The sequence below is a fragment of the Dryas octopetala genome, chromosome 2 (assembly GCF_963921425.1).
Source record: "Dryas octopetala chromosome 2, drDryOcto1.1, whole genome shotgun sequence".
Taxonomy (NCBI): domain Eukaryota; kingdom Viridiplantae; phylum Streptophyta; class Magnoliopsida; order Rosales; family Rosaceae; genus Dryas; species Dryas octopetala.
Genome location: NC_141367.1, coordinates 30,205,240 through 30,272,840, shown reverse-complemented (window position 1 = coordinate 30,272,840; position 67,601 = coordinate 30,205,240). Strand labels below are relative to the sequence as shown.

The following is a 67,601-nucleotide window of genomic DNA, read 5'->3' as shown; positions in this document are numbered from 1 at the left end:
TCCCCCCCCACATATTTAGATGCCAACTGCACTGTCTCAGCGTTAAAAACCATCTCTGGAGCATGGAATGTTGATCTAATCCAAAAGTCGTTCTCCCCCCTGGAAGCGCAAGCCATACTCGGCCTCCCATTTGGACAACTCAATGCCCCTGATAGACAAGCTTGGTTTCACACAAAAAATGGTATCTACTCTGTCCGCTCCGGCTATTGGGTGGCTAGGAATATTCGACAATCTAACCTGCAAACTGACACTTCTTCTAGCTCCCCCTCTGTGTTATCCTCCATCTGGAAGAAATTATGGAAGATCCGCATACCCCAAAAGATCAAAATCTTCACCTGGAAAGCTCTACATGACATTCTCCCTTGCCGAGTCGCTTTGTGCAAACGAAACATTGGACATGACCCCTACTGCACTAGGTGTGGAAAGAACTATGAAACTGTGATCCATTCCTTGTGGGACTGTCGCAAAGCCAAAGATTTGTGGGCTGGTTCCTTTCTGGAGGCAGTTGCTCATGTTTGGAAGCCTAGGGATTTTACTGATCTATTTATTGCAATATGCAACACGGCTGTTGACTTTGAGATTGAATGGTTCTGTGTGGGTGCCTGGTTGCTATGGCATGACAAAAATTGCATCCTGCATAACTCCCTCTCCCTATCTGCTGCACAAATACTGACCAAAACTGAGGAGTACATCAATGAGTTTAGAACTGCAAATCTGAAGGCGCCTCCTGGACCCGGAAACCTGCATGCCTGTTGGGAGGCCCATCCCCCTAACACTGTGAAGATCAATGTTGACGCCGCAGTGCCTACCTCTCGTGACTCCCGGGGAGTGGGGGCTGTGGCACGCAATGACAAGGGTGAGCTACTTGCTGCCATTGCAATGCCTTTCCAATGTGCCTGGACCGTGCAAGCTACTGAGGTGCGAGCTATCCTCGAAGGAATCAAGCTGGCCAAGACCCTCGACGTCCAGCAGTGCATCATTGAATCCGATGCCCAGGATGCAGTCAGTAGCTTCACACAGATGGAGGGCATCCCTGCGGCTTGGCTTTTCCTCGATGAAGCACGTCCTCTGCTGCGGACCTTCTCTGCTATCTCCATCCAGTTTCGTAAAAGATCATGTAATAGGCTAGCGCACTTGGTTGCTCAACACTCTATTAATCTAGATACCTCTGTACTGTGGAAGGATTCCTTTCCTTCTTGGTTACTCTCTGCTCTCACTGTTGAGAGAGATTTTTCTGGCCATGAGCCTTAATGCAAGCAGCAAGCTTTCCATCAAAAAAAAAAAAAAAAAAAAAACCCACACTTCCCACTACCCACCCTGATCTCATTCTCTCTTCTCTCTCCTCCGTTTCTCTTTCTTCTTCTTTTTTCCTTCTCCTTTCTCTTTTTTTTTTTTTCTTCTTCCTTTCTCTCATTTCCTCCATTAGTAACTCCATCCCCCACCTGCGTTGACCACCATCTCACCCTCTCTCTCTCTTTCTCCCTGCTTTCGCCCCCTACCGTCGCCCCCTGCCGCCGAAACCCACCAAAACCCAGCCCTTCCTCTCTTCCTCCACATCTTCAGCTGCTCCCAAATCCCAACTTCCACATCTTCAACTCCTCCCAAATCCCAACCTCTACATCAGTAGTAGATTCTTGATTTTTTTTGTTTAGTTCAGTTTCTGAAACTGCAATTTTCTGAAACTGCAGTTTCTGTCACTTGCAGTTTCTAAAACTGCAGTTATAGAGCTGTAAGTGAACTGGAACTGCAGTTTTTGGAACTATAAGTGAATTAAAACTGCAATTTCTGTAGTTTACTGGAATTAAAACTGCAGTTTATTGGAATTGCAGACTTACAGTTTCAGTTTCAGTTTTTTGGTGATGCGTTGATGCTGGTATTTTTGGAAGATGACTGCATGTTATATTTTTGGTGTCTGCAAATGAAGAATGAGTTTGTGGTAGTTGGTGCGCAAAGGAAGAATGAGGCTTTAGGTAGTTTTGGTTAATAAAATTAGATGCCAGTACCTATATATTAATGGACTCTAATTTAATTCACTATTTTTATTTGTTTATTTACTATTGATTGAGAATAATAAAGAACACCTTTAATTCCTTTACTTATAAAGTTCTTTCATAACCGTGATTCGATTCCACAATTTAGGGCCGTACGCTTCAAGAAATAGGATTTGGAGAGAGAAAATTACATAGAATTAACCCTCTACAGTTGATTGCTTGCTGATTATAGTTTGCAGTTCAACTTGTTGCCAGTGTTCAGTAAATTTAGAGCTTGAATACCATGACAAATTAAAGAATATATCAGAAAACCCCAACGAAAGTGCACCAAAAGTATAGAAGTCAGAGAAACAGACAGATTTCTCATTGATTTTCGTTAAAAAAATATCCGATTGATACAAATACTTCCCAAATACACTTGAAGCTATACTATACATTGCAGGCTAAAAAACTTGAGCCATAATAATTTGCATTTGATTGACAGAGATAAACAAACAAATGGTTTGCTAAGAATGACATGGACACCGTCCAGCTTGACAATAATCAATCAGTTTGTCTTGGACTGGTTGTCACGTCAAGAACAATATATAATATATTTGTTCGATCTGATTTTTTGTTGTGGTGATCGATCAGCAGACCTCACTTCATTTGACTCATGAATGATGGATCTGTAATTGTAAGCTTCTGGTTCTTGGATCTGCAAAGAACATATATACATATAATTTATGAACCACAAAGAAAACACAAAAGAATAAACATAGCCACAAAAGTAAGAGATATTTAAGTAGAAAAATTGATTATGTCCCAAGAGCAAGAAGCTGAAGAAAAGAAAATGGTTTGTAATTTGTATGAGATTCATTGATATTTAAATCTGTTCAGTGGTTGGTGGTAAGAAAATGAAGTTATTAAAGAAGAAACGGGAAAGGGAGAAACCTGAGGAAATTGGTGGAATGGGAGGCGTAGGAAAGAAGAAAAAAAGAAACAGAGGCCCGAATCTGTTCACTGTTTCATTTCATTCTTTTCTTTTCCAGCCACCCATTCAAACAACTTCCAGAGGCCTGCCTTTCCCACCCCTCCTCCTCTGTCATAAATGGCTTAGGGTTTGTTCACCATCCGTGACCATTTATTTATGGTACATGGCCGATGGGTCGGATGGGGCATTTTCAAACCCGGCATTCACTGCAACCCACGTGATCCGCTTTATCAAGATTGGGGTTAAAGTCTAAATTAATTACACTTATACCCTCTAAAATTTATCGACTTTTTGCATATACTCCTTGAGATTTCAATAATTATACATACACCCTATGAGATTTTAAAATTGTTACATATAATCCCCTATAGTGAGACAAAAATGATGATAAATTATGCAAAAAAGCATGCTAAGGGATTAAATAGCCTAATAAGATTATTTAAGGTGTAAGATCCAACCTGAATACAAATATTTTCTTTTTTATTTATTTATTTATTTTTATAAGGGTTATATGTAACAGTTTTAAAACTTCAAGGGGTATATGTATAATTATTGAAACTCTAAAAAGTGTATGTGAAAAGACGATAAACCTCAAGGGGTGTAAGTATAATTAACTCGTTAAAGTCTTTCTCATGCATCCTCTTTCACATTACTATATTAGTATATAGTCTCTATCTTATATTATTGTATTAATCTTAGCCTACGCAGCAAGCAAATTAGTATCTTTCGGGTTCCCCACGCCTTTATTTTCTTTTTCTGTGTCGTCTTTGATAAAGGCATATATCATGGTGGGGCAGGACTGGGGATATGCTTTTCCCTGATACAACGACTACAAGACACAGCTTTATGTTTGGGGATTCCTGGGCTAAAATGAAAAGAGTAACAACAATAACTGGGCTTCTCTGGACCTTCAATTTAAACCATAACAGGCCCACTTTTGATATGCCAATTATGTCCAATAAAAAAGTTAGGGAAAGAGATGAACAATAGGAATTCATTGGTATGGGAGGAATCGGCAAGAAGTCTTTTTATGGTATCTTGTCCGATCACCACACGCCAATAACTTCCTACAAGGCTACAGCTCCTCTCCTTCCCCTTTACTCCATTTTCTCTATCAAGCCACACCTTCACAATCATTACTCATCTCTCAAATTAACAAAAAGAAAATGGTTTTGTATGGAATTCATAATCATCCGTCTAGTTCTAACTAGAAAGAAGCAAGGAAAACGGAGAAACCATAGGAAATTGCTGCAATGGGTGGAATTGGAAAGAAATTTTCTTGTTTAAGAAAAACAAGAACAACTTCATTAATTTTTTTTCCAAGCCCCCATTCCAAGAACTTCCTCAGGCCTGCCTTTCCCTCTCCTCTTTCCAAGTCAATAATTGCTTTGGGTCTGAGACTCTTGTGCTGCTCATTTTATTGTACATGGGAGCTAGGACTGTCAACCCAATTTCAGTCTTCTCATGTCAGGTAGGTCACGCAAATTGTATCCCCAATTTTTCTTTTTTGGTAATTAAATTAACCAAAAAGAGGGCATAGCCCTTAGAACAAAACACCAAGGCCGGAACAGCCTGAGCATACCAGCAGAAAAAAAAAAACACAAAGCTATACATGTTTTATCTTTATTTGCTTTTCTACCGGTATTAATTTTTTATTATGTACATTTTCACATTCAATGTAGTGAATGAAGTGATACATCCGAACTAGAAAACACACATTACAACTGCTTAACCATCTCCCACACTACAAGACAAATAAAACTACACCACCTAAAGGCTTGGCTAAAGCTACTTAACAATCTCCTACTTCACAAAGAAAAATTTGCGCTTTATGTACTTATTTATAAGGGTCAAAGACAGGAGGTTTTGAGTACAGTCCGAGTAGCTTGTGAATTGTTTGACGTTTATAGTTGAAGTTTATTTGTTTGCTAATTCAGTTTGCGAATTGTTTGCTAATTGAACGCATAAATTTCTCGTAGTCAGTTTTCAATACTTAAAAATAAATTGGTTCTTACATAGTTACATCCAAGTAAATCTTTAATTCAGATCATCAGAATGCTTTAAAGTTCTTTTATCAACATTCGATTAATACAATTTAGCTTAGACTGCCTAGGCAAACGGAGTCGTTTGTAAATTACTTGCTAATGTCTAGCTAAGAACTAGGTCACAAACAAAAATTAATCGAAATTGAACGGTAAAGCAAGCAAAGTGAAAGATTAAGCGAGCAAGAGCAAGGAGAAGATTCAGGGCTGCAAGGAGACTTTAATTGATTTTCGTTAAATAATCTGATACAAAAAATTTCGAATATACAGTTAAATTAAACATTGCGGGCACAAGACTGAAAACTATAAGTAGTAATATTCTTTATACAAAGATGACAAGATTTCCTCAGCTTTGAAGCGTGCTTGGCAGACCGAACACAGAACCAGTCCAATCATGCATATATTCTGGATTAATTTCACTTGCAAATCAAAATTAATTACCATTTATAATTTAAAAAATACTACACACCAAATAAGATGATCACCTATACAGGGCAAATAAAAGGAAAATAAATTAGGAACAATAAAAAACACTCCACATAAAAGCAAGATAAATAGTAAAGCAGAAATATAGCTCACAATAACAAGTTTAGAGTAGGAAAAGTTAGAGAAGGAGATGAGTAGTAAAGAGAAAAACAGTAGTACGGAAAGAAGCTGGGTTGGTATGGAATATATTACTCTATTTGGTAATAAAATCAAAGAAGAAAGGGAAAGGGAGAAACCTAAGGAAATTTGTGAGATGGGTGGAATAGGAAAGAAATTATTGGTGTTTAAGAAAAACAGTGAGTTTTCTTTCATTAATTCTTTTCCCAATCTCCCATTTCAAAAACTTCCTGAGGCCAGCCTTTCCCACTCCTTTATGCAAGTTTCCGTCATCAATGGCCTGGAGACTCTTCTACTTGCAAGTTGTGACTCAGTATTTATGGTTAGAGCAATCCCGCAGGAACAGTCAAAACTCTGCGGTTACTCTCGGATTTCAAAAGTTTCAAATCCGCATTGATTACCGGCAGCGTGTCTCGGACTGTAAGAAATTTGAGATAGCGTTCTGACTCTGGGACCATGCTTAGCAGATTCTCTCTTTGCTTCATTAAAAAAATAATTAATTCATTTTTACCGATAAGAAAAAGAAAGAAAATCGAAGACATTTCAGTATTTTCCAGTCATGTCAGGCACGCGAATCGTAAAGCTACTTTTATTCGGAAATGACTATTCTGTCCCCTACGTTTGGTCTTAGTTTCTTCTTGTTTTAATTTTTTGATCGATTCTTATTAATTTATATATTGACAATATTGTTAACAATTAAATTTAAAAATAGTAATTTCATTAAATTTAGATGAACGATTCTTACTTTTGTGAAAGTGCAATTATATTTACATAATTAAATAAGAACAAGGGCTAAATATCCGGCAGGAATGGTCGATGATTTGGGCTTTTTAGAAACTTCGATATTACCGGGATGACATGTCAAATTCTTAACCTGGAGTCACTGAGCGCTTAGTATGATCGCCGAATGCGTGATAGCAAGTCACCGATTGCACAGTCTTATTGCTGAACGCTCGGTACTGATTTATCAGGCTCAAAGTCTCAAAATAAAAGTAAGCTCGGCACCGAAGGAAGAAAACTACAGCTCTTTTTATGTTAAATTTTAACTCTAAAATTATGTTCAAAATCTCAAAATAAAAATTTAACATACATTTTTCATAAACCTTATTCTACATACTTAGATGGTAGAGAAAATGGTGCTAAACACTTGTTGCAACGCTCACTAATTATAATAAAAACACTACCTTAGTAAATTCACTAAACTTTCAGCACTGTCAAATAAAAAAAAAAAATGTATCTCATTTATTTTGACTCGAGATGAGCAATATGACCTGGCATCTCCTTGTTGAGGTAAGTTATTTTCTTTTTTATCCTTATCTATACTTCTAGAGTTGAGACCTACACTATTTATTTATGACATGTTTACAAATTATGAAGAATTAAATTAAGGAAAAATTAGATTAAAAATGAATTAAATTCTCATTAAAGTTGTTTATTAAATTATCTAAAATAAGAATAATAATGATATCTTGAATATTTGATTACTAAATTACATTTGTTCTAAATAAATTATTTTATATACTAATTAATTATATTAAAATATAATTAAAAAAAAAAAGAAATTGAATTCCTCCCAAATAAGAAATTGAATTATCCCCTCCCACAAGAATCTAATTTGTCTAAGATAAGGAGTTCAATTTCTAATTTTATGTGAGACTATGAAATCGGGAAATCAATTTTTTATTTTAATTTCAATTTCGGATTCGTATGTATGTCATTAATGTAAGAAATGCACTGATAAAATAGAACTGGAAAACACACAATATAGGCATACAGCTGCTTAAGAAAAAACAAAAACTAGACGACTTTAATTGGACTTAACAATCTCCGACACTCACAAAGAAAATATCTTACAAAGGCCTAAGCATGGCTTGGGATGAGGGTTGCAGGCAGGTGGAGATTGAGTATGACTACTCATTTGGTTCAGAATGCTGGAGGAAGTTGATTTACAGAGATTGAACTTGATCTTTAAGCCATATTTACAGGGAGGCCAATTGTGCTGCTGACCAATTGGCAGAGATTAGTCATGGTCTTGATTAGGGTCTGCATATGTTCTCCTCTCCCCTCTCTTCTATTCTTTCTATCTTAGATGGTGATCGTATAGGTCTTGGTAGGATCAGAAATCTGATGAGTCTAAACAGTTGGACAAATATTGATTAGATTAAAATCTGTTAATCCAAACAAACTTAAACCACTATTTTGGATTACAGTTTGACAAACAATTGGATGTCCTGCTGAGAATCACTTCGTTTGTTTTGACAAATACTTGGTCTCCCTTGTTGTGACCTCCAAGTTCAATATATTTTCTCTGGTTTCTGTCGTGCTCAGCACACCTCAGTTCATTTGCATCATGAATCTGACACTGCAAGCTTCTAGCTTTTGGATCTGCCAAAAAACAGTTACAAAAATACCAAAACCATAAAGAGGAAGCCTAATCTTCAAACGACGATATATGCTTACACAGATCCAGTCCAAAATAGTGTGTACATTGGGGATAAACTACACAAGTAATTCAAAATGAATCACCTTTCGTAACCCTTGCAAATAAGTTATTCAAAACCGTTCATTTAACAGCAGATAAATGACCGGCTAAAAGGGCAAAAATCAATTGAAAATGTGTTATGAACCAAAGAACAAATAAAAGACGAAACATACATATTCACAAAAAATAAGACAAGTATCCAAGTAGAAATTTATTTCATAAGAAAAGTTTGAGCAGGAAGAAAGGAAAATGGTATTGTAGCATGAGAAAATCTAGATGTGTTTGGTATTTGGTAACAAAATGAAAGAAGAAAGGAAAAGGGAGAAACCTTAGGAAATCAGTGGAATGGGTGGGGTAGGAAAGAAGTAATCTTGTTTATAAAAGAGATAAACAGGAGTTCTACTTCTTTTCCGACCTTCCCATTTCAACAACTTCATAAGGCCTGCCTTTTCCCCACCTCTCTCCCAAGTCTGCTTCCTCCATCAACTGTTTTGGTTTTGGTGCCTGGCCCTCACTTCACCCTTCCCCATTTATGGACTCTGGAATTCAAAAGTTTTCAAATCCGCATTCATTGCATGAGTCACTTTTTTTGTCTTTGAATTCAAATCCAATGCGCCCACAGAATTATATCCCTTTCTTTACTTTACTAATTTACTTGATAGAAAAGAAAAGAAATGATAAAAGTAAAAGAGCGAAAGTTAAAAGCAGTGTCGTCAGGTATTCAATTATCGCCTGACTTTTTCTTGGCCAAAAAAAAAAAAATTATCGCCTGACTTTTTCTTGGCCAAAAAGAAAAAAATTATCGCCTGACTTTGTTTTAACTTATACAGAAAGATATGCAGGTCACCTTCGTGTTCACACAGAGGTGTAACAGTTGGCATCCTACTAATTTAGAGTTTTAATTCAATAATTAATCATATGATTCATTTGTTTTTACTCAAATAATGCGCACAAGATATGGTTATTATATATTGTCAATTACTGTCACTTCATCTAAATTCGAGTTTAACATATAGTCAATTGTCATTATAATACTCTAACACATTGGTACTTTTTTAATAATATTATTGATATGTTGGAAATCTAAATTTTATAGGACCTTAATTTCTGATTTGGGGGTTGTTTTATTGGATCACATTACTCTTTTTTCCATCAATGTGTTGCTGCCTTGCTAGTTAAATCAGTTGAAACGAGGTTAATTAATAGTCGATGGTGTCATTCTTAATGAAATTTGGCGCATCACAGATTACAATTCACAAGTTCATTTTCCTTTACTTTTGGCCAAGGAGTTCATTTTCCCTTAAATTAAAGATTACAATTCAAAAACCACAAAAAAAAAAAAAAAATTACAATTCACAAGGGCAATAGGCTCAAGGCATTAAAGATGAACCAACTTTATGAGTGTAGTCCAGTACAGATGAGCAAAGAGAGAACATCAATTGATTCTTGTGGGGATAGGATATGGCACTATGGCAGTACTCATTATCCCTTCCTTCATTAGCCATTCCTGACGGACTGAATTGGAGCCAAATATTGAGAATAGCATATATGGATAATCAATCTTGTTGGAGATCAGTAACAATAATATAATTGCTTACACTTGAAGACGAATATTGCATAAAAAAACAGAAAGAATAATGAATAAATAAACATATAGATAAAAGATAGAGAAATTCTACCCAAGTGCAGAGCTTACAAGATTGAAGCAAGTGATAGATAGATAGGGAAAGGGAGAAACAGCTGGAAATCAGAGGAATGGGTGGTCTGGGAAAAGACAAGTAGTACAAGACACTAGTTACTACCCACTGGATGGTCTTTTCCTGCGACCACACAACCCACAACTTCCAGCTGCACTCTCCCATTCCCTTTTCATCTTGTTAATTTCGTACTAGTATTTTCATTCTTCTTCTCAATCGTAAGAAAATGAAGGGAAAGAGAGGAGCATGAGGAAATCATTGGCATGGGAGGAATCGGTAGGATAATAATTATAACAAAGTAAGGAGGTGCCAACTCATTACTACTTTCTTGCCGAACTTCCCATGCCCAAAATTTTCCTCAAGCTTTATCTCTTTCCCTTTTCTCTACAGCCTACAGGAACAGGAAAGAAGACACAGACCCAGTGAACATGTAATTCAAGGAACTTTGCCTTTTAACTACGTTTTGTGTTGGAATTCCAGATTCCAAAACGCGTTTTTCTTGTTTATTTAACATGTTCCAAGGAATCTTGGCCAAAAAAAAAAAAAAAAACATGTTCCAAGGAATAAATTAAAGGGGAAGAAGATAAGAACAAGAAAGCTAGCGGAGGTAGGAGTGTTGCGTGATTCACTACCATGTGATAAGAGGACAGTCACGTGTATATGCAATGCGTTGTTAGAAAAACAGATTATTTATTTAGGACATGACATGATGATCCATCCATATTAACGATTATTAATTTAGGACTAGTGGCTGGAAATTCGAATCGATGGATGCTTTATATTCGTTTATTTATTTGCCCCTTTTTTCTTTGGTAATAGTTGGGTAATAGTCTGTAGATTGGGTGGGCTGAGCCCAGCAACTAGCTACAGAAATCAGGCCTATCATTCTATCAATACCCAAAACATCAATCATCAATGGGTTCCAGAGTTTTGTCGTGACATGTGACAACTAAAGCAACCAAAAATAAAATAAGCAAGAGAACTAGCTTTGATTCATTCATTCATTCCAATTAGAATCAAATAACATCATTGGAAACAATTTCTTTTGGGCGGTTTGATTGAAATGGTGTTCAATTTTTAAGAAACAATTCGGATGGACATAATTCAAGATTTTAGTCGCCTATAATGGTGATATATCATATATGCATTGGATTTTTTTTTTTTCTATAGTAAAAAAGCATGAAATTCATTCGTTTGGCCATGAGATGACCATACCTACATTGAAATGATACTCAGTAACCCAGCTGGTGTTTCCAGAATCCAAAGTTAAAGGCAACTAGCTAAAGAACATAATATAAAATTAGCATAGGATGGGATACAATATTAATGTTACAAGGGCTGTAACGACCAACAAATAAGATAAATGGACCTCAACTTATCTACAGACCAAACCAAATCAAACAGAATGTATTGATATTTGATACATTAAGTAAAAAAAAAAAAAAAAATATATATATATATATAATACAGATTGCTGAAGGTTGAGGAGGAAAATTGCAATGGGTTTATGGGAATAAATGGGACCCCAACCAGGATGGGCTTTGCTTTCGATCTCCATATTTATCATAATTCTCATAAGAAGGCACCAAAAGCGAAAGCACCCCTCTGAAGACTGTAGACTCTGTGGTCCTGTACATACATATATCTATCTTCCTTCATTTGCTAGATTGGCATCACCTGCATGCAGCAAGCAAAGCCTTCCCACGCCCAAGTCATATATAATCTTAACAAATTAAGAAAAGTAGAGAAACAAAACCTGTGATAAATTAAATGATACATAGACAGCCTGTTAATGATCTACCTGCTCGATCTGGTTATTAAATAGCAAGCATTCGATCTACAAGAATACTAGTAATTAAAACAGAATTATAATCTTACCGAAATGCATGGTACTGGGTTTCTACAGACACTCTGAAATGGGTTAATTTGTATGAAACTAATTAATTCATGTGTTTAGTTCTGAGTAACAAAAAGAAGAAAGGGAAAGGTAGAAAGCTTAGGGAATTGGTGGAATCGGAGGCGTAGGAAAGAAATTAAGGAATGATGGAGTTCCCATTCATTCCTTGATTATTTCTTTTCCAGCCCCCGATTCCAAGAAGTTCCTAAGGGCTGCCTTTCCCACGACTCTTTCCAAGCAACCAAACAAGATTATTGATTCACTCGCAGGAAATGAAGGGAGGAATAAAATAGCTGGAAATCATTGGGTTAGGAGGTCTCGGAAAGGAAACAATGAATGTATGAATCCTTTCCGATGACCTCTTACCCAAAAATTTGCAGCAACTTTTTCTCAACTCCTATCTCGCTCACTCTCACTCACTCATTCATGAGTCATGACTCATGACTCATGACTCACTCACCATCTTAATTTGTATAAAAAAACAAATGTTTTTGTATAGTAAAAGATTCGGTGGTGAATGGTGATAACATTTAAGGGTTGAAAATAAATGCATTGATGGATCGAGACTCAAGACATGAGCTGTCCCTTGCCCTTCCCTCCAACGAAAAGCCAAAACGATGGTGGGGTAACTAGTTAATGGAGAATCTTGACTCAGAAACAACTAAACAAGTCAGAATTAAAATTACAAAAATGTACATTTTGCCTCGGATTCTAAAATGCGACTAATTTCCTTCACACTTCAAAGTCCTATAATAATTAATTAATAAATATCTACAACATTATGTTTCAGACTGCCGAAAGCCATAACTCACGCATCAAGTGGTGGCAGTAGTGCTACGAACATTAAAAGTCCCGCTCATTTTTTAATTGAGTTTATTATACTTACATTTCATGAGATTTATTATCTTTTCACGTACACTCTATGAAATTTTAATACTTACACATATACTTTCTGAAGTTTTAAAATTGTAAAATATAATTTCTTATAATAAGACAAAAATAATAAAAAATTATACAAAAAAAATACTAAGAAATTAAATAATCTAATAAGATTATTCAAGGTGTAAGATCCAACCTGTATACAACTATTTTTTATTTATTTATTTATTTTCTTATAGGGATTATATATAACAGTTTTAAAACTTTAAAGAGTGTATGTGTAATTATTAAAACCTCAAAAAGTGTGTGAAAAGGCGATAAACCTCAAGAAGTATAAGTGTAATTAACTCTTTTTTTATTATAATAAATAACAAAAGAAAATATATAAATACCCTTATTAGTAAAAAACTTTAAATTTTCAGATTCGTACAAGTCAGTGAACAGTGCACACAGTGCGATAACACAAAATGTATATGCCACATGGCGAGGGCTTAGAGTAAAATGAGACCAAAATTAAAAGCTTGGTAAAGTTAGTTACCAAAAAGTCTGGTAGGGAATTCAAATTTATGGAGGAAAATCAGAGACCATCGATTATTTAAAAAATAGTAGGAAGGTTAGCTAAAGAGAGAAGATAATATGAATAGACTGATTAGAAGTTGAACTAGACATTGATAGTATATAAAATAGTAGACTGATTAAAAGACTGATCCTATTTTTTTCATTCATAAGTTCATTATCAAAATTATTTGAAAATCATTTCCGATATATTAGATATTTTACATATATGTGGTCCGACAAACTGATGTTTAAACAAAATTCACATAGCCTAATTTTTTATAGAAAGTCTTCAAAAGGAGGTCCCATTGAAGAATTAATGAAATTTTATGTTCATTTGTACTTTTTCTTCGGGAGTAATCGGTACATTTTCATTCTTTTTGTCAATGGGAGTAGTTGGAACATTTGGCGGGCTAAGCCCAACAACTTGCTACCGAAATCAGGCCGATCAATACCCAAAATATTGGACCCAAAACAAAAAACCCAAAATATTGGACCCAAAACAAAAAACCCAAAAGATCAATTCTCAGCCCCTCACATTACAAGGAGTTGAGTCTACCCAAGAATTGTTGAACTCCCAAAAGAAAAGATAAAACAAAACTCTTGCACTCAACTAGTTTCTAAATTTTGTAATACTTGAATAGGCAATCTTTTGGATTATTGGGATACGAATTAGAGTACCAGGGCAAAGCAAGCAGGAAATAGAATGGTGAAAGCAAGAGGCAGTAATTTTGCTAGTCCCTCTTGTTAAACTTGTTGTATTCTTTGAAAATTGGATGGACATAAGATATAGCACAGCTCGATTAAGATTTTAAGTCTTAATCTAAGAATAGAGATAATAAGCCATTTCCGTTGTTAAGCATTCGTAGTTTTACATGGCTTAGCATTAAAGACCTTTGTAGTGCTTGTACACATCCATTTTATTTTCCTCTTAAATGATATTTATTTATACATCTGGAGAATTAAGAAGTTGAGAACCTAGTTCCAACTCCTTTACTTAATACATCAACAAAGAGATTAGAGAAGCAGAGGGTAATTGAAATCAATAAGCTTTAATAGACGGCTAACCAATCTGTTTGATAAATGAATGACACAGAGATTTAAAAAAAAAAAAAAAGAGCAGGCGAGCGTACCAGTTAGCAGCAATGAGCAACAGAAAATGGGGGAAAAGGAGGAACCAAAGGAAATGATCGGAATGGGTGGGATCGGAAAGAGAGATGGAAGATGATGAACATGTTTTCCTTCCGACTCACCCATATCCAATAACTTCCTCAAGTCCTTTCTCCCTTTCCCCTTTCTCCCATTTCTTTAATTCAATCCTTCAGAATTGGAGATAAGTTTGCGGCATGCGTTTCTCTTCTCTCCTTAATCTGCCTTCTACCCTAATGGGCCGCCCGATTCCCTCCTTGGCTACTGGGTTAGACCCGATTTTCTCCATTTATTGGCCCGATCTTATTTTTTCAAGCCTTTACATGGTTTGGAGTTGGTGTCAAATGAGTCAGCCGGCCCGAGCATGGCAATGCCATGACACAATTAAAATAAGCACGACACAAGTAAATGAGGGTTTAGGTAAGCACGGCACGAGTACAGACACGAAATGGATCATATACCCTAAAACCAAGTACGACACAAGTACGGGCACAAAATAGGCACAACTCTTTTAACATTGTTTTTTCATTTTAAGAGAACTTTTTAACAAGAATATTTAATTTTTATGCAAAAAAATGTTAATATTTCATTATAAATAAAAGAAAATATCATAAAATTAGTTTTCTCACTAAAAAAAAAAAGCCCATAGACTGAATCGAATACGACACGAAAACACAATGGACTCAACTTAAACCGTCGGGCCGGTCCGTTTGACACCTCTAGTTTGGACTGATTCATTTATAAGAGGAACCAAACTTGGACTCATGCGTTTCCAACCCCAGTCCTCTAATTTTTTTTTGTCCTTGACATTATATTTTTTCAATTAAGTTTAATTTATACGATCTCCGATTCTTTTCTTTAAAAAAGCTTAAAGTTGGTTCAGTCAATAAATTTATAGTTTGTTATATAAAAAAAAAAATAATGCTATATTTACCATATTCGTATACCACATTTTTATACCATCTCACGTATCGTTACTTTATTGGACAGAGTTTTTCTTTTTCTTTTTGGGTTTTTATTTTTATTTTTTAGTATCCAATGTATGAATACCATGTAAATTGCCATATAAGGTGGTATGAAATTGTGGTTAAAAAAAAGAATAATATTATACTTACCACATTCTTATACCATTTCACGTGTTATTACTTTATTGGACAAAGTTTTTCTTTTCCTTTTTGGGTTTTTATTTTTATTTTTAGTGTTCAATGTATGAATGTCATATAAGTTGTCATATAAGATGGTATAAAATTGTGATATAAAAATATGGAATATCTAGCACTACTGAAAAAAAAAAATTATAATTTAGTTTAACATCTGACCGAAAAAAAAAAAAAAAAAAACCTTTAGTTTAATAAATAATATTCTCTTTAGTTTAAACCCAATAGGGTGTGAGCCGTGTGGCCCAGTAGGCTGCACTAAAGCATATAAGCGGTAAACACATAAGGTCCAAGAGGCCTAAGACCCAATCTATTTTGCAATCTACACCACTTGAAACAAGATGGGCTCTTTCAGTTTGCTATTTTTCCCAACCTAAAGTCAGTCGCCTGCTAATCTGCTAAACCCTAAAGTCAGTCGCCTGCTAATCTGCTATCACTGTTTAAAGTTGATACATGGTGATGACCAAAAAAAAAGTTGATACATGGTGGTGCGAAGGAACCTATAAATGGCAAGATATATAAAAGGATGCATAAATCACAGTTGGGATAATATGGATGGGATGGGGTACATGGGCTAGTGCCTGTCCCCAGCAAAACTCAATTTCACTGTAAATAAGTGGGTTTTCAGACAAAATTAAAAGTAATAATTTGTTGATGAAAAAGTTAAAATAATTGTATGATCAAGAGCAATTAAAAGAAGACCACTACTTTAGCACCAAAAACATAAAAGAGCATTACTTGAAGCACAACACAGAGGAACATTACAGAAAGAAACTAAGTGAAGTGAGAGGAATAGTTTTGATTCATTGATTCCAATTAGAATCAAATAACATCACTAAAAAAAGTTTCTTTTGGGTTGCTTAATTTGGGATGCTTCAAAGTTCAAATGTCATATTTAAAGGAACCCAAATGAACAGATACAAAAAGTAAAGAGTGCATATCTCTCTAGAGTGTCTAGAAACATTAACTATTATCCACCTTCTTCTTCTGGGACCGAAGCTTTATACATTTTCCTCACTTTTACTGCAGCAGCATGTACATATATGACACTAATTATTATTGTTACGTTATGCATGTCCGCCATACTGCGTATACTTACCACATGATAATGAGTACTATATCCGATATTCTCATTTGAGGCATATGTAATATAAACATGTCTACTTTACTCAACCTCATCAATTTCTCTTATCACTGTCGTCATCATCATATACGAAACATGATATTTTACCTGTCCAGCTTGAGTGGCCTGGGCTTATTGTGACCCATGAACTTCTCCTCGTCAGTGAGGGCGTGACGGAAATGGCATCGATGACCATATGGACAGACAACACCGGAAAGCACCATCCTGCAGACTTCAGTCTTGTAGCGTGGGTGGCGAATCACAGGGCGCAGCTCCTCGATCCCATGCGCGAATTGGCAGTGGTCTTCGTATGGACATGCACCGCACTCCTGCCATTTGTTGCACAGCTCTGTCTTGAACATGCCTTGGTTGTACACCTCAAGTTCAAGTGGCTCCTCCTGCTTCACCCCTCCACGAACGTACACCTTTTGCTGCACCATCATACACAATCACTTAAACATGGAAATATACAATCATCTCATCTCTTATCTTGCTCATTTTTACAAACAGGACATGCGCATTGCCATATATAATTATTGAATTCAGTACCAGAAATTAGTTTTACTCAATTATGAATTGATACTTAAACCAAAAAAGAAAAATCATTATGAATTCATACTATACATATTTTATTAGCGTAAATATGAAAATTCATTAGTTTGTTCACATTTATGAACACTAAACAGGTCAAGAAAGTACTCTCTGCTCGATCGATGGAGCTCATCCTCCATTGGAATTCTACCAATTTTTTTTTCTCAAGCTAACACTAAACAGTAACAATCAAACACACCAAGCAAAATCAAAATTAACCCCCGCGGTAATTAGATTAAAGATCAAGCATGGCATGAATAAAAGCAAACATAGTAAAGTAAAGGCTTACTGAAGAAGCATTGAATGTAGTGGCGGTTCGAGGCCGAGTCACGGTCCGAGTCCGAGCGGCGGCATTGCTAGCACCGGCCTGAGCACCCTTCACGTACCCGTTGGATCTCACAGAGATACTCTTCGGCAGCGAAAACCTCTCCACGTCAGCATTTTCGGTGTCCTCGCTCTCGATCACGCTCGTAGGGCTCTCGTCGGAAACTTCCTCGTCCCCCTTTTCATCGATTCTCAGGCCGCGAAGCGCGTTGACGATCCCAAACGGCGTCCTCTGCACGGAAGCAGAAGCACTGGAGGAGCCGAACTGTTTCTGGAGGGATGCGTGGATGAGGAGACTGAGGTTCTTGTTGAGCTCGAGGTTGACGGTGCGGAGGTGGTTGTTTTCGCGGCGGAGAGCGTCGGCTTCCTCGGCGGCCTCGTGAAGGCGCTTGAGGCAGAGGCTGTGGCGATTGACCATCTCCTGGTGGTCTTGGACGAGAACCGAGTGGTAGAGTTTGTGGTGGCGGCGAGTTAAGGTCGCGTCGGAGTCTGATTCGGTGTCGTACGGGGTGAGGGAGGGTTTGGGATCGAAGATAGCAGAGTAGAGAGAAGCGTATCCAACGTCATTTGATTGAGGCTGTGATTTGAGCGGCGATGAGGATATTGTGGAGGTGGCGCCATTGGCGGTCGAGGAGGTGGTGTCGTTCTGCATTTGCGATTGGAGTTTTGCTGTGTATGAATTACAGAACCAACACAAACAATGATTATATAATTTTAACATTATCAATAAAAGCAATATCCAAACAAACACGAATCATAATCTTCTTGCAGTTTTCGTTTGATTTTTCTTTTAATTATATTCCGGAATTTAACAGAGCACTGTTCTGAATCTCTGAATTCGCGTTCGAGAAAATTGATCGAAAAAGATTGAGAAACAATTTCGCTTAAGTTTATACTTCAAGAAATGGATCAAAGTCATAAAAAACAGGCTAATTGAGCGAAGCAAACAGAGATTTCACATATCGAGAAGCAAAATAGAGACGAACAAATTGATGAGAAATCGAACTAAGATTAAAGCAGATTACGAAAGCTGTTTGGATCTTTAATCAGAAAGCAGTACCGAAATAACTAATCGGAGAGAAATTCAGGAATAGTAATGGTTTACCTTCAGAAGCTGCAGAGAAAGCAGAACAGAGAAGCTTCGCCTTCTCCGATCTGAGAGAGAAGAGTTGAGGAATGGAGGTGCATTGCTGGTTTATAAGGGGCGGGAGATTTGGAGGGAAACGAAAGTAGCGAAACGTAGCCGAAACCGTTTTTGAGACAGTGCTCAACTGAATGCCATCTCAGCTTTACGATCGAAGCAGCTGCTACGGTTTTTTACTTGATCTGCCCTTCTTGTTAGACCAGCTGCTTCGAACTAGCAAGGGTGGTTTAGTCATTTAAAATCATCGATTCAGTTAAGACTGAGGAGCGAGTTGTTGTTTATTTCGCTGATTTGAGCCTTTGGATTATGATGCATTGATGATGATCCAACGGTGTTCAAATTGTTCAAGAAACACACCGGCAGTACATAATTTACTCTCTCTCTCTCTCTCTCTCTCTCTCCCTCTCCGTCTCTCTGTGTCTTCGCCTTCAAGTTCCCTCAGTCACGTGCGTGCATCAGTAACAACCCCAAAACATCTACTTTAAATGACTTTATTACCCTCACATTTAGATTTTATCTATGGGGTACAGACTCACAGTCTCACTGTGATATAATGTCGCCGTGTCTAGTCTAACTAAATTAATAGATTGGTGTTAATCTCCTCCATGCAAGATGATTAAATCAAGTCTCCACTCGGACCAAGACATAACTTTTACTTGTTCAAATAACAATTAAGGTGAAGCAGGGTTAAGAACAACGAATCTCATTATGATAAAGAGATTCATTTTGCAAGTTCGTTATTACGGGTAGTTCCTACAAAGAATCGGACTAATGACGTATATAATACTTGAATTCTCAATATAGATGCTACATAGTTGGTACTCATCCTTTAGAGACTATGAGGCCTTGTTTGTTTCATCTTCTTAACAGGGACTGGCTTAGTTAAGACTTTAAGCCCATGTTTGGTGAGCTTAGGATTAAAAAACACGGGGCTTAGTGAATCCTCTCCAACTTAAATGAGCTTCTTAGTTGGGCTTAGTGAAACCCGTGAAAATGTGGAGGTTTAGCTAAGAACCTCCTTAGCTGGGTCTACCTAAGACAAAACTTTCATCTTCTACAGCAATCCAACCCATTTCTTCTACCTGCAGCAACAACGCCAGTCAACGCAGTGCAGCAACAACGCCAGTCACACACACACTCTTTCTCTCTGCTCAATGCCATGGCGCTTGCCACCGTCGTCGACCACCAAAACAACCACCACCTCCACCTTGAGTCCCTCCCTCTCATCGACCTCCGCCTCCTCTGGTGCAGCGACTTTTTGCAACTTCTGGGGTGCTTTCCTTCACTCGTTTCCATTTGTTTTTTTCACCATCATATAATCACCAGCCCCTATAAAACGGCATCTTCACTAACTTTCCCTTCAACCCACTCTCACAGACTCACACTCTCACAAAATCTGCAGCAATCAAACCACCTCTTCATCATTTCCTTTTCTTTGAAGCATAAAATACAAACTCAGCCCCCCATGGCGGAGGTGGAGGAGGTGGAGGAGGCGGAGCTCTCTTTTTTTTTTGTGTTTAATTTCTCTGTGTTTTTTCCTTGATGGCTTGATGGCTTTTCTGTGTTTTTTCCTTTTTTTTTTCTTTAATTTCTCTCTCACTAGATTGCCTTGATCTATTGGGTTCTTTGGGGATTGATATATAGAATGGATGACTTGAGATTTTTCTGGGTTCGTTTCCTTTCTTTTTCTTTTTTTTTCATGTTTTTATTTTCTTTAATTTCTTGATTTTTATTTCCAATTTTTTTTGGTGGGTTTTGTTCTTCTCTCTTTTTTATTTTTCCCTTTTTATCATTATTAAATTGTTAAAACAAAAATCAGACTTGCACCCGAGGAGTTGGGCTTCTTTGGGAATCACTAAATCAGTGTAGAGAGAATTGGTTGGATCCCAAATTTGTTTAATTTCATGCATTTTTTACAATGTCATAAAAACAATATTGGAATTGTTCAAAAAATTCAACAGTAAATAAGAAAGTTATAGCATTTTAAAAGTGGTCACCCCAATTTATTGCATTGAAACTATTTTAAGAGATTTTATAATTTAATTATTTAGGTCTTCAAACTAAATTGAAATTTTTTTATAATTAATATGTTTAATTATTTTAAAAATTAAATATGGGGATTTATGATTTTGTTTCAAAAATTAATTTTTCAACTTGTTAGTCCTGCACTGCACCAAACATAGGACATGACTATTTTCATTATCCAGGTTGTTAGTCCTGCACTACACCAAACATAAAGGCAGTTCTTAGCTAGCTTAGTCCATGCCAAGCTAGTCCATGCCAGTCCCGATAGCTAGTCCATGCCAAGACAGTCCTGTGAAACAAACGAGGCCTGAGTGTAATAGGAGCATCCGTCGACAAAAGGATCACCCTAAGATGATATGAAAAATGTATATTTTTCTTTTCGTAAAAGTTCTCAATTTATTTGAATGTGTTAATTACAATTTACTATTAGATTCGACATATTTTGCTAGATGTATCTAAAAATTATTCGATTCTTAATTAAAATTTTACTCATTTTAAGATCATCGCGTATAAATATACTAAATTATTTAATTTTAATGGCTCCACATTTTTATTCTTTCATTATAAAAAAGGGAAAAAAAATTATAAGAAGGTGAGGTGAGACGCAGCATATGCTGTGAAAGGTGGTTAGAGAATTAGGATTAATATGATTGCTTGGTTTGGAAGCTTATTGAGTAGCGGGTGATGGTGATTGTCTTGGCCTTCTTTCCCTTGGGGGTCTTCAATTTCTGGTTGTACTTTGAAAATTGGTTTGGGAGGAGTTTGCTTCTTTATCACAACTATAACTACCTGTAAGTCAGTCCAATAGCTAGCTCTCCCATCAAAATCTTATATCAAATGTTTGGTGAATCATAATTAATATATAAGATCCCCACATTCCCTCCCAATAGCAGTCTTGTCACTCTTGCACACACGTATTTTTTTTATTTATTATTGCAATATTGTCAACTTGTCAAGTTACTTACGTACACACAGTTGTGGGTGCATTTTATAATTAAGCCTAATCATTAATCTTTAGCCAAACTGCTTTCTATATAGTTTCTCTTTCATTTTCATTACAGTTTGGCCAAGTTTTATTTGTTCCACGTAGCTCTCTTAATTGCTAGCTGGATTTCATTTGGGATTGGGAAAAAGACCAGTGGTTTTCATGCACATTTCGCCACCTAATAAAATCTTTAATCCCAAAAAGACCCGTGAATATTCTTAGGTATATATGGACTACTTGACAATGGGATGACAATAAAGAGCAATTATAACTTTTCTTGAAAACAAAAATAAAGATACATTATAATTTTGAGAACCCTTTTCTATAATTTGTTTAGAAAGCTTACAGGGCTTCGTAATTTTCATTTTGTCGAATATTCTGCCTTGGCTCTCTACACTAGTGTATATGATAGCACCATGGTACTGATTCATTTTGGAGATGGTATATGTACAAAACCACAAGGTGCATGCAAAGGTTCAATAACTACTTGTCACATAATTGGAATCGGAATTGGAATCGTAGTCTTCTGTCTTTACAAATCGGCCTTTTACCTGCTTATGCACATCAATTGTAGCTTTCCCAGGTAGATATGGAATTTGTTTCTCAAGCCTGAAAATAACAATGCATGTGCTGTAAGAGAGCAACACTTAAAAACGACACATTTCTATCTGAAATATTTTATTTGAGAGGTTTAGAAGACATGGCGGAATAGAGAATTCTTATGCTTACAATCGGGAATGCTTCTTCTCTTTGTACTTCAACATGGCATTTGCTCTTACTTCCAAATGTCCACCCTCCAGGTCACGTGAAAGACGGTTACCATGACAATCAGCACCACTGCCATCGGCAGAGAACCTTGAGATACAGAATGACATCATGGTTGAAGAAGATGGTCGAATAGGACATGGAGAATCCATGCTTCCAGGAATGTTTTGAGCTTTGTAATTAGAGTGACCCGTATCTTTGTCCATGCCAGCAGACTGATTGATGTAAATAGATGAAGCCTCTGATGCATCCTGCCAAATGATTATATAGGAACAGAAATAAGAAAAAGTATAAATCAGAAACGAGATGCATAATTAGTACCTGTTGTTTAAACATTATACACTGCAAGAATATCAAAATCTCACATCTACTGTCTCAAAAGGTTCATTAGTGATTACAGTGTGAAATAAAATGACTTAGAGAAGCTTTTGACTCTGCCTTTGATTCTTGACGATTTCAGAGTGTTCAAGTCATTCTGTGCTATAGACATTTTTGTTAAAGTACGCATTATGAAATGAACCAATCCTAAGTCCTAGCCTCAACAAGCACTGCTTTGTTTTACAATTATTGACAAAATGAACCTTGGTAATTATATTATGGTATTTCTAAGAATGAAGAAAAGGGAAGTCTTAATTCACACTACCGTTGCTCTTGCTTGGCCATTTTCCGATTTATCAAGGGACATATCCTTCCGCACGGAGGAGTATGCATCTTTATGATCAAGCAGTGCTCTGATAGAATCTTGATCACCTCCAAATAGTTCTTCAAAGTTTCGGAATGTCAAATCAACATCAGGTATATTAAAATCATCCTGACAAACAAGGTCTTCACAAACCCCAAGGTCTTGCATATTTTGAGACCACAGCTGCAAACAAATAACTGATTTATTACCTCATGTCAGTCCAGATGAATAACTTGAACTGATATTGATCAAACCTGACTACTTTGAACCGGATTTCTGTACTGCAAAAAGGATTCTGTATGCAACGGAAGTCCAATAGTTGAAGATGAAGGTAAATGCTCCAGTTGTGAAATTGGAAATGGCAGAGGGTCAACTTTATGATCCTGAAGCAGACTGTCTCTTTGCTGAAACATAGTACCAAGATTATGGAAATGTTGTAAATGCTGATCAAGATTATCATTGGACCTGTTTGAAGTGTGATTTACTACTGAAGAAGATAGTTCACTTTGTTCTTGGCCACGTATCAGAAGTGAAGTGCCATTCCCCTCAGTGAGCTGAAGCCTTTTCAACTCAAGAATCTGGTGCAGAATAAAACAAGTGCTTTTTTGGTCTTGACCTTCACGAGATATCTGCAAGATAAAAGACATCAATTGAGAAGACACAATGCACACTTTAATTGGTGTATTTACTCAAGCATTCACACACACTTTAATGTGTGAAACTTTTGTGAATGCCGCAGACCAGACACAGGAGATTGCAACTCATCCTTCATGGGGGATGTTCATTATCCAGAGAAACTCCAATTCTGATGCTCTCAAGTCTTTTAAAAGCATTGATATTATAAACTAGATACAAAACTCTTGAAAACTAATGCCTTGTATTGATGCAATAGAGAAGGGGGGAGAGGGGGTTACAGAATCATGGTCTTTTATCATTAGAATTGTCATAATGAATATTTCAATAGTGCCAATTACATTTTCAGTCAAGATTAAAGATTAAAAAAAAACACATATATATGCTTCCTGCCTACCTTATATTGTTGACCGGTTGATCCCACTTCAGATTCAGAACCCAGAACCAGGGTGGGATAATTTTGTTGTTGTGATGTTGGAAGGCCTTCAATATGTGAGCAAGGCTGTCCATGAATATCCAAGTTTAACACGTTTGAGTCACCAACACCACAAGAAGCGGATAGAGTCTGTTCCAGATGTGCAGTACTGTCTACCTCATTCAATTTGAAACCCCACAATGCTGCGAAATCCTTAGCAGATGGGCAACCTGTGTAACTGCTGATTGCCTGTTTCTGATGTTGGGAAGATTTGTGCAGCCTCCTGTCACAGACATGGCACATAAACATCTGGTGACCCAAACACTGAACATAAGCTGGGCGGTATCTGCATGAATCACATAGGACAGTGCGGTGATGCCGGTTAAAAAGAGTGTTAGCCGAATGGACCTTTGCATCACAAGATAGGCAAAGATGTGCTGCATCAGCTTTGCAGTACACAAGCGGCCTTAATGCTGAGCAGAACTCACAAAATTTCTCCATTTCCTGTACTTCACAATAGTTATCAAGACCTCCAGATCTTTAAAAACCTCATAAAAGTGAAGCTTCACATTTGCAGTCCACCAAATTGAAACACCAATTCTGCTGAAACCCTACTGCTTCCAGAGATATTCAACGGTAAAGATATTGTCTTTTCTAACTAGGAAGGAAAAGAAAAAGGTTTACTGCTACAGCTTCTAAGATCTAAATAAGACTCTATCTTAACAAGCAATTGAGTGCAATTAAACCAGACAAGCTGGTTTGCCCCAACATCAATATACATTTCTCAAATTCTTTATAATGCGAATAAATAAGAATTATTCTCTATTAAGTTCTTAAATAACATCAAGTTTCTAAGCTGTTAGATTAGATACAAAAGGTGATGCTGAAAAGCTAAGGTGAGATGCATATCAATGTATGTCAGTCGTTCATATCATATCCGATCGAATCATTGGGAAACAAGTCATTGAACCTTATAATAAATCATTTATATGTGAAGCACAAATTACTTTCCAAAGATCAACATTTTATGATATGAAACTAGTCGATGTGAATTAGACATATATACCAAAGTTTGACAATTCAACACAAGTCAGCAATTTCAATTATGCAGAAATTTACAACTGAGAAACTTCAGAAGAAAGTTTCCAAAAACCGAAGATCTTCGAAAAATAGGAACAAAAAATAAAAAACCTGTGATTTTCCCTGGAAAATAAGACGCTCAGAGTCAGTGACTGAGCCCGTCTTCTCTTCTCCTCTTTCTTTTATTATCTTCCTCTTCTTTTTCTGCTGCTGTTTGTTTATCGTTTTTTAACTCTTTTATGGTCTGACGTGTACATCTACGACTGTAAACTTTCCAGCGTGGATTTGAAGACGTGGCTCATGGACAATGGGACCATCACCCACGTTATCCCATGAAATGTATGACCCATGTGATGATTGTCATCCAAATCCAAATCCAAAATCTTACCTGCTTTCGCCAAATGGGTGTGAGACTTAGCCACCATGCCTTTGGGGTTTGGGCAATGGGATTTTCTTTTGTATTATTTTTTTAAAAAAATCAATTCAAACACAGGATTTCGGGTGTCTAAACCTCACCTTTATATTGATTTCCTATTTATACGTGGTTCCTCAATCATATTATATGCTGACTCTATTTCTATTGGTACAGAAAAGTTGGATAATAGTTAAGATTATGATGTATTCTATATTCATTTCTCTCCTCGTAGAAAAACAAAATAGAATTACAAGGTAGATACACTTGTGAAGGAACTATTTGCAGTCAAAGAAGTGAATCGTACCTTACTGATAATGGAAATAGCTCGCGTTTTAATATAGTTCTCGTCTTTTATTGAAATCACTTTCTGAAAATAGCTTGTTTGAGAATCAGTTTCTGAAAATAACTATAAATCATTCATCCGACAACAATCAAGAATCAACTACACAACTGGCACAGCCCACACAAACTGGGTACTATTAACAAGACAAAACCTTGCACTCGGCGAGTTTAGACATGAAGAATTCGGAGTCCACATAAGATTGTGAAAAGTATTTTCTTTTCACAACATATGTTTTCATGACGGCTACTTTAAAGCTTCCTAAACAAATTCAAAATATAAACTACACTATACAATTGGAGAAGGAAGCACCACTACAAGGACAACAAAAGTCGTACTAAACAATCTACAATCAAGGCCATTCTAGCCCCCCAAAAATGATCAACAAGTTGCTGGTTTGAGTGCCTTGGTTGACGAAACACCTGAATTCAAAGAAGAAGCAATGAGAATTTGAAAGCACGTTGAGTACATAACAGAACACCACAAAATATTTCACACTTAAAAGTAGAACTCAGACTAAATTATTCATAACAATTTGCAAAAGATAACAAATAGATAGCTAAAACAAAAAGTTACTGACAGCAGCAACAAAACAAGTAAAAAGAGGGTTGAATCTAGGCAGGGTTTTCTTCCCAAAAACAACAAATTCAACTCTGCTAGAATTCTGTCCCATTCAAAAAATAAAAATAAAAAATTCTGTCAGTGCTTCTTTTTCAAAATTACCAAATCTCATAACTGAATGAAAATATGATGTGCTCATACTTTCTTTCACAGGACAAAGATGTGTTTATACATAAAAGTTAAATTTGAACCAAAATAAAATGGATAAAAGGATATGCCCAAAAGCCAGAGTTCAATGAAGAGAGACAAGTGGAAGGTTGATTGCCAAATGATCAATGATACATTACCATGTCACCTCGATATAACATGCACTTCAATAATGTCATTGTCCTCCATTCCAAGGGCATCAGGTGTGGCAGCTGGACCTATTTTCTCCCCATCAAAACAAAACACTAAATTCTGTAGGTCAAGCTTAACCTTATCTGCATACATTTTGAAGAGCCGCTCAAACTTGTCATCCTATTAAAGTAGAAGAAATATAATTATGATCTCATATCATATAGCCCATATATATATGAAAGCTTAGGCCAAAGAAAATGGAACAAAGTAACATGTAAAAGAAAAGTGGGAGAAGAGAGAGAGCAGAAAGGGACTATGAAAGGAAATGTACTTTATGGAAGAATCAACACTTTTTTTTTTTTTTTGAATTTCAGATTTACAAAGAGTAGGTAAATGTACCACATATTCCTTTTGAAGAAATTTGATTAACCACAACATGAAATATAAATCCACAAAGATGAGAGGGGAAATATGCAGAAAATATAGTTGTAACAGTACCCAAGTTCAGGCAAGAGAAAGGGCTGGGTAAAACTTTGCTGTATAACAGTGTTTAATGAATTTTATAAGATCTAGATATCAACAGCACTAGTAACTTCTGATAAATAAATAAAATTTAGCGGCCACATGCATATTAATTCTTAAGGCATAAAAATTTAGAAGTAAAGAAAAGCACTATCCAAGTTGAGGTGAAATTTACATGGCAAAGAGCTAGTGTTACTTTGCACCATCACTTTCTTAATGCTTGCATTGTTTTGTTTATTTCAAGAATATTTATGATTCTATTACATCTTTGTGAATTACTTTATGATGTTTTTTCATGCTTATTGATAACAATTAGAAAGCTAAATCAATAACCTTTTTAATTCAGTATCTGCTACACTTTTCCATCTTCTTTCTGCTCTACATTACCCAATCAAAACCCTCAAAATTCATGAATGTCTGAAAAATTGATCCAAAACCTTTAACATGACTGCAATAGTGCTCAGTGATAAGAGCTAGATACCTATTCTCTAGCCTTTTTTGTGTAGTTTTTTTTTTTTTTTTTGGTAAAGTCCTACAAATAATTTTGCAATTTGTTCATAAGAGCAAACAGAAAGCAACAGCATAAAATATTGCTGAACCCCCACTTCATTTCCTACCATTAATAACTGGCCATAGACTTAACAATTTTAAACATGATAATGACTAAACAAACATATTTTACAGGTTCACACTTTCTGCACAACGTACCATGTATATGCGAAATTGCCTAACTCCATCCTTGTCTTGAATAGATATAACTATTTTGTTTCTTTCAACATGGGGCTTTGAAGGTTTGTCTGCAACAGTCTCCAACGACGACTGCACTGAATTACCGATTTCTCTTTTTGCAGACTCCTCCACAGCTCGCAACACAGTTTTAGCTGATTGTGTAAATGATGCCAGCTCTTGCTTTTTTAATCTACATGCATGGATCACATCTAATTAGCAAAATTACGTTGCAAAAGAGAACCCAAAAGAAAAGAGGGGGGAGGGAACCAAAATCAACAAGAATAACTATGATCATTAATTCTAAGAGCCAAATAAAGGCTTAATGTTTAGACTAATAAATTTATTAAAAGCCAACATTTTTCACAAAGATCGCAGAGACGGTTCCTACTTCAAACCATCTCTCACATAAGCAATCTGACTCTTAAAATTAATAATTCTAAGATCAATAGCCACATGAATTATACCATACTCAAAAGGGTCTTATTCTAACTTCTTTCGACACCATCAAACAAAGTTACATATGGAACAAGAAGATTTTGTCAAAGAGCAAAGCAATAGCCACAAACCCAAAATCTAGAATACCTCAATTGCTTTAAGGTTGAATCCTCACCGCGCGGCTTAGCATCAGTGGAAACCTTGGGCGGAGGAGGTAACCAATCCTCCTCTTCCTTATCTTCACAATCAATAACATTTATCACCTTCACAGTGTCATCAACCTTTTCAACCTAATTCCAAAATTATCCAATAATATCAATAAAATAAATATTCATCAAAGACAGACATTGCAATTTATAACAGTTCCTCTTATCACATGGAATTTGATTTACCCGCACATTTTACATATGAAAGTGAAATAATATGAATTTGTTACCTTGGAATTGGAAATCTTCCTCCTTTTCCGAGGAGAAGCTACAGGCGCATCTAAATCATCATCTGCAAGAAACATAAAAGGCAAAGATATTAAAAGCTTCAAATACTGAAAGTCAAGATTCAACCTTGTTGAATTCAAAAAAAAAATAATAATAATAAAATTAGAATTTCAATTCCCTTTTTTTTATCAAATATTCACGAAATTCATGTTTCCTCTCAAATTAATCAACCAAACAGAGCATAGAAGAGCTCACCGTCGAGGCAAACGACATTGAGAGGCTGCACGCGCCTGTAATCGAATAAGGGCTCAAGCTCTTCGGAAAATTCCTCCTGGAATCAGAAATCACAGTCGGAGATACTTATAGTACATAATTTAATTGAAAAATAAAATTAAAAAAGAAAAGAAAAAGAAAAACCTAATGAGGAATTAGAGCCTCACCATCATCAACCTCTGAAAGCAGTCTCTGCGTCTCTTCAATTTCAGTCAGTTGTAGTTATTGAGTGTCCCGCCGAATTCGAAAGCCCAGGCCCCAATAAGATTAAATAGTTTATAACTTTTTTTTTTTGTTTTGGCCAAAATAGTTTGTAACTTTATGATTAAGTGACCGTCAGGATCCAAGTCCCGGTTATGGGTTTGGGCTTGGTGATCGGGTTGGGTCCTTAGTTGACCTAATAACCCAACATAATGTGTATGTCCTGGACTGGATCGAACAGCACAAGTGTGAGACTGAGTTGAGTTTATTTTCAGATCTTATTCGGAATTTTTATTGTTGTAAGAAATTTAAAATACAGATAATATTAAATTCGTAATCTATGAAAGTTTCGCAATTATAAATCTAATAACAAGTGTATGAAATGTAAAGCCTCTACCTTTAGAAATTTAGATTTTCATCCCTCAATAAAATTTAATTTTCATTAAGACTAAGTGGTACGATTAGATTTTGATTTTAGATATTTTCATGTTATAATCGGGACTAAATGACCCAAGTCGAAGACTACGCTACATTTTTAACTGACACCAACCAAATCATCAAAATGCTCAAAACTATCACAATGAGGGGGGGACAGGAAAGCCACCCCTAGCTCAGTCAGCTTGTCTGCCACCATATAAAAAAATTAATGTACGCATACTTAATTATGAATATGATTGCATCCGCACTCAATTATGAGTAATAATGTAATTACAAAGAATTGCGCATATACAAAAGATTATAATTAAAATCTAATCTAACACTTAAATATAATAAAAAAATTATTTTATTTAAGGATGAAAATCTTGAACACTTGTGCAACAAATTAAGTTAAAAAACTTCCTTAGAACTCCAAATAAGAGGAGATAGGAAAGCCGCCCCTAGTTCTGTCAGCTTGTCCGCTCCCATATTTAATATACGCACACTCAATTATAAATACAATCGCATCCGCACTCAATTATGAGTAATAATGTAACTACAAATAATAATTTAGCTGCCCATATATAAAAGATTATAATTAAAATCTAATCTAACATTCAAATGTAATAAAAATTTATTTTATTTAAGGATGAAATTCTAATTGTTCCTATCTTCTTTAACACTTGCGTAACAAATTAAGTTCAAAAACTTCATTAAAACTCCAAATAACTGACTACTTTGACTTATTATTTCTTTGAGTCTATTTAAGAAAAAGGCATTTATTTTCAAGACATTTGTCAGAATTTGTTAATTATTTAATTTGAATGGTCTTACATTCCACGTAGCCCACCTCCTTTAATTTGTTTTCCCACATTTTCTGTGACTCCTTGAATGCTACGTTAAGAACTCAAAGAATTTACCAACGGGACAATTTTATGTGCTTCTAAAATAGAAGTTCGCCTTACTGCTTTTATATTTTCTAATTGATAAGAATGCATGTCGAAGGACTTTCAATTAAAGTAAATTACAAAAAAAACTCATTGGTCAAAAACTACTGTATATGGATTATTTTTATAAATATTTTTTAATTGTTTTATAATTATTCAGAACAACATGGGTATTGGATTCTCTGCTTGAATATTTTTTTTCCTTATATACAAATTCATTTCATCTTTTACTCTCTACCCTTAGATAATAAATACATGGCTAAGATTATAAGTCAAGTAAAAACAACTAAAAAAAGACAAGTAGAGGATATAAATCCTAGAACATGCATGTGTTATGTGTGTTGCTTTTTTCTTAAACCAAACATGAGAATTTACTAAGTGAGATTTATTACACTTATTAGAGGGCTGAACATTGTTTGACTATCTGGCCTGAGGTTTTGCTACTTTCCATATAATTCAAGTGACCTGAAAATTTGTTCACGAATGTTCTGACTCCTGAGGCATGAAACTGAGACAATAATGAAATAAGGCCATTTCTTTCTCTCTCTCTTTGTTTTTCCTTCTTCTTCTTCCTCTTCTTCTTCTTCTTCTTATTATTATTTCATAGTTTCATAGTCAAAGGGTCACATATATATATAGGTTCAAGTTAAAGCTTCTTAATCTAATTCTTTTTCAGATTCAAGCTTTTGGGTTTCTTGTTTTCTCTGTTGCACTCAATCTTAAAACTTATTCTTCTGGTGAAAATGGAATACATGAGTGGTACAGAGATTTGTAGTGGCGTCCCTAGCTTTGCACAAGGCCTCCAAATCCTGCTGGTCGATCATGACACATTGTCCCTCATGTACACAGCATCAACGCTTGAACAATACTCATTCAAGGGTAATATAATAATAATAACAATAATTAAATTTTGTTCATATTTTTGTTAATACACGCATGTTTGGTGGTCTGTGGATCTTTAAAATAAAACTGAGATGCATACAGGAGGTGCATTTTAGGCGGGATCCAGATGTCTCTCAGCATTCAAACGCTCAATCACTGGCGTTTGAATGCTGTGACACATCTTGTAGTACGGGATCCGGTTTTAGAAGTATTTCATACATATACATTTAAATTGAACAAACCAGAATAATGTATACACGGCTAGTAAACTAGTTTTGAACATATATACTTAATTTCTGCTATAACAATGTTTTAAAGAGATTTTTTTTTTATGCTTGTTCTTTGCAACTTGGTTAATAGATCTGAATGTTGAATGAAATTTAACCATATATTTCTTGTTATTTTCTTCCAGTCACCACAACCGAGCTGGCATCTGTTGCTTTGTCCATGATTAGGGATCAAAAGGATGACTATAAACTAGTAATTGCTGACATTAACATGCCAGATATGGACAGTCTTTCTTTTTTGCGTGTACTGCTTGAGAAGGAGATTCCTGTCATATGTAAGATTCAAATATTAAATCAAAATCAACTTCTTCTTGTGTAGCAATTGTTTGATAACTTAAATTGTCATGCAGTTATGTCCTTCAAAATGAATGTTCACATAGCCAAGAAAGCCCTGGCTGAAGGAGCATGCTTTTTCCTTGAGAAACCAATTTCTTTGGAGGATCTGAAAAACCTGTGGCAACACGTGTACCGGAATATAAGAAACCTGACGAATGACATGTATAAACCAAATTGTGAAAAGAATATTAACAATGGAAGGGTTTGTCAAGGCCTTAAGATGAATGAGGCTGGTGGTATTGAAGCGTTGATAACCACAGAGAGCCAGAAACAAAGAGCACCTGGGATCAAGCGACCAACTGATGATAAAGAAGAGAAAGGAAAAGAGAAGATTAAGAAAAACAAAGAGCAAACTGATTCTGAAAGTAAAGACAATGAGGAAAGGATGATAAAGAAGGATAGTAATGACAGCTCTAAGGATAAAAAATCGCGTGCCATTTGGACTCCAGACCTGCATCTCAAGTTTACAGCAGCTATAAGTGCCTTAGGAGATAAAAGTAATTCTTTTTTTGTAGAAAGCAATCTAATATGTTTAGTTGGTGCATTTTGCTTCACCCTTATAAATTACTAAAAAATTATTTTTGTTTTCTTGTTTTCTTTTTGGATTCAGAAGCTCGTCCCAAATCAATTCTAAGACTGATGGATGTGCCTGATATAACAGTGCGCCAGGTCGGAAGCCATCTGCAGGTTCTCTTCTGTTTATATCTCAAGAAACAAGAATTCATTTCCTATCAATTAACTCTTGATACTCATTCTGTTTAATCTTCCTTTGTGCTTCATTTCCTTGATCTTTGTAATCGTTTTAAGAAGGGTTTATCATTTATGTTAGATTCTTTCCTTGCAGAAATACAAAAGTCAAATACAGCGAATTTATGAAACTGGCACAACTAGCTTACCTTCAGGAAGTAAATCATCCAGTGGCAAAAACAAAAATGAACTTCCACCAGCAAAGCAAAGTTCTCTGGTATGCCAGCGCGGAGAAGGTACTTCAAGTTTTGGAGTCCGAGGTAATATAACACAATTAGCTACTCCAAATTATTTGACCAGGTCTCCAATCTCTGTTCCTAGTTTCACCAATCTTGACTATACAAGGCAGAATATGAATTCAGGACATACAGTCTTGTCTCACTACACAAGTCACCATACCAATATACCAAACAGTTTTACATATGATGCTGACATGAATGAAATTTTGAAGAACGCACAGCCTCTTGGATTAGAAGAGAGCAGTTTAAAAGTAAGTGAAATGAACTTACCAAGTATGAACTATATGACTCCAGAGGTTGCTTCTCCCTACATAGCAGCAAATACATTTCAGCTCCCAAATGAGCCTCCTGCTGTGAATCAAGAGCAGTATTATACTGTAGCTTTGACTGGTCAATTCGATTCTGAAGATCCGAACCAGTATTTAACAGAAGTTACAGGAATAAATGAAGTACTTGAGCTTGTGCCAGAACAGGTAGCTTCAGACAATGCAACCAATCTAGAGAAACTTCCAGCAGACTTCAATGATGGAAGCCAGAAGCTGGATACTACAGCAAGAGAGGCTCCTCCAGCTAGTTCACCAAACAAGAATCAACCCTTGTCAGAGTTTGCTGATCTGTTGAAATTGCTTGAAGAAGATCCAGAGGAGTGTTTTGGCAGTGCACCAAATGCAGGTGATGCTGATCGTTACTGTGAATGGCTAAGGAAATCTTTGCTTGAAAATGGCACAGATCCACAGTAGTTTATGAGTTCCAGATGCAGGTGATGTGGATTGTTATAGGGAACAGAGATCATTAACTTCTTTCTTCTTCTTTTTTTTGGCCAATAACTTCTTTCTTCCAAGTAGCCTTTTGTCATTACAAAAGTGTTAGGGAAAAGAACAAAACTGTTTTGGATTTCAAAACTTTTGTGAGTTATTATCACACTACATCCATATAGCCAGTATAAGTTAATGTCTTCAATCATTTGATCCTTGAGCCGTCTTCCATTTGTGAATTTATTATCAACAGTGATTATGAACCTATGACTAGCACTTGCTGATAGTAGACTATACTTTACTATAAATCTGGACAGAACTCCAAAACCAATTGCATATTGTTTTATATGTAATCTCCATCAGAGCTCTAATGAATGCTATTAGATGAGACTCCATCGCAATAATCTGGAAAATTACCTTACAACATTAGGTAATTGTACAAATTAAGTCATCCACTTTTGATAAAAATGTAGACTACATGAGATGCTTTGCTTGAAAACAAATAATCCTATTCTATAAATGTTTTCTAAAGAATGAAAATCACTGAATATACACATGTTCATGCATCTATGTTGGTTATAGGACCTCTAAACCAATGCCGAGCACTCAAGATCCAAGAAGAAACTGTAATAATTAGCAAACCACCAACTGCAACAGGAGTATAGTTAAGTGTCTCATTGGTAACTGGATAGGCCACAGGCAATGAGAAGAGGACCGAGATGATTGCTACCCAAAGAACTGAGATCCAACCAACAACAACTCCATAGCGGCCCAAGTTGAAAGGTCCTGGGACAAAGGACTTGCGTGCCAAGGTCACCCTAAAGAAGATGGGTAGAGCATAAGCAATGTAAAGTCCAATGGTTGCTACAGATACCATGGCATTAAAGGCCACAATGCTTCCAAGAGACTGCAAGATTGAAACAAACAAGTATATGGTTAGCAGTTGCAGAAAAAAACAGAGATAAAATTTATTGCAAGTGATGTGCTTACTGTCAGTGCCATGCAAAATGATATAAAAGCTGATAGCCAAACTGCGTTTATTGGGACTTCATGATTGTTCACTTTATGCCAAAACGATGAAAACGGCATGGCTCCATCTCTAGAGAATGCATAAGCCATCCTGAGAAGAAAATTAAGCACTGTGAGCAGCTAAGAGATAAAGTCTATCCTATTGGTTCTTGTTATATGGGACAAATAAAACAGACTTGCTTACCTGGAGTTGCTAGTAACTGAACTCATACCACAGAAAAATATGGCAACAGAAACCACTCCCAAGCATATAATTCCACCAACTCCAGTACCATATCTACTCTTGAATGCTAGGTAAAATACTTCAGCAATGGCATAACCACCAGCATCATTATTCGCATCCAAAAGGTATGGGATGTTGGTAACCGCAAAGGTGATGCCGAGTATATAACCCCATCCAACAATAATAGATATCCCGATGGAACTAATTATTCCTTTTGGTCCGTTTATATCAGCACTCTTGGTTTCCTCTGTCTAGAAACAGAAGTTGAAGTAAACACAATGATTTAGCTCCAATTATATGACCAAGCATTGAGCCATAATCAGACAAACAGAAGAGCTATAAACATTATATAAGCACAGGAATATCTTGTATTTGATTTGGATATCATATCACTACAATATGGACAAACTAGTTATGATGCAAATATGATATAATTTAAGTTGTTAATATGATAGAACTTCATACATGAAAAGATTACGTAGCATTTGACAATATTCCCATAATTCTGTACTTCCAATAGGATGCACCTTATTCAGATCTTAGGCTTCAACCTCACTTAGTGTTGGTGTTTATCAGACAAGTTGGGATAGCTTCTGAAGGAAGTGAATTAATTTGAAAAGAATGAAAATATCAACTTACCATATGAGCAGATGCATCATACCCAGTTAAGGTATATTGACTCATCAAAAGTCCCAGAACAAAAATGTAAAATTTGTTGCCGATTCCCTCCCCATTATCAGTATTGAAGTGAGTGAATACAAACTTGGCACTAGCCCTCTCCGTTGCAACAGTGGGAACGAGAATCATAAGGACAAAAACACCTATAGATTCCAATAGCTATGAGAAAACTAAGATATAGATGGCCTCAAGCAATAAAATTGAAAACTATAAAAGTGAAAAGGGCTTGAAAATTCCTCATACCTACAACATTCCATGCAGCAGCCAGCTGTCCAAAGAACGATAAATACGAGATGGGCAGACTGTTTATGGTAGCATGTAGAAACAAAATTCCTCCATGGAAACCAATAACTACATATTTAGATGCCTCATAGCCACCACCATTTTTTCCACCTGTGCTAAGGAGAATGATCACCTTAATCAGCTGTGCAAGTGAGAAATCTACACTAGTTGTGACTGCCCACTGCAATGAGAAAGGTAACAATCCCGTAAGAGCCTATAATCGATTGTATCATATCCATAACAAACTTGACCTAACAATGTATATTGAAGGATTTTAAGCTCCAGAACCTAAGAATCCTTGTAAGTACCTGACCAACTACGTTGAACCTGCAAAAAGTAAAATCATTTTACTGTCATCAGAAAACAGTATGGCAGTAAGACAAACTTGGAACTGTCTTATAATTAAAATTGCAGGTAATATACATTTCACTATTGGGCTGCGAATAAAAAGGTAACAATATCACCAACAAATACTGTGATTGAGTCTAATACCTTACAATTGAGAATTTATGACAAATGAATGATTTTCAAACTTGTAAGAGTACTTAAACAAGGTACACATGGTATGAAAGCTTATGCACAGGGGCTGTAAAGCTCACTAAGTCAACCAACACATTCCTATAGGCTATAGGCACTGCAGATCCCATAATCCTCATTAAACTCTAAAATTTTAGTCCTTTTTAAAGCAATCAAATTCTAAATGAGTGAAATTTGTTAGTAATCAAAGTGATCAGAAAGAATGAATTAATGGAAATGAAACGAGAGGAAACTACCGTAAAAAAGTTGTAACAAAAGCGAAAAGAAAAAAAAAAAAAAAAACAAAAGAGCCGGAGAGGGAACTTAAAAATGAGAACTTTCGATTACCAAGAAGCAAGATAAATTACCAGCCAGTGAGCCAAGAAGCAAAGGGTGCCCATGATGGGCCAGCAAGCATGGCACTCCAGTAGTATAGACCACCAGAAGTTGGGTAGGAAGAACAAATCTCAGCCATGGACAACCCAACAAACATGGTGAAAGAACCAGCTATAAACCACCCATAAACAATAGAAACTGGGCCACCAAAAGTTAGCCCAGTGTTGTAAAGAGTGGTTATACCGGTAAGCACCGATATGACTGAAAATGAAAAGGCAAAATTCGAAAGCACCCTGCAATTCAAAACGAGACCCATAAACCAAAGAACCTCAACACAAATGGAAAGTCTCCTCAGAAATCAAAAAACAAGAAGATGGGTAATTGGGAAAGTTACGAGAGGTCACGCTTGAGCTCTTGTTTGTAACCAAGTTCGTGGAGACGGGTATGGCCGGAATCCTGTGAAGCGCTGCCCTTTGGGGCGGCATTAGATGGCAGTGCCATTGTGTCAGCACCATACACCACTGTGTTGGCGCAAATGGACAGAGAAAAAACAATGAGAGAGAGAAAGAGAGACTGAGAAGAACCGGGTTTGGCTAAGTAATATTAAACCAACCAAAATCCTCAGCTCTTGAGACTGCTTAAACTTGAGCGTTTTGGGTGGGTTCTCTGTCTCTCTGACAGTGCCAGCACAGCTATACAAGTCTCATGAAATATCGGATTGAGTGGCATATGCCATATGGGAATAGAAAGAGCATTTGAAGACATGTGGGTCAAACAGAGCAGCCAGTAAACGATGAGCCTTGACGCGCGGAGAAGAAGATGATTGATGGTTACTACGTGGCTTGGACTTCACCTACAAATAATTTAATATTAATTTAATTTAATTTAATTTAATTTAATTTTCTGTTAATTAAATTGTTCATGGTTGGGATTGGCCTTCTGTTGCGTTACATTTCAGCTTACAGATATGAACTAGAATATAGAAGGGGTTGACAATTCTTGGATTCAGATTCGTCATGTTGATTTGTGGACACCGAAATCCTTGGTCTAACCGAGAGCGAGATGCATGACATATATAATATTATAATTATATAATAATTTTGCTTCAAAGTTGAAGATTGAAACTCAAAACAACACGTTAACGAACAATTAGTTTATTATAAGATTATGATTCAACTCAAATACCAGAAAGAAACACAGTAATATAAATAGCTGAATAACACATTAAGAAGACGAGCAGTATAATTACTTGTCAAAGAACCTCTATTTTAGCCTAATTACTTGTCAAAGAACAGACAACACGCAAAACCAAAACAAGAAAAAAGAGGGACGAAAAAACAATTTCTCATGGAAAAGCCCACGTTTTGAACAATTGACAAGTTGCGACAAATAGGCACTACAAAAGTGTTAAAACTTAAAAGTGCTATATACAAGAATATGCAATTATGACTATATGGGTTGCTAGCATTTTCACACGTTGTACAATTCCGTTTTTCAAAAACTCTTCTCCAGACAATGTTAACTCTACATGGAATGACAGCTTATAGATTACAAGTCATGACTCATTGATATCATGCTTGCGTGCTATCTATTGATTCTATTCTACTTAATTTGTGGGGATAAGAGATACTGCCATACCCATACTCAATGGGATAAAATATCAGATCACATGCCAATAATGTTCGGATGCTATATTTTATCTTAAATTTAGATGGTAAATGATTTGTTATTATACGTGTTAATATTTTAATTATTGTGAAATAAATAAGTTTTAGAATAAATTATATATGAATCAATAAAACACAGTCACATTATTTAAGATTCAAATTTAAAATGTACAGCAGGCCCATCACACAATTAACATAAATGTTGATGTTAAAATCCACCGGCTCACGAAATTTAATTGAATCACATTATGTTATATGTATGCTCTTGAATGAGGTCGACTCAACAAATCACAACTGGTCCTGGACCAACGGGTGCTGAATAGTTGGGCTCAAGAATTATTAAGACCCACTTGATATAAATGGGCTTTTATTGGGCCAGGAATACACATATAACGAATGAATAGAACGTACCAACCAGTAAGCCAAGAAGCCAAAGGGCCCCACCGGTTGCCACAGAGTTTGGCGCTCCAGAAGTAGAGCCCACCGGAAGTTGGATATGCGGAACAAATCTCAGCCATTGATAGGCCCACTAGGAGTGTGAGCAGGCCCACTAAGGGCCACCCGTACACCATGGTTACGGGCCCACCATAGGTGATCCCGATATCGAATGCTGTGTTGAGACCAGTGAGTACTGATATGATGGAGAAAGTCACTGAGAAGTTTGCTAATGCCCTACGCACACACAACACTGTATCAGTATGCCATTTAGTGTTCTTTTTTCTAGAATATTTTTGACCAAGAATTATGAGAGTGACATTGGGTAGCTATTCACCAATTCTTTAATTTTGTGGTTCATAGTCATTCTCTAAGGTAACATTTTCAATCAATGAATTCAAGAACAACGGCCAGAAAATATATGATAATTAAATAGAGAATGCATATTATGCATGCATGAAACCCCAAGCAATGTCTAAACTATTCAAAATGATCAGCTTAAATCAAACACCCCCGTATTGATATATAAACAAATAAAAATGTATCTATCAAAAATTTATACAAAATGAAAGGACCAAAAAAAAAACTTTGGCTATGACATTGACAACCCATTACAAGACTCCAAAATATATTATCTGATGCAATTTTCTATATTTTCTTGGCAATCATCATATTGTGCTCAAGATAATTACTGTATAATTAAATTCAGAATGAGAAGTGATATTCAAAGACCAAAAGTTGGGTGTGCTAGCGGCTTTGCTCTGTAATTTTCTTTCCTCAGCAAATAAAAAGACCCAAAAGTCAAAACTTGTGAAAAACGATATTCATCTACAGGCAATGAAAAGTACTGTTTGCCTAACCCAGAAAGATCAAAGAAACCAAATGTTCTTGCATAAATAAATACAGCAAAATCAAATAAAATTAAAATGAAGGATAGGGTTCATACGAGAGTTTACGACCAAGTTCTTGCTTGTAACCGAGCTGTTTTAAGCGAGTATGATCATCAGAAGAAATGGCGTCTCTATCTTGGAGAGGGTGATAGGGGCCTTCTTCTTCCATAATCCTTGTTGCTTTTTTTGTTTTTTTTTTGTTTTTGGATGAATTTGCCTCAAACTCAACAAACAACTAGAACTCTCTTTTGAAGTGAAGCTCTGTTAAGATTAGAAATATCAGTACAGCTAACAGTCAAATCACTAATTGCATAAAGCAATTACTATCAACAATTTGGTGATGGTGAGTGCAAATTAAATGCACATCAGAATGGCGAAATTAACTTGCATATCCCCGTTATTGGGGATGTGGTGGCATCACATACCTGCTTTTCTTTGGTCTTCTCTGTATAAATTGTTAGTTGGGTTTGCTTTCTTTTTTGCCTTTTTTTTTTTTTTTCTTCTTTTTTGTTCAGAAAGTGCCATTAATTACTTTGTATATATATTACAAGGTAGGTGCATAATTTTCAATTTTCGTACCACTTAAAGTACTATTCTTTCATTCTGTAAAGTGCATGAGTTCAATCATCAATGTATAATTTCAGATTGGCCCTGCTGTCTAAATCACAGCCACTCAACCGCATTCCCTCTGTGCCAAAGTTAGTAGAGAAATAGTCAAATACAATGCACATTTTCAACCAGGGGATGCTAATATGCAAAGTCAATAATTATGTTCTGAAAACAGAAATGGATCAATGACCCATATACATGTTATTTGACCCAAAACGCACAGTTAAAGAAATTAATCTCATTGTTTAAGCAACTGAAAGAGTAAAGATTCTCTTCAAAATGGGTTGCAGAGTTTTATATATAGGAGGGTTATTACAAAAACCATTCTGTTGCTTTATGGTATATCCAAGTTTCTGACACTATGAGATTAATTGTCACTTGATAGATTGTGAGATGAAAGATAACAACTCTACAACTTGCCCTTTTGCGAAAACCTTGACTCTGTACATTGAAAACATAGTTATTGTTTTTATTCTCTACGTCTTTTCATCCAAATATCAAAATAAATATCTGTATTATTGACTTTAATACCAAAATTTATCGCCTAGCATAAATTCCGAAAACATAAAAAAGAGATAAGAAAATTTCAATCACTTTACTTGAAATGATCCCATGGGTACAAAATTTTTACAATTCCAAACTGACTTTCTCTAGAGAAACGAAGAAACAAAAGGGGGAAAAAAATGAAGTAAATATGAAACAGAGTACTGAAAATGAAAGTATCACACATTAATTTGAAGCACAGGTTGGTTGAACTCAATAGGCAGCTAATTGGCGAGAAGCTGCCAACCTCTTGTATATCTCCAAAACCAATCTGCTGTCAACTTCCTCACCGCCAGAAGAAGCTATGGACATCTGATCTTGTGCTTTTGCCACCTTCTTCCCTGTAAACCTTCCAACACTGCCAACGTTACCCGCCACCCGAATCATCATGTCAACATAAGCTTCATGGAACTTTGTCAAAAGCTTTATTGGGGTAAGAAATCTCAGCTTCAGCTTTCTCATGGTTCTAATCTTCCAGAACCGTCGAGGACTAGTCCCATTAGGCCCTCCTCCAAGCCTTGTGACCCTCAGCTTCTTCTTGTTGTCAACACTCAGCCTTTGGTACTTTCTCCTCCTCCAGTACCTCTTCAAGTTGTTGTAGTATGTGCTCGGAACAATCTCCATATTAATTAGTCTCTAGTCTGCGAAGAAAGAAGGATGCTTGTGAAGAGGAGAGTAAGGTTTGTAGAAATTATAGCTTCAAAGAGAGGATGAGTTTGAGAGAGGTGGTGTGAAGAGATGAAGTAAAGGGGTTTATATAGGAGAAGAATTGGGTTTGAAGTCAAAATGGGTGTGGCAATATCATGAAGCGGCTTGGTCTTGGAGTTACTTCCGGGAATGAGAATCAGTGAGTTTTTTGTTGTGTATTTGGTCAATATTGTCTGTCTGACCAGGCAAAGGCTAATCTTCCAATAATTGAATAATTAGGATGTTTGATCAGGTATTCTTATACTTTAATTGATTGATAAATCCAATCCATGGTAATGGTATAATACTATAATGCTATCATTTATTCCTATGCTTGAATTGATTAGTAAATCCAATATATCCCATGGTCTAATGCTCAAATTCTGACTTGAATAAGACTATTCCGTACATACAAACAAATAGTGGTGACCCAAAATAATTTTTGTGATAGGGTAACAACTAACAATGAATCTCTAAATGTACTTCATACTCTACATAAAAGTCTCGACGGGCCATCTCTATTTTGTATTTTTCCTTTTTCCTTTTCTATTTCCCCAAGGAAATGTGCCAATATAAAATCTAAATGAAAACTTGATTTTCAATCACCTATGACTCTCCTTGCCGTGTGGCTTTATGGCCAGCTTTGATAGCCTCCCGTAAGATTATTTCTATCACATTATGAATTATCTTAATTTGTATACCAAAAGTATAATTCCTCAGGTATTAATGATTTCTCCTAATAATACTTGTGAGAGTTAAACTATTAGTTACAATTTTTTTTTTTTAATTTAGTTGGGGGAGGAGAATCGAACTTTTTTTTTTTTTTTTTTTAAGAATAAAGCATATCATTACATTAAAACATCCAAAAAGGAATACAAAATATAAGCCCAAACGCTTACAAGAAAACAAAAACCCACAAAAATGGAGCAGAAAATCCAAGATCTCATAACATCGGTATCGAGCAGACACTATAGCCACCAAATGAGCCAGAGAGGCATTGTAGGAATTAGCGAACTAGTCGCGTTTGAGTTTACGATCCTAATAACATCTCTAAGTCGAGGCTGATAATAGCGCAAAGTGACGGATCGGGCAGTAGTAACCGGTGGAAACATGACCGGTATCGGCGAAAATAGTGACTTCCTAACACTTTGTGATGAGCGCCAAAGAAAACCTAAAAGCATCAAAACACAAAACAAACCAAATCGGAAAAACTCTCACGAAGAGAGGTGGAAAAACTCTTGCAATGAGAGATGAAAACGCTATCACTTATTGGGAGGAGAGTATCCCAAAGGACAAAAATAAAAACACAGAAGAATGAAAAGAAAAACAAAGGAGAGAGGGGTGATGGGAGGAACAGTCTGTGAAAACACAAGGGTCGCCCCTCCCCCTGGTGGATAAGTTGAGGAGAAGAAAGAGTTTTTTCTTTTGGGGTGGCCGCTAGGGTTTTTCTCTTAGTAAAAGTAATCAGAGAAATTATAACTTGCTCTAGGAAAATCGAATTTTGGTGCATTATGGATAATTTTACAATCCTTCTAATTGGGCTACCTAACAACTGGGTTACAAATTTTCATTTGAAAATTATTCTTCTCACAATCATCAATTAAGTCTTTAGACTTTTTACAATAAAATTAGTTTTGACTTTTACTAAAAAATAAAATAAAATGAGTTAACATATCATTTTCAATAAATAGCGTAATTAAATTTATTTAACATCCTTCGCTGACCACGTGCCGGAAATAACAAAACTACCAATTTAGTTAAAGCAAACAAAAGCCAAGACTTAAGGTGCACCGAGGACTGGGAGCTGGTAGTGTATGAGTTGCAGAGTTGTGAATTATAAGTCAAGTATATGTTATCTTGGTCCTTTTTTTTTTTTAATTTGGTCATTAAGTTCAAATTATTTTAAACAGTTTAGAATAATTCAGTTGAAGGACGTATAATAGCCCTATTGATTCTTCTTTCCAAATTAAAAAAATTAAATTATTTTAATTAAGTTCATGAGGAGACATTTATTTATTTTCTTTTAAATGGAATGTCAGTATATTAAAAAAATTTAATTATAAATATTCTTCTATTTTTGTTAGAAATATTTATCCATACATTCGAGTTGGAATCCCTTATTTGATAAGAAAACAAAAAACATGTGAAGATTCTTCCTTAATAGGGGGCTTAAGAGAATGCCTCATTCACGAGGCTAGAGGCATTGGGCCCCCATGGATATGGCGTGCACACGTGGTTGACCGGGGTCCAGTAGTGGGAGAGCAAAACATGATGTGAAATGTGAATTGAGGTTGGATTGTTTTAAAGGACTAATCCTAAATTCCGGAATATGGAGCACATATCCAGTGAGACCAAATTTAATTTTGGAGTGGCTTCTAGAATAATACAATTCAAAGGAACATTTACATGCAACATGTTACAACACAATTATATTTTAATTTGTTTGTTTCTCAAACAGATGACTTATCTTCAGTAAAGGTGAGGTTATCCCATGCCCATGAAAGCAGAACGAGTCAAATGATTTCTTAATACTTTATGATTTTTTTCATTACGAGGCAGAGGCTATTTTTCTATGGTATATTATATAGCATGTGTATGAATGAATAAGACAATCACTGGAATAAAAATGCATGGAGTAAAAGCCAATATACATCAAACATAAGTCATGTGTGACATTCATTCTATATTGCAAGTTATTAACAAAGCCAATATATTTATTTAACAAGGTACGATTCATTGTAAGATTGTATTGAAAGAATTTGGAAATATTATTTTATTTTCAAAATTTCAAATCATGGTGAAGAACAATTTTCCAATCCAGTAGACCACCATATAGGAGTCTGCCCCAAGTGAAAAATGCAGCAATCCTCAATTCCTCATTTAATAGCATATCAAGCAACCGACCTTTTGGGTCAAGATTCACAGACATTGATCGAGTCATAGAGACTAAGTTCGGGAAACAACAATAACTGATTTCATTCTGCTAGCATTTTAACACAAATCAGATCATAACCATACCAGAATAAAAGAAACAGTAGTAATGTAAATATGAACAGCTAAAACACACCTAAAATGAATCAATTAATCAAACTTAAGGAAAAGCTATGGTCCAAATTAGATATGGATTATAGATTCTGATATCTGTGCATGAAAATTCACACATCCCGTCGATCCTAGAGTATGAACATCAGGTCATTAACTCTATCCTTCTCTACAGTCAGCCTAGAGTCAAGTGTCTTCTCCCACTTTCTGGTCCATTGAGAATGGGGCTTGTGTCTCCACTATTGCCACGCGATGTTTCAACACCATGTGGGTTTTGTATGTATATACTCTCAAGTTCTGTCTGCCGCACGGTAAGGCTATTGGCATTGGTGGATGCGGGCTGATCACAATTTCGAGATTCTTCCAGCATCTGAAAGTATGCATGAGGTCCCCAACCTGCACATTCAACACAAATAGAAAAGAATCTCATGAACAATGATTGTAAACTACTAAAATGCACAGAAATTTGACTTAGTTTTAACTTAGTTCCTATACAATTAAAGAACTGTAGAAAACTTGAAAAGTTTTTCATTTAAAGCTAGGTATAGAGTGGATTTAAGAGGGGAACTCTTAAGTATATACCATCTATGTCATACGGGGGTGGAAAGAATTGCAAGTAACAAAATGAACAAACGGTGACTCCTGCACAGCAAAGTATAATATTAGAAAAAAAAAAAAAAAAAGAATGAAAAACTCAACAAACATCTTTTTCTCAAAACATCATGCCGGTGATGCCATAAGCAGGCAAAGTACCTATAAGACCGCCGGCAAAAACATCTTGCCAGTGATGCCAATAGTCATCAACCCGAGAAACTCCTACCAGTGCTGCAAGAAGTATTGGTAGAAAGACAATACAGAGCTTTGCAACATGTCCCCTACGATCAAACACCCTAACTTTCCCTGATAAGTACCATGCAAGGAAACCAAGACCTGCGAAGGACCCTGCATGTTGGCAACCAGAATGTCTTTTGATTAAATGTTCTGATGCTACAGATAACTCCAGATAAAGAGCGAATGAGAAACGAGTCAAACATGTATATATGCGCCAAAGAAAATATAAGGGTAACACAGAAAAAATTTGCATATACATTTAGAAAATGGATAGGGAACGTATACATCTCACTCTTAAAGTTTTCAGACAGGGAAGCTTAAAATTGTTACAGAAAAAAAAAATGCACAACCTTGTGGAAACATTTAGAACTCCTGATAGCAACTATCTACAAGTAAGGGCAAAAGGGAATTACAAATAATTAAAAAAGAAAGAGGTAGAGCTGTAGAGGCAATGAGATTAGATTTTACACACACACGCCCCTAATCCTTCCATAAACAGTTTCAAAGTATCAGACTGCTTACATGAAGTATGCCCACTTGGGAAGCTTTTGTGTCCTTCCTTAATGACACTCTTACTTCCAGTACACATGACATTCTTTGTGATAGGATCATACACCTGTACATACAATTGTATGCGACTGTGTATAAGTGAGCAGGACCACAAACTAAAACAATGCAAAATTGTCAAGAAAAGATTAAAAAAAAAAAAGTAAAGAATTTTATGCACTAGAAGGCCCACCTCTTTGCCATCAGTGAAACAACGCCAAAAGAAGTCTGGACGAGGTCGACCAACAGCATCTTTGATTGCATCAGTCAACACAGCGGTTATGAAGACAGAAAATAGAAGGCCTGAATGAGCATGAAAAATTTAAGTGTCATCAGAATACTACAACATGCAAAAAATCATTCACCAATAGCAAAAATCACACAAAAAAAAAGACAGTATAATTACCTAAAATGGCATGGTGCAGATCATAGACATCCTTTCTGATGAAGTAGTAGATAAGAATAACAGCAAGCGGCAACAATACTGCAATTATCTATTACAGAAGTTTAAAAAAAAATAAACGATTTTTGCCTTTTAGTGTTGTCACAGAAGTGAGACTCATACAATTTTCAGATTTATGCAAATTATTCCAGCATGATATTATTTCTTAAAACCAAAACATACTGGAACACCCCAGAAGGGAATTGTATTGTCTTTCAATGGGTATTTCAGGTCTGTCATCATCTCATCTCCAACAAAGCGGTGAAAAGGTTCTATCAAGTTCAAAATGAGATCTATGACTGCAAGAAGCACTAGAATCAGCCAGTCATGCATATGAATCCTCGCTACTGCTACTCCATGAGACCTTATAGTGTGAGAACCCAATTGAATCTCTGGCATTTTTGACTAACTGAAAAAAAATAATAATAAAAAGAAGAAGAAAGACACTGTAAGTTGAAATAATATAAGTTACACCTTCCACTGCCAACTGAGGAACAATGCTTTTCTTAAAGATGCAAACATTTGAGTGGAAACAATCAGTCTAATTTATAATCATACACCGGTTAGCAACTTAAACCAAATAAACAATGAACTCATCATCTAACCTATTAGAAAACTATAACCATACCAACTTATGTAGTTATCCTATAAAACAAATAAATAAATAAAAGTAAGACTAACTTTTGAGAATGTGATGAAAAGAAATCACAAGACATGAAACAACCCCGGTACCCTATTTGTGCTCACTCAGTAATAGATGTCATCTCTAAATACTAATAATCCTTTTATGTTAATCTCACTGACATTTCAAATAAAAGAAAAATTAGATTGGAACTTAATGCTTTCAATCTCATGGCCTCAGGTTGTTGCATATAAGACCACCTAAGTTGAACGAAATTTTGTAATGGAACAATTTGAAAACACGAACACAGATCATAACCAGCAACAAACCACAAGAATATATCCATACGACAGAGAAATAAATTAAACAATATTATCACATACAAGAACTCAAATAAGTCTAACTCAACAATCCGGCATTGATTTGAGTTTTTCCAATTTCTTCCTAAACGAAAACAAAAGCGACAAAAACTACTACATGTAATTCTTTTTTTTTTCCTTCATTTTCCTGGCAACCAAACGGAGGCTTAATCCATCATCAGGACCAAAAAAAAAAAACCAAAAAATACCATAAGCTGCACATGCAAATAGAATTCCAAGCAAAAAGAAACATTTAAAAAAAAAAGAAGGACGAAATGAACAATTGGAGACAGAGAGCGAGCGAGAGAGAGAGAGAGAGGCGTACATGTAAATTTTACTGAGAGAGTGAGTGTGATTGAGAGTCTGGGCGGATTTTGGCTTCGATATTGAAGTGGTAGCTGGGCGGGTGAGTGAATTTAGCGAAGAAGAAGGAAACAGAAAACGAAAAGCGCGTGGAGTTGGAGACGGAGTTGATTGTGTAACAGCAACTATCAACTATCACCGAAACATACACTACAGGGGAGGAGTATATAATACAAATGGAAGAAGAAGACGGAGTCGGTTTGGGTTTTTGGATTTGGTTTCATTTGCTGTTCTTGGTTTTGTTTTTGTCTCTTATTATTCACAAGGTTTTAAGAAAAAGAGGCAAAGGGCGGCATGCTGTCTGGGGACGGTGACATAAGTCACATAACAGACAGCTCAAATGAAATCAAAGCTTTTTTCTTCTTTTTTTGCATTTTTAGTTTAGCGAATTAAAATTCAAAGCTTTATTTGCTCAAAAGTAATGTACAATTAATTATACACTGTTATTATTATTATAATTATTAAAAAAAGAAAGAACTTAATAATGCTTGGGCACCAATTTAGCCTCATAACTTGAGAAATTATTTTATATAGTCGTTATATTGACACGTGGTATAATCAATCTATTTATTATAATATGAGTGGATGTTATGAATACTATACCCTATTAATATAAACACATCATCCAATAATACACTTACACGTTAAATTAGTTATACCATATGACGATATATCGGTTATAGCTATAATTTTTTCATAACTTGCAATCCATCAAGATCTCATCTACTACTAAAAAGTAGAAACCACATTGACTGAGCTTTTTAATCTATACTATAAAACAAAACAAAAAATGACACGGTTTTTAAGATATTATGAACCAACAAATCACTATTAAATAAACTTGGATACTGGAGTATATTCAAAAACTTTGGATTTAATTTATTAAGGCTCCGTGGAATACTTTTTTTTTTTTTTGAACATTTTTCTGTTTGCTTGAATTACTTACTTTCTTAAGGTTACTTTGTAAGTAGCTGCCTAGCTGGCCATAAAGGGTTACGTCCTCAACAGCCTGAGTCTCCCATGGAAGACTCACTCTCCTCAACGTGCTAACAGAATTTAAAAAGATTAGAAATTTTTTCGTTTTTTATTTTTGGGGTGAGTAAAAAGACGAGAAATTGGTTGTTGCCACTGGCCAGAGGCAATAAACTATTTGACATTTGAGTATAATATATGGACTTTGTCTTGGCTAAAAAAAAAAACAAGACTTGTCTTTTCTTTTTTTATTATTGATGTTGCAAGTTGCAGGCCAAATTGGGATTCAAACTTGCAAATTATCATTGATGAAAATTACAAAACTGTAACTCCAAAACTCTAAAATATGAAAATGATATATATAGAATTTATAAAGGCTAAATCTCTTTATATATCTTCAAATTCGTTTCTTGTTGTTGGTATGAAGATGATACCTTTAATTTGTACTTTACCTTTCCAATTTTATACCGTTGAAGAAAAGGAGAAGGTGGAAACGGGTCATTTGTGGATTAAAAGATAAACAAGATTAAATTAGAAGCGAAGGTAGTGGTGGACCTCATGGTACTTCTCTTGATGGTGATTCATTGGTAATTGATACCGACAAATAAATAAACATGGAAACAAATAAATTTTGGCAGAAAATTTGCATCATATTCAGATCGATGTTAATTGGAAGTGGTTGAACAGCTCAGAAAGCAACTATAAAGTTGAATAATGGAGGCCTAATGAGGGCACGCCAACTAGCGTGGAGTGAAGGTCCAAGGTCCATGTGGATGCCTTAACATGATTACAATTAAGTTTACAACTTGCCATTTGCTTCCATCAATATTAATAAATTAAACCAGGCATTATGTAAGTGTCGTTTTTCTGGTTCCAGGAAAGTAACAATGCATTCATGTATTCACACAAGTGTAATAATCAAGGTGCTACAAGCCAACAACTAATATTAGCCACAAAAGCACAAGATCGATGTACAATGTGAAAATATGATCACCTCTTCACAGTCCCAGAATCCATGTCATCCAACTTAATGTTTGTGTAGCGGTCTGCAGAGGTAAATCCATTACCATTTTGTGCAGGTTCTTCAATCACATTCTCAGCCCCCATCACCTGCACACTAAGAGCATTCATAGGCGTGGTCGAATTTGGATTGCTACGTGTCTCCTCCAATGCTTTGAAATACGCATAAGGACCCCATCCTGAATTCGATCAGAAGAACAAGTAAAACTCAGACCACAATGCTTTTAAAGAAGATCAAGTAGTAGTCAACAATTCTATTTTGTGAAAATAATGGAAAAGACAAAAGCTGCATGTGACCTTCATCATGATAAGGAGCAGGGAAGAATTGCCGATAGCAAAATGTAGCCACAACAAGTCCTGCAAAATATGAACCTCATCAATAAAGAAGCTCTAACATTCTTGTGTTAAAATATTATACAAAAGAGATCATAAATGAATGAACACACACCTAAAAGACCTCCAGCAAACACATCTTGCCAATGATGCCAATAGTCATCTATTCTAGAAACACCAACAAGAGATGCAGCAAGTAGAGGAAGCAAGACAATGCATAACTTTGCCACGTGCCCTTTGCGATCAAATGCCTTAATCTTTCCACATAAGTAGAGTGAGAGAAAGCCTAATCCTGCAAAGGACCCTGCAGAGCAATGCCAAAACTGTATCAGATGAATGGATTTATATGCTACGTTTTGGTGAACCAAAAGGACCCAATTGACTGAAACATGTATATTGCAGCAGGAAGCATTTCTCACATGAAGTATGGCCACTTGGGAAACTCTTATGTCCTTCCTTTATGTCACTGGCCTTACCATGACACACCACATCTCCCCACTCATCATAAAGCTACAAGAAGTAAAAACATAGATAAAGATCGGAATTGATGCAATTTGGAGCAGATTTCCATAAAATAAAATCTGGGATATAATGCTATAAAGGATTTTGACTTGGAGCCAATGGGAACATACATCTTTTCCATCAGGAAAGCAACGCCAAAAAAAATCTGGGCGAGGACGACCAACAGCATTTTTGATTGCATCCGTAATAACCCCAGTAATCAGCACAGCGAATAAGAGGCCTGCTCTTGTAGATAGATGGATATATAACCACATTAATGCACAGATAAAACAAATAAATAAATAAAAAATAAAAAAGGTTCCAGGTAGAATAAGAATAAAATGAAAGCAAAAAATGGATTACCTAGAATGCTGTGGTGCAGATCATAGACATCTTTCCTACGCACATAGAACAATAGGAAAACGGCAATAGGCAGCAAAACTGCATACATCTGATCATTAATAGGAAAAAAAAAAATCAATCCCATTAACTAAATAGAGTACTATACACTTGCTGCTATCATATCCAATTATCCATACAAGCAAATGAGCACAATTATAATTGTAAATTATCATTGTCATTGTAATTATCATTGTAAAGTACTAAAAGAAGTAGGGAAAAACTTACAGGGACAGCCCAAACAGGCACTGTGTTTTCTTTCATGGGGTATTTAAGGTCTTCCATCATATCCTTCCCCACAAAACGGTAGAATGGATGAATGATGAACAAAATGACCTCTATCACTGCAAGAAGCAGCAGTATAAGCCAATCATGCATGTGATTCTTTGCAAGTGCGGCTCCATGAGATTTTATGGTGTACTTGTCCAGTTCAATCTCCGACGTCGTTCTGCCCTGCTACCATAAATCAGTGAACTGATGATTTCATTTGGTTCACCATAAACACTTATTAATAGAAATGGTTTTGCAAAGAGACAATATTAATTTGGAGAATTTGGCTCAAACAAAAAGAAAAAAAGTGTACTACTTATTGTGTGACCATTTGGAGCTTTCACTATAGATGATCAAGTAAAGAACTCCCAATTGCTTCTTCTTCTTTTTCAGAACATAATTACTCCAAAAGAGTAAAACTTAATAATAATTTAGCCTATTAATTAAATTTTAATTAAATATAAGAATAATAGTAATTAAAACTTTTCTTTTTGGCCATGTATTAAAACTTGATAAAGTGAAAATCTGGCAAAAGAGGCAGTGATGACTGATGAACAAGCCCAATAAATACTAATATATACACACACAAAAAAAGGTACAAAAGTAATTATAATTTAGCAATTACCTGAATGATACTCCGGAAATTAAAAAAGGAACAAAAGGATCCCATATTCCTCCATGCCATAATGAACAAGCAACCCCCAGAAATTAAGACGTACAGTTGTCAACGTTCTAAACACAAACAGACATGTACAACTGAAGTGAACACAGATCAGTGGGAGAGTGTAGAACAGTATAAAATCACAACCCAAAAAACCAGAAGAAAACAGAGGGACAGAATCTTATCACAAACAAAAGGAAAAGAAAAAAGATTGAAAAAGTAGTGAATTCAAAGCAGCAGTGAGGTGTATTTGTAATCAATAATGAGGCAATCAACTCAAAAAAGAAGATTGGAAAAAGGACATGTCAGCACCTTTGTCTCTCTGTTACCTTATAAGGATTTCCAATAATTTTATTTTTCCCAAGAAAATGTCACACTTTGCAGGAAGCCAGGAAAAATGGACTTGGAAAAATAATGAAATGGGTTTCTGATTCTTGGATCGACGTTAACAACAATGGAGTGGGAGTGAGTAGGAGTGCCAAAAAAAAAAAAATTGTGTGAATATTACCTGAGGCTCGAGGATGAGATAACCACTTTGGCTTTTTTGAAAATTTGGAGTTGGGTTTGTATCTGTGTTTGGAGGAGTCAAGAGTCAAGGCTTCAAATGATCATAACTCGGTTTGGCGACGAAAGCCGTCCGATCTATTGACTTTTACCGGCCTAGAGCGGCTCTTCTGTGTGCTGACGTATGTTGAGCCGTGTGGACCGCGCTAGGAATATGACTGGTTTGAACGTGACGGCGTCGTTTTGGGATTGACAAATGAAGAGAGAGAATCGTGGGTGACAGCTGGGCTTTGCATGGATAACATGGGCCTTTAAAAGGAGTAAAGACTACTGGATTAGGGCTTAGGGGTAGTTGGTAAGGACGGTTACATTCAGTTAGCGGGCCGATTGGGTCATTTACAAGTTACAACAACCACGTACCCTACCATGAGTGTGCAAGCAATCGACGGTTATGGTTTTCCTTTTTTTGTATAATTTATTTTTGACATGCTCATGCAACTAGGACATAGATTAAGGATGAACACTGTTTAGAACACATATTAGTTGTACTATTAACAATAAGGATCTTCGATTTTACTCTTTTTTTAAAAAGAAGAAAAAAAGTCTTTGTTAATTATTATCCTAGGTCTGACTTTTTAGGAAGTAATGAGTTTGTTGAGCTCAACCGTGCCGACACATTTGAATTCTACGCAACTACGCCTAATTTGCCGTTGAATTCATTGCTTGAATTCCCTCTCTCCCCCCCCCCCGGTCTTAGTCCATAATCATCAATTTGAGTGTAGCCGGTAGATACTTTACTACGTGCATCAATGTAGTCTGGGAAACAAGCTAGGCATATATATAGGGACCTCCTATGTGTACCATTGAACTAAAATGGGTTGTACACCACTCATCACCAGCAATAATGATTCAATAACTAATTAGCACTTACATTATCTCCAAATTATTTTACAGTAACTCTAAACTCTAACATGACGTGACATGAAAAAATTTATTCACCATCTCCTCGTCCTACCTTTTATATTTGTTATGAATTTCCACCAAATGTTAACTCTTTGTTTACTTATTATTTCATTGGACTCATGTGAGAAAAAACAATACCCTCTTCCATCTTAAATTACAATCTTGTGATTTAAATATTTTAATCACATGTGCTAACCATACAATATTCGATCTCAGCCCTCAAATTTCTCAAAAATATTTTATTAGTACAACTAGATGGGCACCTCCTTAATCTTGAACCTTGATAAAGTATTTAGCGGGACAAAAAATATAGATAATATATTTTTCTCAAAATCATAATTATTCGTTATGAGGACTTGGGGTAGGCCAGTTGGCTAAGCAGTTGTGCTGCCCCCCACCTCATCAGGTTTCGATCCTCTCTCCCCCCTCTAAGCCTCTTTCTTTTGCCTCCCTTTGTAACATAAAAAAATAATTATGATCAAAAAGATGTGTAAGGAACTAAGGATATTAAGGATATATTGTAAAAAAATAATTATGATAAAAAATAATTGTTCGACCCTACATTTTGTGCTTAATTCTTAGAGGGTATTAAGAATAAATGATTGTGGTAATAAATGATTCCACGTGAAGAACCTTTCCATCCATCATTATTATCAGCATCATCTCAATTCTACATGATGAATAGTAAGAATACAATACTAGGAATATTTTAGGCATAAATTCAATATAGACACTTAACTATATAGATCATTTCAAATGGGTCTATAAATAAAAAAATATTTCAAATGTGCACACAAACTAATATCTAAATTGAAATGTAGACATCAGTTAGTTAAGTCTCTACTTTCCGTTTGCTGACTGTATTTTTTTTATTAACGTGGACACCAAAATTTCAACACATGGATTAATATTGCCATGTGGATAATAAAATTATAAATAAAATTTTTTTAAAAAAACTAAACAAATTAACTAAAAAAAATATCACGATATGCATATTCCCAGTAGCCCCAACCTATTTCTTCATCCTCTTCCTCTTTCACCCACCCTGTGCAGATCCAACGGGCACCTGTAAAATGATGCTTAGGCATCTTTACTTACCCATGTTGTCCAAGATGCTGGTTTGTTGCTTCACCCAACCATGGAAGCCAAGTCAGTTTTCCTTCACGCCAAAACAATCTTGTTCTACTTTCACATTTAGACCCAACCCTTCTTTCAGACCTTTCAGTAAACACATACAGGTCTAACCAATAAATTAACCACAGCTCTCACTTCAACCAAAGCCTTATACCCCTGAAAACCCCATCAAGTTCTTGTCTTTCACAGAGTCCAATCTCACCATCACCAACAAGAAGAAGACAAGCATTTATTTGTTACCTTCGCTCAAATGCTCATACTATTACTCCAGCACCTCAAGCCCAGAATCTCAAAACCCCATTTCTAAAACACCTCAAAAAACTCTCCTTTGATTCGTTGAAAGCTACCCTTTTTAAATTAACCCCCTTGAAAGCTACCCTTTTTAAATTAACCCCCTTTGATGTCATCAAGTGGTATGGGATCTTATCCATTGCAATTGCAGCCACAAAAATAGACTGTCAAATTTGGGCCCAATTGTTTCTAACGCTTGGGGCAACTATGGAAATCTATGTCTTATGCTTAGAATCTACTCCAAAAACCCAACCAAAGGCAATTTCACTTACCTAAAAATTGTGGCTTCTCTTGTATCAAGCAACCCGCTTGCAAACAGCTCACCTAAACAAAGCTCCTCCAACATCCACAAGTTACCAAGACGAACAAAAAACCCACCGAGCAATAACAATGGCATGGGTCCGAAATCAAGCTCATTGTTTCAAAGTTCTTGTTTTTCTTGAATTTGTGGGTTTTCTTTGGTAATTGACGAAATTGACAACTGGGTTTCCTTCAATTTTTAGTTGGGTGGGTGAAGGAAGAGGAGGTGATGGATTTATTTTTGCTTTGGATTTTTGCATCTGGGGGATATATGATGAAGAAGAAGAGGTGATGAGGGTGGTCTGCACGGGAAAGACGAAGAAGAAAAAGAAGAAGAAGAAGAAGAAGAAGAAAAAGAAGCACGGTTTGGATGGGTGACGCGGGAGGAGGAGCAAGTCAGCAAGAAGAAGAAGAAATGGATGGTGAGGCTGTTGGGTATTTGCTGGAGAATAGGGTTAAATTTTTCAGTTTGTTATATTTTTGCTAAGTTTTTAACATTTTAAAGTATTTTTGTAATCTTTTAATGATTTTGTAGTCCATGTGTTAACATTTTGGATTCCACGTCATAAAAAATTACAGTAAGCAAACGAAAAGTACACACTTAACTGACGAATGTCTGCATTTCAATTTAGATATTAATTTGTGTGCACATTTAAAATATTTTTTTATTTATGAATTTATTTAAAATGACATTTATGTCAATATTTTATGTACCAATCAAGTGGGGCAGTTAAATATTGAGTCAAATGCGTGGCCTGGTCCACTCTCCACTAGCAAACCTACTGGGGCCCAATTATATCTATCGTCTGGGCCCAATCCGTTCTGTTGATATCTATGACAGGGTCTGGGCTTTTCAAATGAGCAGCCCAATCCATCTTACAATGTGAAAAGAAAAGTGAGAACATTGGCAGTGTGAGTGTTGGGTATACAATGCCAGCTTCTGACTTGGGAAATCGAGGTGTGACCGTTTGCATACTTTGATGACATATCGACCTTCTAAAACATAAACAGAATGCCTCTCAGGCTGTTGAGCACTTTGAGCCTTTGACCCAGCTAGCTGTTTCCTAAAGTGGGTCCCTATCTCCCACAATTGTGATTATGTGTCTCTTAAAGGCCACACTCTGGGAATGGCATCGTTATTTTCACTTCCCACTTTGATCCATCTCTGCTCATGTACACCATATATTTAGCACATCCTGCACACTATTTTTGAGTTCTGGTCCTTCAGGAGAGTGGAGGTTTCTCTTTCTTAGTTGATTGCATTTACATGCTAATTAAACTAAACATGCTATATTGCTATCTACTCTAGAATTTCGTTGTCTGAATGTCTTAAACTTCTGGGTTCAATATATATGTATGTGGGTCTCTTAGCCATCTTTCATGCTAATGTCAATTGCCAATTGGTTTCAAATACCTTTTTTTTTTTTGGGTATGGAGGCAAAAAGAGGAAGAGGAGGGTCAAATTTCTTATCTATATATCACATAAAGTTTTATGTATATATAATGATAAAATTATATAATATACTGATATAATGTTACAAATTTAACTAAATTATATTATAGGGAAAATTTTCTAAATAGGACATATAATTTGGGGTGAATCTTAGTTTAGGACACATATTTTGGATTGTATTGATAAAGGACACTAATTAATGATTTGTATCAATATAGGACATTGTGTTACTTCTGTTACAAACTTCATCCAAATGAGGGACAAACTGGTCTTTTCATATTAAATAAAATTGTAATTCTATTTCTAACTTAAAATATATTAAAACTAAAAAGATTAATACTAAAAAAAATTATAACTAAGAAACATTAAAATAAAAAATGCTAAAACTAAAAAAGATTAAAATTAAAAAAGATTAAAAGTTAAAACTAAAAAAATTAAAAAAGACAAACTAAAAACCAAAAAACAAAAACAAAAACAAAAGAATAGGGAGGTGCAGATCCCTCCCCACCCCGCCCAACCCACTTCAGGAGCCTCTACCCGCCGGCGACGGCCGTACCCACCAGCACGGCCCCACCTCCCTATCTCTATCCTCTTTCTCTCTCAGTCTCTCTATCCCATAGCCATGGACTCCACCCTAGCCCCTCCGCAATCCCAATCCCCAATGCTCAGTTCTTCACCCATTCATAGACCCCTTTGGTTTCCGAGTACCACACAAAATTCACAAATCAATTCACAACCCAAAAATTAGGGCAAAAATGAAGAGAGCATCACAATCATCATCATCATCATCCCCATCCAGTTGTAGACCCATCCATGGCTTCCACCTCCAGCGGCGTCGTCGACTATAGTGGCGGCAAAACCTCTAACAAGATGTGGGAAGAGACCCACCAGCGTGAGTCCATGACGGTGGCATGGACGAGCTCTTGGCATGTGTTCGATTTCCCAGATCAAACCCAACAACAAAAAAGCAAATCCCTAAGCCCCAAACCCTTGTCTTGGAAGATTGCTCCAGCGAGAAAGAGATAGTGATGTGAAGAGAGAAAGATAAAGAGATAGAGAGAGAGAGAGAGAGGAATAAAGGAGAGATGGAGAGAGACAAGCGAGGTGGGGAAGCGCAGGTGAGTAGGGCTGCCGTCGGAGATATGTTGGGGCTAGGTGGGGAGGGGGTGCGATCTGCACCTCTTCTTCATTTTTTTTTTCTTTCCTTTTTTATAGTTGTAATCTTTTTTATTTTTAGTTTTAAATTTATTTTTTAAATAGTAAATGACATTTTTAACCCTAAAAAAAAGTCACGTGATTTTTTTTAATGAAAATTGTAACAAAAGTGACGGAATGTCTCACATTGAAAATAACCATTAATTAGTGTCCTTCATCAATACGACTCTAAATATGTGTCCTGAAATAGAATTGACCATAAAGTATGTATCCTATTTGAAAAATTTTCCCTTATATTATATGTACAAATCATTAATACATACATTCTAAATGATAATTTGTATACTCAACATATTATGTTAATAATTGTATAGTTATACATTGGGTTAATTTGTATCATCATATCAATTGATATATCGCATGGTGTTATCCATCCTCATTAGGTTTTCTTAGCCTTATTATGTAACTCATTTTATAAATTAAGAGGTTCTATCATGTAGTGAGCTGATATAGTCACAAAAATTGCCTCTACAGTGTTACGCACTTACTCTATGCATATGTCCAAAAGAAACCTTCGCGTAATGCATCACTTGCATACTTTTTAATCATGTCATCACATCCTTCACAAAAGTAAAATAAAATATAAATAAATGAATAAAATAATTTAAAAGTTATCAAAACCCAATGGAATTATTTTTAGAAATATTGAGCGTATTCAAAAGAGTTCAAGTTAGCTCCACCATATGCGATTAGGTAAACTATATTTCATGAGATGTTTGCCTAAACCCCCAAAAGGATGTGAATTTGTTATCTTTTTCAATCAGAGTAAGCGAATTGCGACAAATACTTTCATGTCAGCAATATGACTTTATTTTTGCGTCAAGATCAAAATTATTATTTTTAGTGAAACAAGACCTAAAGTATTAGTCTTATCTTATCCCTTAGCAATTAGCATAAACAAAAAGGGGAAGCAAACAAAGGCATGATGATTAGGTGGTATAATATATACTCAATGTTGCATATGCATGTACATGCCGTTTGATGGATTATATATCTACCACTAACCTATAGCTTCACCCACATAATTAATTCAACCTTATAATTTGTAAACCTAAATGCTATAGCTTATAGCCTTATACGGATACTACATAGGGTTTATATATGTTCCGATATGGCCTTAATTACCACATATACTTTATTTAATATTTGGATTTGAATTTAGATAAATTCAATATGAATCTAATTTGTTTATGTATTTATATTCAAGAAAAATTATTTGATATAACCGATATATCATAATGTGTTACAACCAATTTAACATGTAAGAGTATTATTGAACGATATATTTATATTTGCAAGACATAAATTAATTATATCGCGTGACAATATATCAGTTATACAAAATAATTTTTTCTATTTCAAAACTATTATAATGGTAAATTGATAACAATTTTTTTAAATAAAAAAAGCACACAATCTAAGAAGAGAAACAAAATAATTAAAATAAGAGAGGCAATCAGTAAAAAATAAAGAGGATCTCCGTACATTTGCTTTACTATGACTCCAATACTCCATAAATCATTGTCATCATGTGGAGACTTTTAATTCCAATAATCAAGAGCATTTATCCCTCGCATTAACAACCATGGTGTGATTTTTGTGATCCTCATTTCATGAATATAAAAATCATTGTCATCTTATTTTATAATAATTTAAGGTTGTAGATGAGCTGGACAGCGGTGCATGCGCCACATTAATTGTTGTTCCTCATATATGTCACATTTACTGTATTGTTTATTTGGGACAACGTCAGCTGAAACTTGGAACTACTCACAAATCACAATTTGCCGGAGTGTTTTTTTTTTTTTTTTTCTTTTAATTTGATAGGCTCCCTCATTTTTGTCTATTAATCTTAACTCGAACGAAAAAATAAATAGTTTTAGTTATTGATGCAATGGTATTTTACTTTTTAATCTTAAAAAGTGCCGAATTGGAATCCCTCTTAACCCAAAAGAAACAAAATTGTTGCCTACCATTATTCTTCTTATCCATCAGGAAATTCAATATTTAAGTATATTTTAAAATTAAGTAAGTTTTTATTTTTTGGTCAAAAAAATTTAAGTATATTTTAAAATTAAGTAAGTTATTCTACACGATTCAATCACACTGGGTTTGGGATTTGATTACTTCAGCTGCAAGGCTATGGGTTCAGTGGGACCCCGAGCAACAAAATAAAATTGACATTTCTAGTATTCTATAATATGATATATCAAATGCTAAGAAATAATTTTCTGAATATATACAATTAGAGTCATCATCATCACCATGGTATGGTACTAACTTCACACCTCATGGGTTATGTCATCGAAGAGAATTTTCACTCAAAGATGGGTCCCTCTTCTTCCTCTTTTTTGAAGGCTATCAATGCAAGCCTATAAGCTAAAGCATTTGAGTAAAATTGTAGGGTGAATATTCCTTTTTGCTTAGTATGATTTACCAAGACCAAAACAAAGATTTTGACCATAAATAATGTACGACCCTGCAAGAAAACAGAAAAATAATGAACTGCGATAATGACTACAAAATAGCATAGATGTACAAATCATCTTTGGTCATCCGTGATTATAAAAATATATTTTTCTATGTCATCATAACATTATTACATAAACATAATGCTATAAGGGAAATTTTTTAAAAATTATACCAATCTGCCCCTCAACTTTATTTTCAATGTCAATATCCATATAATTATATATAAACCTTCTTTTTGAATGGGTGAGTTTGATATTCTATTGAAAAATAGTTTTTTTAAATTTTCGAGAATGGTAGAATCCTATCAAATTAAGACACCCAATAGAGTAACTATACATAAGATTGCTGTAATTTTTTCAATTGAAAGATTGCTGTAATTTTTATTTTACAAAAAGATTTGATGTAATTAAGAATTAAACATTTGATTAGATTGCTAGCAAACTAAGAATAGTACATAATTTTAGCACCGATCAGAAAGAATAGTGGCTTGGCCACGCGGAGGCATAAACTGCTAAAAGCTTTGTAGACCAAAAGCACCAGATTCTATCTAACAAGAATCAAGGTTTTGTAATGTATAAAAACATAAGTGCTGGCAGCTCAAAACGTCGTCACATTACAGCGGGCGTCTCATGGCCGGCGCAGTTAAGTAAATCCTCACGCGTCCCAACGACACCTGCCAATAATACGAGGCCTTTGACAGCATACGGCCAATTGTATTAAGCGTTGAGCGCGTGTAATATGGGATGCGCGTGGTTCTTCGTTTTCGGCTAAATTTTTTAGTACAACAACAGTGCAGAATGGTTGCGTCACCCGTGGGTGCGTTGCCAGAATTGCGGCTAAGACTCCGTTTGGCTTGAGTGAATTTACCAAAAACTGAAAATAAGTGGCGGAGAAGCACATACTCCTTTACTTTCATTCCCAATAGGGATTAAGGCTTCGCTTAATTCAAGGCTCCAATACGCGTTTTGCAAAACAGTTTTCCATATATGAATTGTGACTTTGTGTGAGTGATGAACACATGAAAAATTTCAAAAGATTATGCTTCTACAATTAAGAAGGATGATATATAGAGAACTCTTTATTTGTTTTTTTTATTAAATATGGAGAATATATGAGTCCAACTAATATAAAAGATAAATGAGATATAAAATATCTAATAGTTGGAATTAACACAATTATAAAACTAATACAGAATTGAGGTAATCTAACACTTAGATGTATTGTTTTTCACTTGTTCCTCGTATAATATACAAAATTATGCATATGCGATTGAATGCACTATAAGGTTTCATTTGGTTTGCGAAAGGAAGTTATTGAGAAATTAATTCCTATACATGTTTCATGTGGAAGGAAATGCAAAATTTCATGAAGTAGTAAATATTTTATATTTTCATTCTCATGTTTCCACTTGAGTTTCAAATTGGCAAACCAATTAGAGTTTAAGGGTGCATTTTAGCATATATTTTTTTTTGTAGTTGTGTAATACGAGCCTTTATAAATTTATAAATTTTAAAGTAATTCAATCATTGCTTCTAATTTTACTTAATTTTTGTTATAAAAAAGAGGATTCGAATTAAGATATAATTCAACAAAATGAAGAGTAGTTTAGTAATAGCTAGTTGGTGCTAACCTAGTCATTTATTTATTTGGTTGGCCAAAGTAGTCTAGAAAAACTTTGATTCGATTTTAATTTTATAAGCAGCAAATTTTAAAGATATGATTAATTAGTAGAATTAGAAAATCTTGCTTTTATTTCAATCTTGAATTTTGTAGTAGTAGATAATCATAGTACTGAACATTAAAGAAGAGCAGTGGAGCAGAAGAGATCTGGGTGCTGAATCTGAATCCATTATCTCATAGCACTAGTGTAGTACTGAGTGTTACTGTGATCCTTGGTGTAGTAGATGGGCACCTCTTAATTCTTACGCAGACCCTCGCAACCCCAAGTCCCCAACTGGAGCCAATCAGTAAACTAGCTGTCAAACCATCTGGACTTGTACACAGTTTCATTTCCAGCTTGGCCTTTTCCCACAATCCCCTCCCCCCTGTTTCCCTCTTCCCCGTAAAAGGCAACATTTTCTTATAATTTAAAAATATTTCCCAAAATGACACACATTTAACAAATTCAGTTTAACCCCAAAAAAAAAAGAGAAATAAAAAAGTTAAAAAAAAACAGCTGGAGGAGAAGAGAACAAGTGTGGAGTAACTATAAGAGCATCCACTCTCCCTACACCATCCCTCCTTTTCACTCTTTGATTCTCTCTCCTCCTCCTCCTCCTCCAAAAGGGTGGAGTAGTAGTAGTGAAGATTCTAAAGAAGCCCCCAACCCACCCACACCCACCAAAACCCATACATATTACATACTCTCTCACTCAGTCCAGTCCACATGGACCCACCACCAGCGGTGGCGCCACCGCCGCAATCCCACCACCTCAACTACCCAGACTCCTTGGACTCCTCCCCTCGCTCCCGCAACACCGACTCATGGGACGAGCCTCTCCCCCCCACCGCCTCCACGCGCCTCCGCCTCATGTGCAGCTACGGCGGCCACATCGTCCCCCGCCCGCACGACAAGTCGTTGTGCTACGTCGGCGGCGACACCCGCATCGTTGTCGTCGACCGCCACACCTCCCTCAACGACCTCTCCAACCGCCTCTCCAAGACCCTCCTCAACGGCCGCCCCTTCACGCTCAAGTACCAGCTCCCCAGCGAAGACCTTGACTCCTTGATCTCCGTCACCACCGATGAAGACCTCGACAACATGATCGACGAGTACGACCGTACGACCAACCACAACTCCTCGTCGAAACCCTCTCGCCTCCGCCTCTTTCTCTTCCCCCTCAAGCCCGATTCGGCTCAATCCATGGGGACCATTCTCGACATGCCGGCCAAGTCGGACGACTGGTTCTTGAACGCTCTCAATGGCGCCGCCGGGATACTCAATCGGGGCTTCTCCGACTCCGCCTCCGTGAATTGCTTGCTGGGTCTCGACGACGATGGGATTGCCGGCGCTGTTAATAATTTGGAGTCCGCTGCGAGAGAGGTCGAGGCTTCCATGCCGGCGAATTGCAAGAATGCGAAGCAGGTTGGTGGTGCTGGTGGGCAGGACGTTCACTCTGTGCCCGATTCGCCGATGCTTGAAAACTCGTCGTCGTTCGGGTCCACGTCATCATCGCCTTCGCTCGCCAACTTGCCGCCGATTCGGGTCCACGTGGAAGACGGTAGCGGTGGCGGTGGTGGGATTAGAGCGCAGGATCAGAAGGTGGTGGGGATTGAGGAGCAGTTTGCTCAGATGAATGTTGGTTGTGGTGTTGGGCAGCAGAAGCAAGACGACGGTGGCTTTGTGGTGCTGTCGTCGCCGCCTCCGATGCCGACGACTATTGTGGCTTCCGCTCCGCCGATGAGTTCGACCACTGATTATCTGGATCGGGTTGTCTCCGATGACGAGCGATCTGATCACGGCGTTGGATATCGGAAACCGCCAACCCCTCAGCCTCAGCCACAGACTCTGCCCTCTCAGTCTCAGCAGAAATCTGCTGGTGTTCTTGATTTGCCTTCCCCAGATTCAGTTTCAAGGTACGCTTTGTTCATTTAAGCTTAATCCTCAATCATTTGATTGTTTAAATTACTGTTATTGTTGTTTGGAATGATCATCAAGTTCTTAATTGGGTTTTTTTGTTACGCTTTCTTCATTTATGCTTAATCTTAGGCCTTGTTTAAATTATATTATCGTTGTTTGGAGTGATTTTCAAGTTCTTAATTGGGTTTTTGTTTTATGTTATGTTGGATTCAATTTTACAGCGATAGTAGTGTATCGAATCCCTTATCTCGCTCACAACCTGTAATTTATCAAGACCCAGTTGTTCAAATCCCCTCTGGAACCACGAGGTTTCCTGCAAATCTTGTTGATCCGAAATTTAATATGTCTGATCCAAACAGTCGGGTTCAGATGCAGCAACAACAGGTTCTTGATTCTGGGTATGTATTGCAACAACAGCTCCAACAACACCAACAACAACAGCTCCAACAACACCAGCAACAACAGCTCCAACAACACCAACAACAGCAGCAACAGCAGCAACAACAACCACCACAACAGCAGCAACAACAACAACCACAACAGCAGCAACAATTTATACATGCTGGTGCACATTACATCCAACACCACCCTGCTGGGTCTGTGCCAATTCCGGCTTACTACCCTGTATATCCTTCCCATCAGCAGCAGCAACACCACCCCCACCATCACCCTCAGCTTGATCAGCAGCAGCAATACCAGGTCTATTACATGCCTGCCAGACAGACCCAACCTTACACCCACTTGCCTGTGCAGCAATCCAATATCAGTGAAGCTGCTACTGCTGCTACTATTGCTTCTAGCCGCTCTCAAACGCCTCCCAATCCCACCATGGTCTCTACTTCTGCAGCTTACAACCCCATAAGGAATGCTGCGATTTCCAAACCTGAACTGGCTGCGGGGGTGTACAGGACAGCAACTACAGCTGCTCCACCTCTGGTTCAAGTTCCTTCTACTCAGCATCAGCAGCAGTATGTTAGTTACACTCAAATGCATCACCCATCTCAATCTGCTGTTGCTTCTTCTGCGGGTGCTACCAATTATGCCTATGAATATGCTGATCCTTCTCATCCCCAAATATATTATACTCAGCCTCTGGCTCCCACAATGCCTTCTCAGTACCAAACCATGACAGCTGCCGCTGCCATGGTGCTGCCGGAAGTTTCTGCTCAGCTTCCCACTGACAACATCAAGCAGCGATGACGACTGAATATCCTTTTCTGGTCAGTTTGAGAAGGAGGAAACAATTTTGGAGAAGCGGGCTTGGTTTATCTTTAAATTGTCTGTTTCTAGCGTCTGCCTTGTTATTGGTAATTGGATTGTGGTATGTATTTGTGATAGATAATAAGGAACTCTGGTCGTGTTTTAACTCTTTTTTTTTTATGCCATATCGATGCTGATTGTCATAGACTCTCATAGGAAATGAAAAAGGTGGTCTGAGATTATACTGTAAAAGCTAGAAACTCAACATATTGTGTGTTTGTGCAGATCGGTTTCTGAATAAATGTTTTATAAGTAGCAAGAGTTTTGAATTAATGTCTTGTTCTGTTGGGATGCGCATGGTGTACATGTTTGGCCTGTACAGGATGCTTAATTGTTCCAAGGTTTGCTTGGCCACAATTAAACATTCTTTACATGACTTTTCCTTGCATTTGTTATTATCTTGTTCATGTTGCTTCAATTGGTGTAGTTGTTCCAGTGCATTGAGTTTGCAGTGGGATATACAATAGTTGTGACTTGATCTTCTCTTTAAGTTGATGATGTGGAAGCAGCTGCTCTAATCGTAACTTGAAAACTACCTTGGCTTTTAGATTGTTTGAAAGTAATTCCTGTCGTTTTTTTCAATTCTGCTGTTCCAGTGGTGAGTGGGTATTGTGTAGGGTGAAGAAGTGGAAGATCTACGTTTTAATCTCATTGTATCTTAAATTAAAAGTCTGGTGTATAATGTATTTCAATGAGATAATAAATTCACCCTCATAATGCCTTTACAAAGCACCTCATCTATTAAAAGCTATTGTTCGTTTTTCCCCTTTCTTTTATTTTTATTATACATAGTTATTCTGTTTTCGTGTTCTATCTTAACTTCTTTTGCAAGTCATCTAAAAAAAAAAAAAAAGACTAACAGACTCCATAAACAAGAGGTTCTTCCACCATTCTTATACACAATATTCCTTTTACAAAATGTGAAACCAGATTAAATATGAGAGAGAGATTGTATACAATGGTCGTATACAAGATCTTTCCTTTTTATATCCCAGCTATGTATCTGTTGAAATTTGATACAAGAGTCTTCCACTAAATTAACAAAAAGTTTTGATAAAAAATAATTTATAGGCAACCGTGGGTGATTCTATTAAGGCATCCATAATTCATAAACAATATATAGTTGGTGCAAAGCCGTGATTGAGAATTGGATATATCCCTACCTAATGTGTAGCTTTGGCTTTAAACTTAGTAATGGAATCTGCGGGATGGGGACACAAATCTTATGTGGAATTCAACAAATATCAAACGATAAGGACAATTTGATGTCGTGTATCTTGAAAATTTTGGCTCACAAAAGGAACAAAACAAATAGAGTCGTCCACCATTCCACAATCAGCTCATCACATCAAAATTGACCCATAGCAAACATTCTACATAAGAAAGGCACATAATATTCGCCTCATTGATTCTCATCATCTCATGTGAGTATGCAGTGACAGTGAAAGAGTGCATAGATTCTTCTTCCTTTTATTATCCAAGTAATTTTGTACTAATTAGTAATTAAACTACTAACGTGTACGAGGTTTGCGTTCAGTTTTTGGGATGGGAGAGTTTTACAGAGTTTGTTGTGGTACTGCTGTGATTAGGATAATTAAGCTAACACGTGTTTTGCACCTTTTAAAACTCTTATCCCACGCTAAAGTTGCTGCCCCTGCATCAGTCCAGTCAAATATATGACCTTCTAGCAGCAGTTTGTGGCCACTGGACTGGACTAAACACACCTCTGCCTCTCACATTGTTTCTTTTAACATTTTCCTTGACGTGCGATTCTAATATTCTTAACAAGTATAGTGAATGTGCCAATGACGAGTTCCCATCTCCTGTCCCCAATTTCCGTGTGACTTATTTGTTTCTTATCTATTTGAACGACATGTGTCCTCTACTTAAATACAGTATTTCAGAATTTCCATTGTACTATTTTAGATAATTTTAATTAAATTAAAAAGTAGGGTTAATTACAATTATATACCTCAACTATACATCACTTATCATCTGGGTACCTCTGATTCAAAAACTTTCATTCGGGTACCTCAACTTCAATATTTCATCAATTTAGTACCTCCGTTAGTCTGACCGTTATGAAGATCATTAACTGCCTACGTGGCGCTGACGTGGTACA

The 67,601-nt window shown here is 36.2% G+C and overlaps 9 protein-coding genes across 20 annotated transcripts; 2 read left to right on the top strand and 7 right to left on the bottom strand.

Annotated features, from left to right (window-relative positions):
* Positions 1 to 16,311: 16,311 nt before the first annotated feature.
* LOC147295514 (Zinc finger C-x8-C-x5-C-x3-H type family protein) lies at positions 16,312 to 18,697 on the bottom strand. Its single transcript, XM_086233813.1, has 3 exons — positions 18,569 to 18,697; positions 17,429 to 18,132; positions 16,312 to 16,979 (listed from the first exon to the last, which is right to left on the bottom strand). Exons 2-3 carry the CDS (start codon positions 18,113 to 18,115, stop codon positions 16,653 to 16,655), a joined length of 1,014 nt encoding a protein of 337 aa, XP_086089939.1. The 5' UTR covers positions 18,116 to 18,132; positions 18,569 to 18,697; the 3' UTR covers positions 16,312 to 16,652.
* A 3,160-nt stretch (positions 18,698 to 21,857) lies between these two features.
* Positions 21,858 to 25,405, bottom strand: BBX27 (B-box zinc finger family protein). 2 transcript variants are annotated; one of them, XM_086233812.1, is made up of 6 exons: positions 25,304 to 25,405; positions 24,095 to 24,726; positions 23,319 to 23,693; positions 23,026 to 23,247; positions 22,347 to 22,633; positions 21,858 to 22,226 (listed from the first exon to the last, which is right to left on the bottom strand). In XM_086233812.1, exons 2-6 carry the CDS (start codon positions 24,611 to 24,613, stop codon positions 22,094 to 22,096), a joined length of 1,536 nt encoding a protein of 511 aa, XP_086089938.1. In that variant the 5' UTR covers positions 24,614 to 24,726; positions 25,304 to 25,405; the 3' UTR covers positions 21,858 to 22,093. The 2 variants fall into 2 exon arrangements, with proteins under 2 accessions (XP_086089938.1, XP_086089937.1); XM_086233811.1 differs by having other exon boundaries at positions 24,095 to 24,770; positions 25,304 to 25,397.
* A 642-nt stretch (positions 25,406 to 26,047) lies between these two features.
* Positions 26,048 to 29,490, bottom strand: LOC147295512 (Ubiquitin-like superfamily protein). The gene is made up of 7 exons (XM_086233030.1): positions 29,408 to 29,490; positions 29,223 to 29,298; positions 28,970 to 29,031; positions 28,681 to 28,823; positions 28,078 to 28,288; positions 26,856 to 27,027; positions 26,048 to 26,369 (listed from the first exon to the last, which is right to left on the bottom strand). Exons 1-6 carry the CDS (start codon positions 29,411 to 29,413, stop codon positions 26,860 to 26,862), a joined length of 666 nt encoding a protein of 221 aa, XP_086089156.1. The 5' UTR covers positions 29,414 to 29,490; the 3' UTR covers positions 26,048 to 26,369; positions 26,856 to 26,859.
* A 2,058-nt stretch (positions 29,491 to 31,548) lies between these two features.
* On the top strand, positions 31,549 to 34,353 carry LOC147295511 (uncharacterized). Its single transcript, XM_086231267.1, has 5 exons — positions 31,549 to 31,684; positions 32,100 to 32,249; positions 32,325 to 32,807; positions 32,921 to 32,997; positions 33,140 to 34,353. Exons 1-5 carry the CDS (start codon positions 31,549 to 31,551, stop codon positions 34,034 to 34,036), a joined length of 1,743 nt encoding a protein of 580 aa, XP_086087393.1. The 3' UTR covers positions 34,037 to 34,353.
* Positions 34,354 to 34,485: 132 nt separating this feature from the next.
* Positions 34,486 to 40,483, bottom strand: LOC147295510 (bidirectional amino acid transporter 1). Of its 2 annotated transcripts, none has more exons than XM_086231910.1 (8): positions 40,164 to 40,483; positions 39,194 to 39,454; positions 36,572 to 36,590; positions 36,225 to 36,444; positions 35,943 to 36,124; positions 35,265 to 35,554; positions 35,042 to 35,171; positions 34,486 to 34,958 (listed from the first exon to the last, which is right to left on the bottom strand). In XM_086231910.1, exons 1-8 carry the CDS (start codon positions 40,274 to 40,276, stop codon positions 34,611 to 34,613), a joined length of 1,563 nt encoding a protein of 520 aa, XP_086088036.1. In that variant the 5' UTR covers positions 40,277 to 40,483; the 3' UTR covers positions 34,486 to 34,610. The 2 variants fall into 2 exon arrangements, with proteins under 2 accessions (XP_086088036.1, XP_086088037.1); XM_086231911.1 differs by lacking the exons at positions 39,194 to 39,454; positions 40,164 to 40,483 and adding exons at positions 37,148 to 37,408; positions 37,510 to 37,964.
* Positions 40,484 to 41,292: 809 nt separating this feature from the next.
* LOC147295509 (uncharacterized) lies at positions 41,293 to 41,987 on the bottom strand. The gene has a single exon (XM_086231912.1). It carries the CDS (start codon positions 41,881 to 41,883, stop codon positions 41,473 to 41,475), a length of 411 nt encoding a protein of 136 aa, XP_086088038.1. The 5' UTR covers positions 41,884 to 41,987; the 3' UTR covers positions 41,293 to 41,472.
* Positions 41,988 to 44,864: 2,877 nt separating this feature from the next.
* Positions 44,865 to 48,498, bottom strand: LOC147295508 (lipid phosphate phosphatase 2-like). The gene is made up of 8 exons (XM_086230779.1): positions 48,114 to 48,498; positions 46,991 to 47,216; positions 46,772 to 46,859; positions 46,559 to 46,668; positions 46,342 to 46,435; positions 45,742 to 45,930; positions 45,571 to 45,630; positions 44,865 to 45,384 (listed from the first exon to the last, which is right to left on the bottom strand). Exons 2-8 carry the CDS (start codon positions 47,204 to 47,206, stop codon positions 45,164 to 45,166), a joined length of 978 nt encoding a protein of 325 aa, XP_086086905.1. The 5' UTR covers positions 47,207 to 47,216; positions 48,114 to 48,498; the 3' UTR covers positions 44,865 to 45,163.
* Positions 48,499 to 49,985: 1,487 nt separating this feature from the next.
* LOC147295507 (lipid phosphate phosphatase 2-like) lies at positions 49,986 to 52,887 on the bottom strand. 10 transcript variants are annotated; one of them, XM_086231846.1, is made up of 9 exons: positions 52,816 to 52,887; positions 52,272 to 52,378; positions 51,605 to 51,832; positions 51,341 to 51,428; positions 51,109 to 51,218; positions 50,896 to 50,986; positions 50,592 to 50,780; positions 50,441 to 50,500; positions 49,986 to 50,322 (listed from the first exon to the last, which is right to left on the bottom strand). In XM_086231846.1, the coding sequence occupies exons 2-9, from the start codon at positions 52,329 to 52,331 to the stop codon at positions 50,114 to 50,116; spliced, it is 1,035 nt and encodes a 344-aa protein (XP_086087972.1). In that variant the 5' UTR covers positions 52,332 to 52,378; positions 52,816 to 52,887; the 3' UTR covers positions 49,986 to 50,113. The 10 variants fall into 10 exon arrangements, with proteins under 10 accessions (XP_086087972.1, XP_086087974.1, XP_086087969.1 ...); XM_086231848.1 differs by having other exon boundaries at positions 51,605 to 51,829; positions 52,816 to 52,884; XM_086231843.1 differs by having other exon boundaries at positions 52,272 to 52,402; positions 52,816 to 52,856.
* Positions 52,888 to 62,823: 9,936 nt separating this feature from the next.
* On the top strand, positions 62,824 to 65,748 carry PDE331 (Octicosapeptide/Phox/Bem1p family protein). Its single transcript, XM_086233757.1, has 2 exons — positions 62,824 to 64,215; positions 64,441 to 65,748. Exons 1-2 carry the CDS (start codon positions 63,026 to 63,028, stop codon positions 65,417 to 65,419), a joined length of 2,169 nt encoding a protein of 722 aa, XP_086089883.1. The 5' UTR covers positions 62,824 to 63,025; the 3' UTR covers positions 65,420 to 65,748.
* Positions 65,749 to 67,601: the final 1,853 nt, after the last annotated feature.

Bases quoted from the DNA above. Each gene is read 5' to 3' on its own strand.
- LOC147295514 (XM_086233813.1), bottom strand. From the start codon at position 18,115: ATGCAGAACGACACCACCTCCTCGACCGCCAATGGCGCCACCTCCACA. The intron at 16,980-17,428 runs GTAAGCCTTTAC...ATGATGGTGCAG, and splicing joins CTACATTCAATGCTTCTTCA to CAAAAGGTGTACGTTCGTGG.
- BBX27 (XM_086233812.1), bottom strand. From the start codon at position 24,613: ATGGAGAAATTTTGTGAGTTCTGCTCAGCATTAAGGCCGCTTGTGTAC. The intron at 23,694-24,094 runs GTAGGCAGGAAG...TTTATCTTGCAG, and splicing joins CAACCGGTCAACAATATAAG to ATATCTCGTGAAGGTCAAGA. The intron at 22,634-23,025 runs GTAGTGTGAATT...ATCATTTGGCAG, and splicing joins ATGGCCAAGCAAGAGCAACG to GATGCATCAGAGGCTTCATC.
- LOC147295512 (XM_086233030.1), bottom strand. The intron at 28,824-28,969 runs GTAACAAATTCA...TTTTGGAATTAG, and splicing joins GGAAGATTTCCAATTCCAAG to GTTGAAAAGGTTGATGACAC. The intron at 27,028-28,077 runs GTACGTTGTGCA...CTACTTTAATAG, and splicing joins GGCAATTTCGCATATACATG to GATGACAAGTTTGAGCGGCT.
- LOC147295511 (XM_086231267.1), top strand. From the start codon at position 31,549: ATGGAATACATGAGTGGTACAGAGATTTGTAGTGGCGTCCCTAGCTTT. The intron at 31,685-32,099 runs GTAATATAATAA...ATTTTCTTCCAG, and splicing joins TGAACAATACTCATTCAAGG to TCACCACAACCGAGCTGGCA. The intron at 32,998-33,139 runs GTTCTCTTCTGT...CATTTATGTTAG, and splicing joins AGGTCGGAAGCCATCTGCAG to ATTCTTTCCTTGCAGAAATA.
- LOC147295510 (XM_086231910.1), bottom strand. From the start codon at position 40,276: ATGGAAGAAGAAGGCCCCTATCACCCTCTCCAAGATAGAGACGCCATT. The intron at 36,125-36,224 runs GTATGAGGAATT...TGGAATCTATAG, and splicing joins TGCTGCATGGAATGTTGTAG to GTGTTTTTGTCCTTATGATT. The intron at 35,555-35,942 runs GTAAGTTGATAT...TTCTGTTTCTAG, and splicing joins ATGATGCATCTGCTCATATG to ACAGAGGAAACCAAGAGTGC.
- LOC147295509 (XM_086231912.1), bottom strand. From the start codon at position 41,883: ATGGAGATTGTTCCGAGCACATACTACAACAACTTGAAGAGGTACTGG.
- LOC147295508 (XM_086230779.1), bottom strand. From the start codon at position 47,206: ATGCCAGAGATTCAATTGGGTTCTCACACTATAAGGTCTCATGGAGTA. The intron at 46,860-46,990 runs GTATGTTTTGGT...CTTCTGTAATAG, and splicing joins TTCCCTTCTGGGGTGTTCCA to ATAATTGCAGTATTGTTGCC. The intron at 45,385-45,570 runs GTATATACTTAA...TTGAATGTGCAG, and splicing joins ACCCCCGTATGACATAGATG to GTTGGGGACCTCATGCATAC.
- LOC147295507 (XM_086231846.1), bottom strand. From the start codon at position 52,331: ATGGCATGGAGGAATATGGGATCCTTTTGTTCCTTTTTTAATTTCCGG. The intron at 51,429-51,604 runs GTAAGTTTTTCC...ATTAATGATCAG, and splicing joins TGCCTGTTTGGGCTGTCCCT to ATGTATGCAGTTTTGCTGCC. The intron at 50,781-50,895 runs GTGAGAAATGCT...ATTGCTCTGCAG, and splicing joins CCCAAGTGGCCATACTTCAT to GGTCCTTTGCAGGATTAGGC.
- PDE331 (XM_086233757.1), top strand. From the start codon at position 63,026: ATGGACCCACCACCAGCGGTGGCGCCACCGCCGCAATCCCACCACCTC. The intron at 64,216-64,440 runs GTACGCTTTGTT...TCAATTTTACAG, and splicing joins TCCCCAGATTCAGTTTCAAG to CGATAGTAGTGTATCGAATC.